A 72,089-nucleotide genomic window follows, 5' to 3' on the forward strand; every position below is an offset into this window, starting at 1 on the left:
AGTGTGCCACTTGCCACTATTTTACCCCTCAAATAACTTCATTATTTATTTTTTTTAAATGTTGTACATATATTTGGAATCGGTTGCTTTTTTTAGTGCTCCGATACACCATCATGACACGTACGAGCGGATAATTTTTTTTTGCGAGAAAGCCAATAACTATACGAAAGAGTTTTAACTAGGTACAATATTTCATAAACCTGAAATCAGCACCAGCACAATCGGCTCCAATCCGGACTTGTCAGCAAAGGAGCGCTGTACCAGACTGATAGAAGCAAGAAATTCACCACTGACTTCAGACATGCAGCAAAAGCTAGATAAGAATAACATAGTGCAAGAAGAGATAATGTGTATTCTGTTCCCTTTTGATTATATTTCGTATAGGAGAAATGTCCAAATATTCAGCTTTGAATGTTTAGGATTCCCAGAGTATTTCATGATGAAGTTTCAGTGAATTCCTTGTAAAAAGAAGCAAATGACCTTGACTGCCTGAATGAGAGAAAACATGTATACTGTATATCCATAATGATACATTGCCATCCTGTCATAATGAAGTTTAAACCTACTGTTTTAGTCAAAAATTAAAGTACTAAACAGAATATGGGAAAAACTGTACTAATTGAGATGTAACAGGATAATTCTAAAATCCAATACTTATTCACTTTTCTAATGGAGTAGAGTAACTCATGTTGTTAATAAGTTACTCCACAGTTTATTTAATCTTGTCACTGTTAATGTGATTTGTTGAGACTGATCAGTAAATTAGCTAATCTACTGTAACTGAGCAATGTTTGACTGTATGTGTGAGTGTAACTAAATGTTAAGACTGGTACAGTGCCTAATACAACTGTCTTTCTAATGTATTTGTGGGTTAAAATCAGTTCATGATACTGTTATATACTGTACAATGCAGTATACTGTTGATGTGACAATATAACATACCGTATCACTGATTGTGTATTTGCATTTTTTAAAGCATTTATTTTATTAACTTACAGTATGTAACCATGTTTGACCTATTGGGCAATTTGGTAGAATAAAGTCCACACTTGTTTAAAAAAAGTCCAGGCTAACATGACAAGCGAGCAGTGCCAACTTTATTCAGCTCAGAACAAGAACACTAACAAGGGGAGGCTGGAGCATGCTACCCTGCAATGCTGTTGAAGCTGATAGCATGGCTATTTCCAAGACAAAACTGGATGATACCTTGGGTCAATTACTGCGCGTCCTAAAAAGCAAACCTCCGGGTTCCCTCCCGCAGTAGAAAGAGATACACGTACTGTAGTTTAATTAGCCACTGGGAAGATTGGGCCTGGTGTGAGTGTGTGTGCTTGTGTCTGTGTCGGTGTGCTCTGAAGTGGACTGGAGTCCCCTCCAATGTGGATCCTGCCTTGTGCCTCAGGCTCTGGCTGTTCCACGACCATGTACTGGACAAAGCGATTAGAAAACGAATGGGTGAATATTCTGAATTGTCTGGTGCTAACTTGAGGTAGATAATTGATTCCAAACCACTCTTAGTAGGGACCAAAAAGAACTAGGTTGTTCCATTTTACCTGGTAACACCTGAGTGAGCATGTCGAAGCTCCTCTTTCTGTCTTTGCATATCAATATCCAGTACTTGGTTCCAACTGTTTCTAGGAATCCTAGATGCAGTTGGAGAGTGTGAAATTGGTATGTTAACATCTCTGAATGTTCATTTTACACTCCATCTCGAAGTGCCATCTTGTTTTAAATATGAACAGAATGTTCAAGTGGCGCTGAGCACATTTTTGAATATTTTGACCATTCGTCTAAAATGACTGGGAGATAAGAACATGCAAATATTTGATTTGTAATCATCTTAATGGTCTCTTGTGTTCCTGTAGAATGAACACCTGCTTAAATGCTCCACTTCTACTATACAAAATATTTTCATCATTCAATTTTAATTTTCGTTCTGAGTGTAAAACTATTTTAATACCTAGGAAAACATGCACAGCAACACTTTTCTTCACAAAGCATTAAAGACCAAGTATTAGAGACCAACTAGTAAACTTTCCTCTGTGTCCCCGAGAATCCTGAAAAAAATTAAGTGCTTTTTGAACGTCTTTTACAAAGTGGCTTTTCTGGTATTACTGCAATATTTTATTTCAAACTACGCTTGGAAATATTCAATATCATCTATGCCTTGTGTCAATATCCTCTTTCCCTAGATTGATGGAATTCCATTAAAATACCTTTCTGAGGTCTACTCGTTACAGTATGAGTACATGAAATGGCAGCCAAAATGAAAACCATTACGTGCTTCCTATTACACCTGTTCTAGCATCATTGTGGATTCTGATTCAAATTTAAAATTCTCTTACTCACATTCAGGGACACTAATAGTTTAGCTCTAGTTTATCTCAGTGACAAGCAATCATTTTATTCTCCTTGCCACAGTGCAACCTCTAGTTTTCTACCATTCCCATTTCAAAATATTGAACTTTTGGTAATCTTGCATTCTGGTGCTATGTACAAGGCTATGGAAAGCACCTATTAGGAACATAAGGGCCTGTGAATTTGTCAGTATTTTTATGTTGTGATGCCACGAATTGATCATAAATCATCTGTTAGACCCTTAAGTTTTCAGCTCTAGTTTCGAAATATCTCTGCTGCAAAGAACACCCACAAAAAATGAACACATTCTGCAGAATTAAAAAAAAAACTGAAAAATATATCACTTAATAAAGCTTTCCTTGGGCTAGCTAATATGAACACCCCTGGTTGTAAAATTAATCAGCCCCCACAATTACTGCAAATTGCTGAAGATTGTGTTGACACATCTTCATCTGCATGTCTCGTCGGAGGTGTCCGTGTCATTTAGCTACAAAGCCCTAGAGGATTTATTCTGCTCACAATTTTATAATGCTTCAATTAAGGGACACCAAGCTGCCAGAGAAACTGCACAGCATTATTTCTTGATGACTCCTTAAGCTGTGCCACAGGCCTATCATTAGTGGAATATTTTTTTCACAGCAGGTTGCTAAGAGTTTCTTACCATTTAATGGAGATGAAAAAAGTTATTTCTGCACAAGACTTCTTTCTTTTTTGTGAGATGCGATTGAAATGAAAGTTTGCAGATCTGTGGACTTCAGAGAAAAAACAAACACAAAGCAAAGCTTTTAATGCAAAATATCTAAATGTGTTTCACAAAATAAATATTGTAATAAATGTGACTTTAATTCCCCCTTTCCTTTGACATTTGTATCTTGGTGGCAATTACTATTATTCATTTTGACATATAAAAAAATAATGGCTTAGGAGTCCTGTTAGATTTAATCCAAAAATCTCAGATCTCACAGCAAGTCACAGCAACAGCAAGTCAGTGTTATTACTGACAATATTTAATGTAGCCTCATCTGTAGTTATTGTATGCACCCGCATTTAAAACAGGGCATTTATTAATGAAACAGTAATTGGAATTTACCAAAGAAAAGTCTAAATAAAATAACAGTTTCAGGTGCTATTCTGTCTTCTACAATTCCGTAGAACTTTAATCTAAATAAGAGAAGATGCCTGTGTTAACACTTAAGTAGTTAAAAGATGCTTGAAGACTGTTGTGATACAGTATAACCAAATGCCATAAACAAACGGCAGAAGTGGGAGTATGGAACAAGCTGCCCAGCCATGCCATCTAAGCCAATAACTCTCTCCCTATCTGTGTGTCTGTGTGTCTCATGGAGAGCAAGCTGGGGTATGCGAAAAGATAATTCCTAATGCAAGAAATTGTAAAGGGTTAATAAAGTGATGTTGTTATTATTATTATTATTATTATTATTATTATTATTATTATTATTATTATGTTCAGAAGATGCCTGGTAGAGGCTCTGTAAAAAGAGCCTGTCATTCAAAGATGTCAGCCAAATGAACTGATGGGCAAGAACTGGTTTTAAGAAGAAGAGTAAAGAGATAATGAAGAGCTGCAAGTTAAGAGCCAAAACATGATTATGTTTTCAAAAAGCAGGATTCATTTTTGATGGGCTTAGTCTTAGTGAAGTATTCCAAAGAGCTGTAAATGGTAATAATTCCTTCAAAACAATGGTAGCAATGTAAAACTACTGTAAATGGCAACTCTGCATGGGAGTGCAGAATAAAAGGAAACACAATGTAAGCATCACATCACACAAACTATAGAAACACTAAGAGCTTTCGGTTTTCAAGAGATACACTGAGCCTTAAATGAGCCATAACATTAAAGGAATTTCTAAAAAACAATGAGATCCTTTGAAACACGAGAAAGAGGTTAGTAAAACTCCCAAATTAAAACCTGGCAAATGGTTTATTTCTGTGAAGGAAAATTCCGCACATGCTCCCATTAGCTATGCTCTTCCGTTTCAATGGATCATGTCAGATGATATTTTTTTTTAAATATAACTGGTCTTTTTAGGGGTCATGATCAGAATGAAAAACAAATGTTACAAGGAGTCAATAAGTGCATTCAATACCCTTAAGGTAATGCAAAGGAATGGGGAATTCATATATTACTTTATGTAACAGGAGAGATTTTTTCATCCCTCCCCAGTTTTTCCCAGTGACAAGAATGTACAACATCCATTTTTACATAAGTCCAAGCCAAGGGGCTCCAACCCTAATCCAGGAGAGCCCCTGTCAAGCAGCTTTTATAGGCAATGATTAAATCTTCAATTTCCTAAGACCTGGAGCAATTTAACAGTGATCACTTCAACAGGTGATTTGTTAAATGAAGTAATTTAAAGATCATTTGAAACAAAAATCAGAATACCCTTCAGCCCTAAGGGACCAGAGCTTTCTTAAATGAACAAATTACTTGCTTAATTGATCAATAACTTGCAAGTGTTGCTAACCTTTAAAGAAACAGCTGATTTAGGGTAACCTATAACATTAACTGGACCGGAGCTTTCCAGGACCACAGCAGACTATTGATCTGAAACATTTTCCCTCTTATTTATTGAATGTTGAACATTATTCACACAGTACCTTCTTGATATCCATTAAGCACATGCAATTTACTACATTATATTAATTGAATTGCCATTCTCCACCACTTTTGATTTTACTTTACAGCCCCAATTATTAATTTAAGTTTATGTTTATTGTTCAAATGGTGCATCTATTTATCTTGTGTTGCAGTGATTGATTCTACAGATGGATATTGGATTCCGTGTGCCGTAAATATTCTCCCATCATCTAATCAATAAGATATTTTTTAGATCCACAGGGACACAGGGATCTGAGTATGCAGCTGCTAAGGTTTCAGTACTGCATTATGTCATTGTCTTCTTCTTCAAACGTATAACGTATTTTGAAAACCCTAACACCATTTTTTAAACAATTTTGTTGATTAATATATGCTCTCATACTGCATCTTAAGCAATATGTGCAGTGTTGATTTTCAGTTTTTCATCCACACTTCTAACATAGCCCTTAATAATTCACAAATATGAGACAGCTTAGGTCTGTTACATACTGTACAAAGTATAACAATTATTAGTGTTCTTACGTGTGAGTGTATATGTATATATGCCCCATATATACTGTATGTATTCTGTATATAATAAATTATTCAGGCTCTTAAGAAATTAGCTATCCATTAGCAGAAGATGAATTAGCAGAAGATGAAGTATTATAGACTACCACCTTCTGCAATGCAATCAAAAAGAATCAATTTCCAAGATCTCAAAGACTCATACATTGCTGTTCCCTCCACACTGTGTCTAAGTAGTAAAAAATAAACACTCACAACCAACATACTGTATATTGCGAATGGCTTTGACAGCCTCATTTACTATTTTCCAATTATGAACAAAAATGTCGATAACAGCATTGCAAACCAAAAAGAAAGATCTATCCCGTGTTTACAGCTCTTCCAATGGCAATTTATGTTAAGTCCTGCCTCTGAATCATTACCTGTCTATTATTATTATCATTTTTATTGGCTGAAGATGGGTTTTTGCTCATTGCAGTTACTGAACTTGGCTTTGACATTTGTCTCTAATGTACTATACTGTACATTAACTCCTCCTCCAATATATGAAATAGATCATTTACTTTCTAAAGTTTCTATTTTTGCTAATGCCATTTTTTAAATGTATTTGCTCTTGTCTTCAGATTAATATGTACCAAATTCACAGTAAAGCCCCCAACACTGCTGGGATAGAAGAATAGTTAATAGTACAAATAGAGATCATATTTTTAAATCGGTTTTGCATCTGTCCTTGCAGCGGCAATGAATTTCTTGACAGTACAATTTTTCACACAGCAATTAGAATCCCGAGGGAAATAAATGACTGTTTTAAATTTTATCAGCTTGTTTCAATGAACTGTTAATATGACCTTAATGTTTAGGGAACGCTTGCATATAATCTAATTCAAGCCTCCGAATGTACTGACACTAATGCTTTCCCCATTAATCACGGTATCTATTCTATTATGCCAGTGCATTTTTAAGTTTGCATGTTCATCAGAGAGGCAAGAATAAAAAAAATGTGTTTAATAAGAATGTTTATTTTATTTCTTATTTTATCATTTCTGTTGTGCTTTTAAATAGATATGTTTACATTCTTAACTAGCACTGATTAAAGAGGAAAATATATAATAAAGTATTGAACTTTCATATTCACACTGTATACTGTATGTATATTACAGCTTCCATATTATTTGGGCCAAAGTGCAAACATTGCTCTGGTTTTGTTTTCCTTCATAACATGTGCTCATGTCATGTCATTTGAGTACTAGTTACTTAGTTGGATTTTAGTTGTACAAACTGCTTAAAATCTGGAACAGCCATTTCATTAGGGATCATTAAAAGAGCCTGGAATGTTTTTAGCTTTTATGAAATTAGATTAAGGAAAATATGTATTTATTGTTATAATGTTGTTTTAGAAGTCATTTTGTCGAAATGTTAATTTACTTTGAAGAGATAAAAACATTTAGGTTGTACAGTATGTAAAATAACCTTCCACATTCATTACATCTAGATACGTACTGTATATAGTAAGATAGTTGAAGATTTATTAGATATTGACTGTTGGGGAATTGCTAGATACCTCTTTTTTCATGTTCTCTGTGAACAATTTACTTCTCATATTTCACTGCTAAGAGGCATAATTTCAAGGGACTACACTAAACAGTGCAGCCTGGACAAATGTCACAGGGAACATGTCCTTACATCAAAAGCTGTGTTAAAGTGTTCAATATCTGTGTCCTCAGTGAGTAAATAATGCATTATATGGGCACATTATAACCAGATTACATCTATTAGTTACTGCTGTGCACCATGTAAATCCAGCAGCCCATGGGAAATGAGAAAATCATTTTAAACTTCAATAAGTTACAATCAGTGGCAAGCAACTCTATAATCCACATGTTGCCCCAGGCAGTAATAAAGCTGGATGCAATTACAGAAACTAAATTCAACACAGTAAACAAAAGAAATGTAAATTATTCCTTATCTTTACAGATGCCCTATCACTTCCCGCTGGGCTGCTGTAGGGTGAAAAAAATGCAGCTCTCCTGCAGCCCTTCAGAAAGCTCTTGTTGCAACTGTGTGTATGTTAATTAGGCGCATTTCCAGCATCTACATTCTGGGATGGTCATATTAGTAGAAGTACTTACCACACTGGCACACTAACAATTTCTATACTTAAGCAGCATACTTTTTTGTTAACAGGAAATAGCGAAGTTCCCAGTGCGCACTGGAATTAAGCTCTGTGGATATCCATTGGTCTTCCCCTGCCATGGAAGTCCAGCCTGCTTAGCTCAGCGCATGAGTGCCAGCCAGTAAGTCAATCTAGAGTGTACATTCTTGTAGGATCACATAAAGCAAAAGAATATGAGTCAGGGAACTCTCCCAGGTCATTGGCAAAATAGCCAGAGTGGACACGGGTCCCCATAATCGATACAGTACATGCCCCTGAGGTGGCACCACAAATTCCTTGCCTGTAGCTTTTATAAAAGAATAGTGAAATGAACCATGACATCACTATCCCTATGTTAGCACCGAAGGCACCAGGGATTGAATTAGAATTATCCAGTCCCAAGAAAGCCAAGCTGTCAACATACAGTACCCAAAAACACAGGGCTCTCTGAACTACAAAGTGAACGCTTTTTTCAATACCCCATGCGACAACTACAGATTAAGAGATACTTTTAAAAAACAGCAGATTAGAATGATAATAGAGTAATATGCTACTTTTGGTGGAGAAATAGCCACAATAGGTATGTGGTGGTTTACCACATTGCCTTTTTTTACACAAAGGACTAGGACCATGATTTCGATGTATATTTTACTGTATATATACTGTATATAATACATATGATTAAAAAAAAACATATTTGGTGTTGTTAACCACATTCAATATCTAAGGATATGAAGACTCGAATATTTGTTGTATCTGAACTGATAATGCCAGTTTTAACACATGCACATTCTTTGAAAATGTATTTTCTGTACAGTATATTACTTATACTTGAGATTAAATACGGTACTGCTTTATCTTTCTTCAAAATTCCAAATCAGTTTTACAAAACCTAACCAAATTTACATTTCTAATGTTTTGTGGACTTTGTTACTTTGGAAGAAGACCCAGGGAAACCTGGTTAATTGTTGTGGTTAGTGTAGCCATAGTTGAATGTACTGTAATCCAGTCCTGTTTTCTTTCCTGTAGCTGAGAAGATGTGAATTCCACACAGTGATCACACAGCCCCCTATCACTAATGAGAATTAAATCAGTGGTTTCCATTCCATTGGCTAGCTGGACTGTCAGTCTTAAGATTTATGTCCGGTTTTGGCCTGTGATGTTTTCAAAGGCCCATTTAATGACAAACACCCTGTACTTTACTGTCACATGGACTGAAGTTATCATTTGAATAGTCTGACAGCACATCCTTCCAATGAGAACAAAAGGAGACATACTGGCTATCAATAATTTCCTTGTCAACTGTAAGAATGAATCATTAAATGCTTAGAACCAAAGAAATGGTGAAAGAGCAGCATTAACAGATTAAATTAGATGGATAGACTGATGATATTTGTGGTGTGGCTGGACCTCCTCTCTGCTAGTTTTTTTGCAATAAGATACCGTTTTTTCCCTGCTGTCCCTGCTATCATTTTCATCTGAAAGCTGAGAAATAACAGCGATAATATAACACTAACCAGTCAGGATTGTGCTGTGTTATTGAGAAATGTGCAGCATGTAAAAAAAAACTTGGTTAAAGTTTTACATCGCAAAAATGTTACATTGCCTTGATTTATATTTTGATAGTTTTCACAATGACATTTAGGGGCGTACTCTGTACTCACATACTGTAAAGTAACTTTACTCATCACAGTATCACAATAGAGAAAAGTGGAGTACTTTAGTGCCACTGGTTAGATAATTTAGAGCTCTACATACAGTATGTCTTGAGATTTTATCCTTTCTCCTCTTTGTTCTCTTCCTAATGTTTCCATGCGTTTCCATGCAGTGTGTATCAATAGTGTTCCCTGGGGTGGTGAAGGTGTCCACACAGGTGTCCAGTGAAAACCTGTCAGAACATAGAGGCAAAACAAAGGGATTGGATTCCTCTATTTATATTTCTGTTTTAGAGGCTTCACACAAGCCCTTAGCAGTTATTACTGTTTGGAGAACATTTTCTGCTACACAGTTTGAGACAATATATAGTAAAACATCCAAAAATCTTTAACATTAAATGTTTCAACTGACTTTTCTTCACAGTCTGCCTGAAGCCTCATAAATGCTGTAAAGTGAAGGCAGTTCCTAGCCACTTGTGTACACTTTATACATTGAGTGTTGTAGTACAGGTACTGTGTGTTCTGAACAAGAATATTCCTTGCTTTGCCTTAGCACTTTCACTACATTTAACTTGGATTTTGGTTTCTGGAGGCAGAAACATAGATGGTTGGATGGACTCACTGCAGCTAAAAAATGCTGGTTCTACATTAGAAACCATTTCTTTCACTGGCATCATGAATCCTCATCACGGTACCATTTATACTGAGCTTTTTAGCTGGTGCCAGGGACCTTGGGGGGGGGGGGGGGGGGGGGATTTTATCCTAAGGGCTGAAGATTTCCAGTGCAGATTGCCTCTATCATAGCTGTCACATGCCAGTGTTTTTTTCAGTGGAGACTTGGGGAATGCCAAAGTTTAAAGAAAACTTGTTTGAATGTCTACAGTAAATTATATAGAGAGACAAACTCAATTGTGGAAAAGGTGGTGCTGAGGATGACCAGGCTAACTGGCAGGTTAGCATGAAGTGTTTATATAGCCAAAACAGATAGAAATATGATTATATATATATACAACAGCAAATACCATGTAAATACTGTATAGCAAACACTCATCAATCATTATTTATTTTAACCAAGAAGAACACAATAAAAGTGCAGAGAAGCTGTTCACTCCTAGAAAGAAATATCCCTGAGATGTGAAACTGTACCTCTACAAATGAAAGCAATAATATTTTGCTGTCAGGTATTGGGGAATAATACATCATAAAAATTCTCAGAAACAGCTTTCCAACTGTGAGATAGGCGAAAACTACAGTAAGCAGAACCCCTGATTTATCCAGTGTGAGTTAGGCAACTGTCTTGTACTGTCTTGAGGTATCTATTTTTCAGGTTATACAGGAAAGAAAGACTTGCATTAACAAAGAGAGATTCTCCATTGTTTAATGGAGAAAAGAGCACCAAAGACCAATAAAAGGCTATCAAACTAAGAGGTGAAAGGTTTTTATCTGTAAAAACAGAAAAATGTTGGGCATACCATTTTTAAAAACCTGGCAAGATACTACAGTCAAAACTGCAAAACAGGCATTTCTTACAGCTGCCCAGATGCCAGGGGGTGTGGTAAAGGTTGAAGTTAGTCAGTAACACATGCAAAGGAAGATCTAGAATTTAAAATATATATTATAATATATTATATATATAGAATATATTCAAAAACTAGAATATGTTGATTAGACACATATTCACTCCTTTTATTATGTCAAATCTAAATAAGTTCAGGTGCACAAAATTACTTTTACAAGTCACACAATTAATTGAAATAATTAATAATTAACATGGCCAATGAAGTCTGCAACAGAGAATGTAAGTCATACTGCAAACATGTGGCAAAAGCTTTTGTGGTCAGAACAGACAGAAATTGTAACATTTTGGTCTCAATGCAAAGTGTTTAAGGAAAGCTCATCAAGATTGAGAAGAAAATGGATTTAGCAAAATACAAGCAAACCTTAGAGGAAAGCCAGCTTCAGTTTGCTAAGGACCTAAAATGATGATAAAAAAGTACTAACGTTCAGCTCCCACGTTTACAAGGTGGAGCCTGTTCTCTAACTGAGAGAGGCCTGCAACCTGTGCACCAGGGAGGCAATAGACCATACAAGACGTCCTGTCACTTCTGCACATATGATGAGTGGACCAACTATTGGCCTATCCCTGCTGGGGTTCAATCCTGGTGGGTTGCCAGCTCTGAGCTTGCACAACGTCACTTCCTAATAACGCCATGCCAGAAGACCAGGTCCTCTTCCACAGCAGATGTTTACGCTGTTTAGATTTCAGAGGGGAGTGACATCATGTCTGATGTCTCTCAGTGCACTGAGTCCTTATACACACAAATTAAACCATCTGTATCTCTAATAGTGGAGTCTCATTCTATCAATACAGTATGTATCATCCTAGATGTCCAGGGGCCCATCAGTCTTCCTATTTTTCTCCAGGCTGTCAATATCCATACCTATCTTCACTGAGGCCCTGGAAGCAGCTGTCAACCATGAAGCTCGGAAGCTCCTGCCAGTATCATTTATGGATAGCTCTATACCTCATGCAATGCAATAAACCCTACAACATCACCAGCATCTGCACCGTAAGCAAATGGAAACCTGGCCCAGAATATTGAACTATTCTAACTACACTTGTCCCTTGCTATCTGAGCCCAGTTGGTTCCAAACATTTTGGTGGTACTCGACACTAAATTCCCATTAAAATAAATTCCTCTGATTCATTCCAAGTGTTCATTATTGTTCATAAACTAGTTGAGTTGAATAGTTTGGCATTATAAACTGCTAAGAATATGCTGCAACAAGTAGAATTTACCAAGTCTACATTTGTTTAAATGTATTAGGAATCAGTTACTGTAGGTGGACAAATTGTTATGATCTCTGTAGTACACATGAACAATAAGTATGACACAGACTAATCAAAATTTCTCACTAAAAAACGTTTATTATGCAAATAAATCTTGTGCAGTCAAAGACATAACAACACCTAGAACTGTAAAAGATACTGAGCATTCATAGTGTGCAAAAGCCAAAATAAAACTAAAGACAAATCATTTAATTGTATAAAACGTAAAAAGTTATTAATCAATATTAATTTGATAAACTATGCATTCAAAATGTTATTTTACATCATAACTAGAATAATACCTTTACAATTTCTATTAAGATGACAACAGCTGACAAGAGTGAAATATAAAAATGGAAGAACAAGCTACACACTTGGAGCTCATATTAGCAGCAGAAGTTCAATCATCTAACAAAAACAGGTACAGTATATTTATGTATCACTCAATTCAGCTCGTGCTCTTAAGTAACATGCTCTTTTAACACGGCATGAGTATACTTAAAATCTGTTGTCAGTAGTTGGTAGCTGGTTTCTGTGGAGTCATTGGAAACATTATCAGCAGCTTTGCCCTGAAGTGTTATTGCCTGTTATCTTGACCAAAATCCTGACTAATGTATTATCCATTGTAGGCCACATCCAGTGGTCTGAAGCAACCATTGAGCCCATACGTTGGAATAGACAGCTCAACAAAAAAAGAAATCAATTATATAAAGACGAGCAAAAGCTTGACAACCTACACAGAGCTGCCCTCACTACACAACACAGTCAAAGAGATAAAGATTTCATCCATATCCGGATTATTCATGAGCAAGTTACAAGAGAATACAGGCAGACCAAGTGACTGCAGAGAGACGGGATCTATCCACTGAATTAAGAGGTACCTCAGTTCTCCATCAAAGTAAAATAATATGCTTGTGATGGACTTCATGAGTTCTACTTAAAAGTTTGACGACAATACTAAATATCAGAAAACAATTATTCTGGTTACACACCCACAACTTTTCCTTATTTTCAGGCTTGTGAGTCACAGAGGGCAGCCAGACCTTGTCAAGCACCATTATCAAAACTTCAGTTGGCCAGCCCAACGGTTAGGATTAGGGTTAGAAAAGCTGCATGCTGTATTCCCACCTTTGTAAAAGAACTCAGAATACCCTGAGATAGAGATCTGCTAGTGGTCTGGGAAAGCAACCAGCTAAGACTTTCCCTGCTTGCTTGGCATTGCCTACGTACTGTATTCACACCCGTTCTGTCCCTGGAAAGAGGATTTTCTCAATCTCTAGTGCTGACACTAGTCTGAGAGAACTAGACTCCTGACAGCTATTTTGGTGTGTTAAGTGTAACAGCTGTTTGGTGCAAAGCTGAAAAGGCATTAGAATGTGCCTTAATGACTTCACCATGTGCATGTTTTTGTTTATTCATCTTGCGCAATCACTGTCCGGGTTCAATAAAAATGCTACAGGATGAATGAATACTGCAGTTTTGTGGTATATTTTACCTGTCTACAGTATATACAGTAAATCTATCTTGCATGCATTACACAGCTCCACCAGAAGTTACATGTCTGCACAAATGATCATACTCATGCACTTGTAAAGTCCTGTTGTACTACCAGTAAAATACTCAAGTGCACTTGCAGAGGATTTAAAGAGACACAATAACACAATTCTGATGCTAATTTTTAATACCGTAGATACTGGCGGTCAAAATATAACATAGTCACCCCCTCCCTTAAAATAAGATGAAAAGGTTTCGCACTATCATTCATACAGTATAAACTGAAAGCACGTATCGTAAACACGTTTTACACTATTAAAAGAAAAAAAAAACTTTCCCCCATGTGCTCATTGAAGCAGGGGGCTTTAGAACGACTGATGACAACCGTTCTGACAAATTCCTAATGCAAGAAATTGTATTGGGTTAATAAAGTGATGTTATTATTATTATTATTATTATTATTATTTATTGTTCGCAATTACGACTTTTCTGCACGTTTCACTGAGGGGATTTTAAATTACTTTAGAAAGGTCAAGAAAAAATCATATAACTGCTCAAAGGCTCAGACTTAGGAATGTACAACTGTACTTTCCACGTCCACACTTCCTGCTAACAAGGTTGGGAGCTGGATGCTAGTGACTGTAGTTTACAGGGCAGGGAGCAAGTGCGCCGATTGGTTGAGCTGAAAAGACACTCCTGCGGGCGATTCAGGAACACAGCTCAACTCAGAACATTCTGGGATATCAAGCAGGTACGGTTGCATTTTCTGAAAATAAGAGCCTTTTACATCAATATATATGAGCCTTTTACATGCTACTGCACATAATGGATTATTTTGCTTCAAAGGCATACATCGTACGCCACTTTCGCTCACGAAACAAAAAAAAAAGGGAGCCGTGCAAAGAAAGAGGAAATTTGTACACAAAACCTTTGCTGGGAAATCCCACTTTTTTTGTGGTGGTGTCTAATTGGGCCATTTTGATCAGAACTCGCATGCCGAGTGGTTCGTTAAGCTGCCTGTCATTTCTATAAGCAGCTGCCAAGTGTTTCAGAAAGATTGGTAGGCAAGCTTGCTTTGTTGTCAGAGGTTGCAGAAACAGTCAACAGTGACGTACAGAGTGGTTGTCAGGAACTTTAAAATTGCACTTTAAAACGTATAATGAAGACTTCATTTACGTACACACATTGTGGATATCTCGACGTATTATTCCCAGCTGCTGAAACGCTTTTTTGTATTAATCTTCATTTGCGTATTCAGTTGACGGTAATCATCTTGATTTGATAATTAGAATATTCAAATATAAGTCCCATCACAATGATTATATGCGATTTCCATTTCTCGTGCTTATTAGGAGGCATTGAAAAATCAAAATTAGGGTGATTCCTGCAAACAGTGCCGCTGTTATTCATTCATGTACTGTAAGCCAAACAAATGCTGGTCCGATAAACATCTTTTAAGGTTCTTTTCTGCATTCTTTCACTTATAATGCTGTTGTTTCCTGTTGATAAAAATGCAGCATTATTTTGTAACCAATCTGAAAAGTGGACAGTTTTCTGAAATTAGAAATACGCTTTATGGCCAATCAAAATATGAACATACTGAGATATACTGTACAGGAAAACGAAACGAAAGATGCAGGACGTGTGATGGAACCTTCTTGATCTGGAAATACCTGTACTGTATAACTCCATGTAGGAAACGAGCTCAGCGATGTCATCAAGTCACTGCTACTCTACAGACAAAAATGTTTGTGTGTGTGTAGCTGCTGGTTGTGACTTGTGCTTCAGAATGTGAACTTTTCTCAGAATAAAAATGTAAGAAAACAACAGGGTAGCCTGACCGGGTGGCACAGTTCAATTCGAGACCTTGGTTGCTATCTGCGTGGAGTTTGTATGTTCGTCTCGGATTCCCGTGGGTTTCCTCCGGGTGCTCCGGTTTCCTCCCACAGTCTGAGGACATGCTGATAGGTCGATTGGCTTCTAGGAAAATTGCCCCTGGTGAGAGTGTGTACGTGTTTGTGTCTGGGACTGGTGTCCCGTCCAGGGTGTACCCTGCCTTGAATCCATTGCTTGCCGGCTCCAACACTAACATTAAGGCTCCGGCTCCTTAATGGGATGAAGCCCTTAGAAAATGTATGGATGGGTTGTTCTTTTCAAATTTTGCCATTGCTGTTCTTGGCAGTGTTTTAGAAATCAGTGTAGTTCTTTTACTGTACAGAACATAGCGGAAGGCACTACTTTAAGTATTATCAGGTTAGAGAGGTTTTGTGGGATGATTAACTCGAAGTTTGTATTTTGGTTATTGGGACTTTATGATTTAGTCATTGGGGAAAAAATAATTCTGTACGGGATGTAGAAGATTGATGACAATGTCAGTTTTTAGCTGTCTGGCATTTTATATCTACTTTAAGTTAAATTCAGCAGGCCTTGTGCTGTAAAGTATTTAATCACATGAATATGCTAAATGGACACATTAACATGCAATCCTTTGATATGGTTCTGAAATAATTTGCAGAAATGTTTCTGATAAATTGAGTTAATTATCACTGGTGTTGGGAAACAGATGTACACATGTCCTTACTATACAAAGGCCAGCTTGTTCATTCAATAAATATAAATAATCTTTGTATTCTGATATGGTTCAGGAAAGGACTATATCAGACTTCCCAGACTGCAGAACTGAAATCTGCTCATGGCACAGCGAAGTACATTTACTGGCTGGAATGGATTCACAGCAGGTTTGTTGGATGCACACCTTGTGATTGGCCAATGGTTTAGTTACAGGTCCCTGTGTGAAATATGATCTGGACCACTGGAGAATTGGTCACAGCTGATGGTCTGTAAAGGAACTAGTCTGCCAGACACAGAATCAAACAGGCACATTTTACACACACAGTCTAATCTCTCACCATGAAGAGCTCATGGTACTGTGATGTGTAAAGTAAACTGATACAAGAAGTATTCCGTTGTTATATTGGCAGTTTTTAGTAAATATTTCCTGTGCCTTACTGCTTCTTAAAACATATGATATATCAGCAGACAAAAACGTTAACATTTTTGTATGTTTACGTGTGTTTCATGCTGATTTTATTTGCTCTTTTCTAGACAAAATGTTTGTTTAAATGTTCCAATATTTTTAAAAATGACTTGATTTTAATCTGTTAATATGTACAGTATGTACTGTATGTGAAAAACAGTTTCAAGCAGCACTCCAATTAATCTGATAAGTATTACAGTATGTGCACTTAAAACGCATAGAAAATTCCCTTGATTGGATATTTTTTTATCTTTTTTGATGTGTGGGAGCATGAGAAAAGATATACTTTTTGCAATCAACTATTTTGTGTGTTCTTTATGGTAAAGATTGATTTTTCTCCCAACTAGGAAACTGGGAATTCTGCCCATATCCCAAACCTGGGAAGACTTTGGGTCCTTATTGATTCTAGTGACATTTAGTTTACACTCAAGTTTGTGTTAAAGGTTGGCCACATCATTTTTAGTGTGCAACAGCAAAGTAGATACTAAGGGAGCTCTTTAGCAGTAATTGACCAGAAGTATGCTTCTGTCAAGCATGTAACCATAATTTAATGTTTTTGTTGTGTCTGACTTAATTTAGATATGCACAGCTGTTAATATCATTGACAAACCTGGACAATCTTGTTGGAATATAATTAAGACTAGATGAATCAGTCTGTACTTTAAGTATTTAAGTATTTGAGAACCTTTACCTATTTTTAGCATTTTAATTTAAAAAATGCACTCCTTTTGTTTGCAATCACAGCTGCATTTACTGTGGAAATTCTGTATAAGTAAGTAGTAAGTACTATAGTATTAAGTAGCATATTGTCACTCTTGTGGCTGGGTCAGATGACTGAAGATACCAGTCATTTTCATTTGTTGCCAGTGTAATTTTCAAACCTCCTTCTTTTTAAGTCATTTACTTTAGTCTGGTTGTGTGTTTAAGGTCATTATCAGTTTAGGAAATAAGCTGTTCAACCAAAAGACAAGTTGATGAATTTTAGAGTTTTGCTGGACTTATTTTGAAACTTTGGAATTAAATTTAATTTGACAATTAATTAAACTGTGTAATTAAAAGGATAGTACTGTAATAAGATTCACATGACATATATGCTGATGCATCTCGTCATCCCGTCAGAGGCTGTGATCTGTTCAGGAGGGACGATTTCAGATTATTGGTAAATCAGGAATTGGAGTGATGGAGTGAGAGCCTAATCGTTTCTTCTTGCAGTAGGTTTGTGAACCATCTGTTGCTTTCAAGAATATGCCTTGTAGTTTGTGTTCAAGAAAATCATGATGTTTAATATAATTAAAGTAAAAAAAAAACTTGTTTATAAATGTTGACTTGTTTCTTTAGCAACAAACACACTTGTTACTTCAAGTGGAAAATACATCGAAATGCATTTAAAACAGGAGGTATTTCTTTACACAAAGGGATGTGGGAGTATGGAACAAGTTGCCAATGAATACTGCAGGAGCCAATGACACTGGCTTTATTCAGTACATTTCTGCATAAGATCCTTGAACCAACTACAGTAATTACTATCAAACTGGGTAGATATGCTTAATTGCCTCCTTTCATCTGTAATCTTATGTTCTTATGTCCTAAAGAGTTTTTAAATTTCTTCATTGATTAATTCCTTCCCTTTTTGCTAAACCATTAAAAAAGATAGGTGACTATAGGAGAAGAATAGCTGGTGTTGTGGCTTGATCATGGTCTTCTTTGGCCCAATTTGCCTCAGAATTATGTCTAAACAAATTATTGGGAATGCCAAAGAGCTCCTTTTCAGCTCTGCACTGTTTCCCTCATTGATTCCTATGATCTCTCTAAAACCTACAAAAAGGCAGAGAGGGTGAGTGCCATTTTAATTTGCTTTTCATATAATAAACCTTCTTTTGAAAAGGATAAAATAGCCGTTAGAATCAAAATACATTAAAAAAAAATCCTTACAAAAGTATAATTAATGTGCCAGTAAACTAAAAAGATGAGAGATTAGAGAAGTTGGAGGAGATTTGGTCACACAAATTATTAGAGCTATTCAGTCAAAATCCGCATGAAGTCTCAGACATTCTTCTGAAAGTGTTGTTTTGTTTGCTAAAATCTGGCAAATAGGCTTTCATTTTATCTTCTGTCACATACTGTGTTATACACATACAGAGACATACAACTTCACATAACATTGTTATTGCCTTTTATTGTCATGGTCCGGATACTTAATAATCATTGTCCATTAGTTGTGTACTATACTAACACTGTCAATGAGAAATCAGTAGAGTACATTGGATTTAAAGAGCTTGGAAGTAATGTCAAGGCCACTGATAAACAATCATTGTGTTCACCAACAAAGCAGTGACAAAATACATGAATACATCTGTAAATGCTTAAATGCTCATTTAATGATAGTTTGCTAAAGTATCTTTGGGAGAAAAAGTATGATTTAGTGACCAGACCTAATTGATTTATATATATTGTATATTGTATATATATGTATATTGGTATATTACTTTTAATATGAAATGACGTGATGAGAACCATGAAGATTAAACATCTTTAAAAAACTCATGCCTTTAATTTGGGCATTGTGTGTTTTGTCAGTAGAGTTCCATATTGAAGTCAAAGTTTAATAGTTTCATCACAAAGAGCTTGTGTTTACACTAGCTCGTCAGTTACATGTTGGTTTAAAACTGTGAGGATCAAGGAAAAGCTGGAGGTGCTAATTTTGAAATCTTGAGTTTTAATCGCTTGCACACAGAAACCTATCTACCATCGTAGGGTTTCTTTTAAGCAACTTTATTCCCAAATCAGGCCTTCAAAGCTATGCCGTACACAGCCCTAGGCTGTTTTGTATCTTCTACCTTTATTTCTAGCAAAACCCCATGATGGTGAATTTTAAGCTTGTAGAATTGGGTTAGGTGTACAGTTTGGATACAATCAACATAATCTAAGTAAATAAAGATTAAGTAGAGAAAAAACATTTTTGGAAGTTTGATTAAACATATTGGATTAACATGATGGAGCTCTAAGGAAGGATTATTGTTTTTTACAAAATTTGTCCAGCAAAAGAATATCTTAACCCAATATTCATGGAACCCAGTGGTATAAAAGCAGTCTTCTCTAAAACAGTTTGATTTGTTCTTTGTCAGGCTGATTAATAACAGTTCTTCACAGTGCCTTCTGTATTGCACAAATGTTTCTTTGCAGAATACCCTCAACTGTGTTTTTTCAAAGTAAATTGTGCTTAATAAGATCTTTAATTCAAATTGCTGGTGTTTCAACATAAATGGACATTTCAAGAGCATTAGGACACCCCTTTGCTTTGGAGTAAACCTAGATTGATTGAAGGCATTTGAATATATTTGTATTTCTGATTATGTTAAAATACGATAATATATGGTACTAAATCCCTCTCGGATTATTCATAGTCATATGAGTGCAACAGAACAGCATCTTCACGTCAGCCTCAAATAGAATGAACAATTAAGGTAAAATGACAAAATCAGCACTACTCTTACCCATGTGCAGTGTGTTGCAAGAATTAGACATGACAAGCAGAACAAGCTCTGTTGCCATTCCGTAATGTGCAGTCCTTTGGATTAACTGCACTTTTATGTGTAATAATTGTACTTTAATATAGTAATAACGGTAATGTTAAAAAAATGTGCTTTTACTGAATAATGTTTTGGACTCAGTATTTACTATAATGATATATCTTGTTTTAATTATTTATAGCGCACTATAGTATGTGCCATACTTTACTTTTGGCACACTTGTGAAACAGCATATTCACCCACCTGTATTGCACATGCTATATACAGTAGTGTACAGAAGTCAGTATTCAACTACAGTCAGATAACTGCATTAGATCCACATCCTCATATTAACACTCAGTATATATAAGATATAAGCAGTAATTCAGGCTAAAACACTGAAGGTCACAGTTTAAAATAATGTAATTATGAGTTAAGGCATACTGTAAGCTACATACCTGTACTGTAGTGATAGATACAGTACAAGCATCTGTATATTTGTGTCTGTTGTATTGTCTGTTCCTAAAAAATTGTTGAAACATTAATGTGGTTTTCAATTTGCTCTTGTGGTTTTGAGAGTTATGTACTTACAGCAAATGAATTTGTTTTGCTCTGAAATAAGCAAAATATTGTCCTTGCAGAGAGGATTTCAAACTGGACAGATATGCCTATCTGTACAGAAACATTCAGGCTTGCTTTACACTGTTGTTTAGTACTGTACTCTATTTGTACAGCATATCCTTTGTATTATTTTCATTTGAAGTACAGCAATTAACAATAAAAATATTGTTTTCATGCATGTATTGGATTATGACCAAATCTGCAGCTTGTTTTCTCAATACTTTATGTTTATTTTGTGTTGGGGGGGCAGGCCTAAATTCTAGGTGCATTCTGTTGTTAATGGTGTATAGCATGTCTCCAGCAGTTTATTTTAAACCACTTCGAAAGGAGGCATTTCTAAAACAGTTTTGTATTTTTCATGTGCATATTGTTTCTGATAATCCCAGTATTGTTTATACAAACACGATTGTTCTTGGAATAGAGTCTCTTTTTGGAATTGTTAAAGGGCTGCTAGTAATGTAAACTGTGCTGTCTTGTAGCATGTGATTCTGCAAGGAAGGATTACCACGTAAATATAGCTGGCACAATGAATTCTCAGAAAAAAACATAGTATAAGCATGCCCCAACAGCAGTGACAAATGCAATGTAATATTTTATTTAAATGGCTTAGAAACTTTGATTTCTGTGAATTTATTCAGATTAAAAGTTGGCGTTTGTCGAAGCTTTTTTTCTTCTATGAAGAGTTTTGTTTAAGGAAGGCAATGAAGTGCGTTCCCTTGGGGTAGGAACTGCTAACACAACCTTTGTTCAAAAGAACATGCTAATATGGATCTGCAATTCCCTGTCCACATCCACCTCAACACATTTTAAATTGTTCCTGCTTTTTTATGCAAATCCGTCTTATTAGACACTGCGGCAGAACGTGCTGATGTCTCCCAGAGATGCCGCAGGTTTATTTTGTTCAGAAATCAAAGCAGTAAGGGGAGAAATTTGGTTTCTAAATTGTTTCAAAGAGACTAGGTCAATTAATTGTTTCATCATCTGAAACTGGGATCTGTCGTTGTGTAATGTGTAGGTTCAGAAGACATTATTTTTATCAAAATCCTTAACAAACAGTGAAACAAGATACAATTAAATACAATTAAAATGCAAGTGCAGAATTCAATTTTTCACAGCACCGCACACTCCTATGAAAGCGGGTTTTGAGATTTTTTAATTAAAAAAACACCTTTCACAGGGCTTTCCAAGTAATTTTTCTTTTCTTTTTTGGAATATAGAGACAGTTTATTTAAAAGATACTCTGAGACAGATATTCATTGATGTTGCCTTTTTATTATTGTTTTTGAGCTTTACTTATGTTGCCTAAATCAGAGTTGCTATGGTAATCAATTTCTGAAATCTCATTGCTGCATGAAAGAGTGGTGTTAAATGAAACTGAACAGGGAATTTGCCAAAACGTGACCTACATGCAGAAGCAAAGTGCTTGCCAGATTAGGAGGCTGGAAAAGTGGCTTAAATATCAATATCAGTCTCAGCGTATGGAGTATTCATAATAAAAAAAAAACCTTGTATATGACATTAAATGTTATTTAAAAAACGTTCAACTACATTAATGAAAATCTTCATCCAATATAAAACTCTGGAGAGCTGAGTGTTTTTCTCAGACATATATTTATTGTGTTAAATTCACATCAATATTATTATTTATTAAATAAGGAAACAGGACAAAAAAGGGTCATGAAACCCCTCAGAACATTTAGTATTAAAATTGAATGTAACAAATGCAATATCCAGTTTTCTTTTCCTACACATGGGTGGACACAGGGTGCAAATAAAAAAAAAATGCCTCTTTAAACTGTGCTTGATGTACGTTGAGTATGTACGGCCAGCAATTTAAATGATATGCCTCATGTGGTTTCTTTCAGGCATCAGAGAAAACAATGGGAAAGAAAGACGCAAGTGGTACAAAGTTGCCCGTTGATCAATACCGTAAGCAAATTGGTAAGCAAAGTTAATATACTTATTTTTTGGAAACCATTTTCTGTTGACTGACTATGAAGAAAGTACAGCTGTGACATAACTCTCAAATAGCGTATAGCAGCATTATCATTAAGAGTAACACTGTATAAAGATCCCTTGTGATTTTCTGGGGGCATCAGATACTATATCCTTAACGTGGGAAGCTTCCAAGAAGAGTTGATGGCAGTGGGCCATCAGAAAGATTATGATGTTTGCTGATAGATGTGTGATCTGTGAGGCTAAACACCTTTGTGTGGGAGCCCCAATAACAGGAATAATTTTTTGTCACTTGTTTTTTGTTTTGAGGCAACATTATCGGGCCTGATCGGCATTTTAGATCTGTGTCTTGTGTTTTTTTTTTGCAGTCACATAGCAACAGAAACAAAAAAAATGAGCACCCCAATTAAACGATTTGTGGCAGTTGAAATACGTCTGCTGGGATAGATGAGAACATGACTGATTGTTTCTGAGAAATATCCAAATACTGTAGTATGATGTGCTAAGTATGTAGTGTGAGGTAGCCAAGACTGAAGCGAGGGCAAATACATAGGAAATCATTCTGAGAAATATCTTTTTTTGTGATTGCAATTCAGTATTTTCAGTATTGCAGCAGGATATTCCACCAATATATAAGACAAAACATTGCAGGCAGTACCTTGGCTATTATTCCATCATTCACATCAGCCCACTTACTGTACAGAGATATTACTGTTTAAAATAGTGATCAGTATAATGATTTACCTAAGTGAGCATTTATAGTTATAGTTAGTTATAGTTATAGTTGCAATTTTTATCTAACATTTGAATTTACTTGAATTGCACATGCTCTGATTTCTTCAAGACTGTCAGAACAACTGCTACAAATAAAATAAAATAAAATAATTAATTTTAAATAAATAAATGGGCATTAATTCATGAACATCCACAAGCCCCCCTTTAAGATGCTTCATTTGTGATGCCAGATATCCATTACAAGTGTCTTTAAATAAAAATAAAATATTTAAAACTGCATCATTAGAAAGGTGAGCACATAAATGGGTAATGTATTCTTTAATTAAAGTAAATTGTGAACAGCATCATGAAAATAAGTATTGTCCCTGGAATAATAAATAGCATCATTGAAAAAGGCTTGACACTTTTAAAGTTTTTTAAAGTACACCATTTGTTATATGCTTAAGCTCCACCATTGGTGAAAACTGACATGCTGTGACAGACTAGCTAAAAATTGCTTTCATATGCCAAGTATTTAGAGATCCTCTTAAACTCCATTCAGTCCTTCTGGTATGAAAGGTAAAATTTCTAGCTTTTCCTTCAAAACCAAAGGCTATATCCCAGGGTATTGCAGACGCTTATGCTTAATAATATTTTGGATTGTGCAGGGTATGGCTCCATACTCCCACAACCATTTGTGTAAAGAAGTGCCTCCTGTTCTTGATATTAATTGCACTTCTACTTGTGTCCTCTGGTTTGAGTTTTAATTACAATTCATGCTCATTCTGTTTTGCACTCCTTTATTACAAAACATTTCTCTCGCAATTTCTCCTCACATGTACCTCTGTCTGTTGAAGGATGATAAGGGGTATGTGATATGTCCTTTCTCTGAACAGTGGCGGACTACTAGCATGTACTCTGTCTCTGCCCTCTTTCAGACTTGTGCATCATTCTGACTAGGAGCGCAGTGTGTAAGGCTGGGATTAGTTTCAAGGAAGAAACTGTGGCAGAGAGCCAGTGAAATAGTATGCCTTGTTATACAGTATTTTTCTTCTATGTACAATAATCTTTTGCATAAGGCAATATTTAAGGTATATGTTTCTCCCTTTATGCGATTTATATATTTATGTATGATTTTCCAGCAGGGCATGCTGCCTACTGATTATATGAGTTTCTCTAATCCATCCTGAGTGTTTAGCAATAATTCAAGGATGTTTTGATCCTTGATTCTCATTTTCTTTTCTACTGTGACCTAATTGCAACAGCCCTCATATGGATACATTTAAATGTGTACCTTTTTTTGAGTGGCACAGGCATAAATAATGCTCAGTGGAATAATTAGGGAAGGCATTCATGGAATTAAAGAGAAGAAGCATTTTTTTCCCCCAATCAAAGGCAATTAAGCTTTTTGCAGACAACCAAACGACAATAAAAGGTGCAGCTAAAAGAGATGTAAGAGAGTCCATTTGCAGGTGAAAAGACACTCCTTTGAAGTGAAACCTGGTGTATTTTCATTGAAAGAACAACAACAAGGAAAGCCTCTCTGCATGCCATCGCTCGATAGCATAATGTTCTTATAAGCTGCTTATTGTGATGGTCAGAAAATAGCCGTGCATTAATTTTTACAGCAAGAAATGTGAATGCTGCTCGTTTGCAGCATGAAGATAAGAATAGATAGCTAAAAGGCAACAGGGATAATAATAATAATAATGGGCCAAAATAAAGCATACTCTTGTCATACACATGTTAAATAATCAATTTGTCCATAAATATCAAGTAAAATAACAGTCAGATACTCTTGTAATGTATCCACATTAAAACCAAAACAGACTGATTGTCTTATTGTACTTTTAATGATTTATTTATTCAAAAGATGCTGAAATATTCATATGTCAACACAGGCTGGTAGAATCATAGTTTATGTATTTACACCTTGTTGAAGAAGTCTCTGTAGGCTGTTAAGATGTACATTTGTGCCAAAACGAAAGCAACCTGTAGCCATGTTTATATTAAATAATCAGTTTGTCCATAAATATCAAAGAAAATAAGGGTCAGATTTTAATGCTTCACGTAAAAACTCTTGTAATGCATCCACCATCAAAATACTTGGCTAAACATCTTATTTTACTTTTAATGATTTATTTATTCAAAAGATGCTAAAATATTAATAAACAGTATAAACAGAGGCTGGTAGAATCATAGTTTATGTATTTACACCTCGGTGAAGAAGTCTCTGTAGGCAGTTAAGATTTACAGTATATGGTTTTAATGAAGTGTCTAGTGTCTAGTACACACTGCATTAAAATAGCACATTACCTTTGTCGTGCTTAAAGCATAAGCTGGCATAATAAACTGTGTTAGAAAAAATAACTCAATAGATCATGTAAAAGTGGAGGAATATTTAAAAGATTGTCATGTGGTCATTGCTTTGATTTTATTGAGTCAGGTGAAAAGCATGTTGTTGATTATTTAAAAAATCTCAGACATAAAGGACATACAGTAGGGTGATGTAAATTGTGTAAATTTAAATAATGACAGTCTAAACACATGTACTATATTTCAAATGTTAAGGTGGATATCTGTTTTTCATCCAATGGTGCTTGGCAAATTTATGTAGATATTCTTCTGCATATTCTTTGATATTGTTGTGAGACGTTATTTTTGTCTTATACTGTATATTCTTACATGTTACATTAGTGTCATATAACTACAGTTTCCCTTTAGATGTTTCAGACTAATACTGACTTTTATTCAGACCTGAAAAAAATATCCTCATATTTTATAATTGCTGTGATTTGAAAATCTGCTTCTTTGAGCTGTGTTGTGTCTGTAAATCATTTGCTCACCAAAATAATTGCATTATTTTTAATGAGAATTGCCATCTGCTCTTATACATCATTCCTTTGTTGCACCAGTATTGTAGTACAACCTTTATAAAATGAAGTGCTCCACCAGAAGCAAGAAGGGTGACAATAGTCAGAGCAAATGCATTTGTTTTTTTTAAATGCTGTCCTCTGATGTACAGTATAGCTGTCGCTGTATACTTGTGTGCTGCCCACTTTCTAACAGCACCCAGGCTTGCTACTGGTGCTGTTGCCCCAGATTTAGTAGCATACTCAATAAGAAACTGTATCTTATTATGTATATTAACATATATTATTATGAATATTTTGAGATACTGTATGTTACCAACCTTAAGTTGGTAATAAAGTGCTTAAATAATAAAGGTATAATAATGTAATAAAATAAACCTTAATCAAAATGGTACAGTTTGAAACAGCTCACATATCGAGATATAGTTTTTCCAGGGGTGTCACTCCTCCTAGACTTCACTGTTTCCTTTTGTTAAATTAGCAGTAACAATCTCAGGAATGTTAGTTTTGTTTCTGATATTTCTGTGGTTCTCGGAATGATATCATTTTTTCTGTAATACAACTAATAATAGAAATATTTTCTGTTTGAGTTATTGTATTTCCTATGGGTTTTTAACATATTCATTTTTGTATTTTGTTCCTAAAGAATATAAATTGTAGAGCACTTAATGTACTCCAGTATTTATTACCTGTTCTGTCCCAATTTGACTTTTGCAAGAACTACTTTTCTATCTGAACAGACATTTAAAAGTTTAAATGGTGTACAATGACTAGTAATTTACACAGACATACATTTGAAAATTGTTATGATAAGGAAGCTGTTGGCAATGCAAAACTGTAGGAATAAACAAATCTTCAAAATGCCCAAATAGTACAGAAACGGCAATGTGATGGTGAAATACAGTTTGCCTCGTCTCTATTCTAAAACAATGCGTACGTAAATGATTTGAGAATCAAACCAAGAAAAGCTTTCCTGAAGCTTTAATAAAAGGAGAAATTAGCTGCATTATCAAAGGTAATTTGAAATCAGAGTGCTTGTTCTAATTGCACAAAGCTATAAAACAGCATGAAACCCACTGCAGTTGAGTTGGTGTTGAGATCTGTTAGCAGTGTTGTGAGACTTGCACTCATTTTTTATTTTTTTTTACTACTGTGGTGATCAATGGTTATTGTATATGGCTTTGTGAAAAAAAAAGTCTCCAAAGAGATATTTGACAGTAGATTTATTTTTATCATCTGCTGTTTTACATCCTCCGACTTTTGTATAAGTGAAATACAAAGCTGTGGACTGTAAAACCATAAGCGATATTAATCCGCCTCACAGGAGCAGCCCTGTGTAGCCCTGTGTTGCACTGTGGATTACTTCATATAATCCTGCCTTCCCTTTTTTATACCCGGAAGAAATATGTTTAGCATATGGAATGCATTATTGGAATCCTTCCTCTAGCCAAAGATATGATTAATAGCCTACCAAGGAAATCTTGGGACTACTGTAGATGTTCTGTGAATGCCAGTGATCATAATGCTGCTTAATACATGATTGATAAGGTCACAGTATTTCAGGCTGTACTGTACGTGATAAAGATAACGGTTTTGGAAAAGATTGCTCATGTAAACCCAAGGATACTTTCTAAACAATCAATATGCTTTGCATATCTGTCCAAAATCTGTGATTGCGCTTTTGATATGATAGCAATCTTTTAGGACATCACATCGTATCTGCATGTTTCTAATGAACCCTATTGCAGCTGATGACAAATTGTAATTGTTTAAGCAGTTACTGGAACTGTTCATTCAGCTTCCGTCAGATTCTTTGTTTGGCCTTCATTGTGTGTCTGCTGACAACTAACAGTGAATATCTTTACTTTCTGCTCTCACAGTGTCCTGTCAGGCAGATTTGTGCTTGCTGTTATAATGGTTTTGAGCCTATCTTTCTGCAATTACAGAGCACATTCAGCCGACTTGAAAAAGAACTTGACAATCTTTTTCAATAGAAGTGCCATTTTATGTCAGAGAATTAAATAAAACTCAAATAAAATGAATTGTCAGAGACTAATAGTTGCTAGCAGATTTTTTTTTATAAATCCATAAATCCATATTAAATACTTCCATGACTATAGATTTCCCTTTTTTGCATGTATAACCACTGAAGGTTTTAGAATAGAAGTCAGTGTACTGTTCTGTAAAGTGTGTCTAATTACATTTTTTTTATGGCTTTGTTACGGCTCTTATTAAATAAACACCCAATTTTTGCTTAATACAAATCAGTAGACCTTCCCTGAACTAGGGCATTTTTCAAATAAATCTTAATAGTGCCAGATTTGCCCTTCAAATTACCCTTTTGTCAGGACACGAGTGTTGGACCTTGACTGTGAACCTAAGGATGTTAATAACACTCAGGACCCCCCTCGACACTATGAGACAGCTCTTAGATGAGCATGTCCTTTTGCCTTTGTTGTTTCTCTTGTTGTTTCCTTCTAATTAGCTCGAGTTTCTCCCACGCTCTGACAGGTGGCCAGTCAGCCCCTGCAGATTCATTCGGTACTTTCTCTCCACTGGGAGCATCACACACGAATGAGTCCTCAGGTGAACTGGAGTTTGTGTTTTTCCATCTGCCGAATGATTTTTTTTCTTTCGCTGCTCAAAGTGCGAATAGATGTGTGTGCATGTGCTTCCTTCGGCTCTACACCTAATTGGGATAGGATGTAAAGAAGCTCTTGAAAAATAGATCAGCAAAATACAACCAAGCAAAGCAAAGTCACAGTATCAGCATTCCAGAGCAGAGCTTGGCAAAAGCTGTGGACTGAATAAATAAGTTCTGCATTTCAATAAATTATCTGTTGTATGAAAAAATAGTTATTTATGAGTGTACCTTGACTTGACATATATTTATGGATTACATATGTTTATTTATGAGTTTTACCTTTCCTTATTACCATACATTAGCATTACTGTATGCTAATGTGTGGTATTTAGTTTTTTATAATATTTAGACTAGTTCTGTTTTATAAAAAAAACAAAAATGTTGTTGCCTAAAAGTGTGCTCAATGTACTGTACAGCACCCTCAGACACATTAGTAGAAAGCAATTTTGAGGGTGTTTTGTGCTTTGACTCTTATTTTATGTTAACTTCAAATTAAATATTTATTTTTAAATTTTAAATCAGGTAATATGTTTTAGTTTACTGTAAACATAAATATAATTCTGGCATGTTCTTTTATTTTCTCAGTGTCCTCATACCAATCTAGCATGTCTTGTTACAATGTACTGTATAGTGTGGAAAATTTTTAAAAAAAACTCCTTGTGGCAGGCATTCATTGGACACACTAAAACTCTTATAGTACAGAATGTTATCTGTATGAGGGAGTAGTACACTGAGGAAAATGAAGAGGTATGAAAAAACAGAAAATCTGATACGTATAATTTCTGTTCATTTACATTAGTCTGGCTACTGTACTTCATTTTTTCAGCTGGGTCAATCAGATGTTTTCTTGCATAATGATGTACTTTTAACATTCAATAAATTACTTTCAACTGTTTTTTTTTTCTCTTGGGGCTCTGCAGTACAGCCTTGTGGCTGTAAATACACCTGAGAGAGAGAGTTATTTTCTAGATGCAGAGCATTTTGATTTTGATGTACACAGTGCAGTGATTGTACCTGTAAAGATAAAAAGAGTCTTAGCAGTTAATTCTTTAACGTAAGTAGCTGGAAGTGTCTCCAAACCCGATTGTTAACAAAATAGATATTAGAATTTGGTTATTTTTAATAACAGTGGTACAATGAAAATAATAATCAATAAGACTAGTCTAGCCTATTCATACAGAATGTGTTCAAAAGTATACATTTGTACAGGACTGTAGTTGTATATGAAGCAAATATTTTTAATTAATGTGTATAGAAATATTTAAAAAATGTTTAACAAAAATGCATTAGGCTAATGGAACATTATGAATAATTAATGAATACAGCTAATTCAGTCTCTATTCAGATGATGCAATTTTCAGGAACCTCTAAGCATCTGTGTGATTTTAAAATATTATTAGACTCATTTGTTGTTTTAAATCAGTGGTGTTTCACACCAAAGATAAAACACACTCAGCATGTTCAAAAATGAATGTAAAGCATTTACATTTGATATTTGCTGTGGGCTTAATTTTTAGGCCTGCAATATTGTTTTAATTAAAGCTCTATTTTTGATCGGGTGAGAAAAAGAAGTGGTAAGAGATTCATTGATGATTGTCTTTCAGGAAAACAAGATTATAAGAAAACCAAATCTGTTTTAAGAGCGACAAGATTGAAAGCTGAAGCTAAAAGAAGTGCTTTGGGAATTCGGGTAAGTTGGGGTTTGATACCCTTCATTAACTTTCCTTGCATTGAACACTTTATCCCAAAAGATAAACTGTGTGAATATGGATTTCACTGAGATATTATTTATCACACTTCAAAACCTGAGTGGAATTGCAGCATCTTAAATATGTATGAAGTGCAGCTTTTAATGTGGAACATGTTGTTAACCCTCTTAGGACCAGAATATCTTCACCAGAGTGTTGTACAGAATGATTAAGTGTATGAAGAAAGAAATCTGAAATGCAATGAAATGCATTATCCCCTTTTATCAGCTCAAGGTCTGATTTTTTTAAAATAAATAATTGATTCTTCATGCATACAGTTCCAGATGGCCCTCTCTAGTATACATTGCATGTGTATTTCTGGTCATATTAAAAATAAGATGTACAGTACTGCATAAATCTTTTTGTTTTAATTTGACAAACCTTTTTAAAATGTGACTCGTATATCTAAGTACCTAAGTGGCTTCTACTGATATTTGATTCATTGTTCTGTGTTGCTTGATGAGCTTCAGATAAATTCACTCTTGTGATTAATATACAGTAAATGCAGCATTCTGGCTCCATTTCTAAAATATACAGATATAAAGTACAAAGAACATTGTAGAGTGTAGCACTATATGAATTCATTATGACACCATTTCAAGCAATCCCTGCCAGAAATAGCTTGGTTAAGGTACTGTATTTGTCTGAACCATTTTTTGGGTGGTGGATGGTGCTACTTCAAAAATTAGAGAAAGAGTTAGCGACTACTTGCAGAGTAAATAATTAACGTAGAACTAAGTGGGGTGAAACATATTAATTAATTAGATAAGATCGCTTTATTGGCCATATACAACTTCTTATAATAGGAATTTGTCTTTTCGTATACCCCAACTTGCTCTCCATGAGACACACAGACAGGGAGAGAAGCTTGGTGTCAGAGCGCAGGGTCAGCCATTTATATGGCACACCTGGAGCAGTTGGGTTAAGGGCCTTGCTCAGGGGCCCAACGGAGTAGGATTCCTCTGCCGGCCATGGGATACAAACCGGCAACCTTCCAGCCACAGGCGCAGTTCCTTAGCCACAGAGCAACCGCACCGCCCCTGTCATAATTATCATAGTATATTAATAGTTAGTTTATCAATGCCGGTGCCCCCACTATCAGGACATTTCACTGAATTTGTTTCTATGGTATAATTTGCTAGTGTGATCCATTCATGCCAGTCCCCCTGATATATTGCATTTGAATTAGTGGTGATTTCAGTTTTCAAAAGCTTACTTTGTTCCAGGCTTAAAGGTGTCCAGCCCTTTTAACATGTCTGTTAAAAGACATAGAGTAAATGAACAATCTAAATGAAATGTCAGTCTTATGAAGACTTTTTTCCAAGTTCCTATCTTTATTTTTTTAAGTTGTGACCAAAACTAAACTATTTTAAATAGAGTTGGACTTTTTTATGCAGTTTACAGTTATACATTTTATATAGTTTACAGTTTTACATTATACAGTTTAACACTACCCATCTTTCTTTTAATGCTGTTTATCAAAACATTTGAACTGGTTTATCAAATTGTATTAATGAGATCATTTCCAGGTCAACCTAAAAACAACAATTTTATTTACTTGGTATCATTTATCATGTGTTAGAAAGAGCAGTGGTCCTAAAACTGATCCCTGTGGTACACCACTAAGTACCTCAACTCATGGTATGATTTGTCCAATTTCAAATACTTTTTTCTTTATATTCTCCATTACAGATGCATACTGTACATTTCACGGTGGTTCTGATTATTTGAGTTGAAGAATAAACATTCCATGTTAATGTTTTCTGTTAGTTGGTTAGGTAGACCATTTCCTTTTTTTTGCTTTTTAAGAAGATGATAGTTGCATAGTTTTTACTATATAAATTCTGCTTCATGGATTGGCAATTTTTTTTTGTGAGTGAATACAATTTCTAACTAATCTGTGACTCTGGTCCCTGTACTAATTGTGATTTACTTATATTGAAATCTGTGCAGATTCAAGTAGACTCTTTGTAAACTAGGCCATTTTGTATTTTTGTTGTCAAAACCTGTAGAAAGTTTTCACCTAGTACATTTGGCATTGTATTGCATCTTTCACACTACATCTTTGTTATTTAAACTTACAGTTCAGTGTCCTGTTTGTTTTCCTGCTATTTGTCAGGTTTGCATATTTGACAGAAAGTCTTAATTGAATACTTTGTTCCCCAAATCTACAGTTGCAACAGTATTTATGAATAAGCTTTACTTGCCTTTTGGGCACTCTTTCGGTACTTAGCATTATGTCTATTGAATACAAAACACCTGTCATCTTATTCACCTTCTGGAATCTGGTCCCAGATCTGTTGATACTTTCCAGCAAAGTTTGATTTTTTAAGTTTGCTTCTTTTCTTTTTAAAATAAATTATGATGATCTTAAATTTGCTTCCCCCAGTTTCTGTTGATTTCATTGTGCTGTTGCCTGAGAAAAGGATGCATAGGAGGATGTCATCTTCAAGGGGGCATGAACAGACTGGGTTAGAAAGCCAGTATTGACCAGTTCCACTGTTTTGATTTCGGCTGAGGGGAATTTAATTAATGCAGATTCAGAGGATAACGGCGCTGAAATTAGGAATGTTCTACTTGCTTATCCATAAAGAATTAACTACTTTAAGAAACGTACAACATGATAGTGGGAGCATTTCCTAGTATTCACTACCAACAAGATCCAACCCCCCCCTCCAGCCCCTACTCCTTTCACATTGCAAATCTGCATTAATGCGCTCATGAATACTGTACTGTAGCTCTTCCAAGGATTCCCGAGAGATCTTCTAGCAGGCTTGCCACAAATCAGATGTGCAGTGCCTTAAAGATATTCTGTCTAATTAAATAACCCCAGAACATACTGTATAGCAACATTATGCTATATAATCACAGAAACCCAGAACATTTTATGCTGTAGAATTAAATAAAACGTAGAACATATCATGCTACAGTATGTTTAATCCTTTCTCTTTAGCACAAACATACACATCGAAATTGTACCACAACTTAGTAACAAAGAGAAATCAATGCATTTTTTTATTAAATTGGCAAGCACAATAAAAATAACGTATCACATCTTGACTATACTGTATATGGTGTTGCTTAGGCTATAATTCAATTTAGAGTTTCACCAGTATTCAGAACTTTAATTATGTGTAATTATAATTATTAATTATATTAATTAATTATTAGTACTTTTTAGTTCAAAGTAAGACTGGAACTTATCTTCTAAATCAAGTTTAATACCCTTATTCTTTCAAGGTCTTGGAATTGTTAATGACCGAGTAGTGGGGCCATGTGTGGTTTTGGATTTGTATCTTATTTGAAGGACAGTTGCTCCTGTAAAACAGTGTCCCTGGTCACAACACACAGGCACTGGATTGGGAATTCTGGTCCAGAGATAAGACCACCTCCTAGTGGTCCATCAAGAGTGGCCATCAAGAGGTCTCCTGTCTCAGTAATAACCAAGTCCATCCTTGCTTGGATCTTTGTCAATAAGATACGGATGACAAAGTAAATCTGTTTATATGTTTCTCTCTATACTCTGTACAAGTTACGTTCTATGAATTTTACTACTGCAACATTCATTATAATATTTGTGTACCTTTCTAATTGTATAATAAAGGTCAAAAAATATTTTTTTACTTATTCTACTAAACACCAGTCACTTATCTTCTCACAATCTCTTAAAGTTACCTGTAACATTTTATTTAGATTGTTAGTTTCTTATCATTTAAATTGGTTCTTTGATACAAAACAGTTTGGTAAAACTATAGTTTTCTGTTTTCCTTCTGCCTCTCATTGTATATTTTTATTTCATAGTGCACAGTTTTGCCTGAGGGAGGCCTGTGGAAATTTGCATATGGAATAATTGCTAACAAGCTAGAAAGAAAACCTTTGCCAGTATCTCTTAACCTTAATCTATAAACTCAGATGATCCTATTGTAGCAGTATAAAGCTTTTGGCAGTAATCTCCTTTTTTTTTCCTATAAAGTTATGACTTATCCGCGTAACTGACAAGAACACTTAACATATAAGCATGGCATGGTTTTGTCTGTCTAGTCATTGTCTAAGACTGTGCTTAAGGTACTGTACGGTATGTGTTGTTGCGTTTGAGTTTTCTCTGCTCTTTGCGGATCATTCCATTTTCACTGTGCTGCTAAATCAGTGCATTATACAGAGATCAGTAGTGCACTGCAAATTGTCTAGTCTTAATTTTTTCTGTAGACATAAATTTTAAAATGTTTGCTCTCAGCATTCGTTGAGCAAATATACTCAGTATTTTATTTCACCAAAGGGTGTGGACGTCTTACAGTATGTCACAAACTGTCTTTGTTGTTGTGTATTAATGGAATCTTCTTGCTGATGATTCATTGTATAATTGTTCACTCATAGTCCTTCTGAGCACAGAACGTCTGTTCTATTTTAATAGCTTTGCAAAAATTAACTTTGGTTGAAGGGAATCACAAATTGTTTTTATTTACCTTTAAACAAAATTTGTCCAGTGGTAGAAAATCCTGAAAAGTGCACCATATCTCTTAATAGAAGTTCAGAGAGTCACTGAAAGGTTATCAATTGTTGGCTTTAGAATTATTTTTTCCTCGACAGGGTCTGTTTAAAAAATGTCAGAGGCATTGAGCCTTTGCTAATCAACTGAAACTGTCTAACTCACTAGGCCTAATTACTGTATGTTTTCTTTTCTTTTCAGGATACAAAGATTTCATTTAATGTTTTCTTTAATCAAAGTTAGATATCTAGATTGCTATTAAATGTTCCCTGAAATATTTATTTAGAGAACGCCTAAATTATTTATAAACACCACATGGAAAAACATCATATCTCAAATATTTTAAACTCACATTAGGGATATAGAGTGCATACACTGCATATTTAAATCTTGACGTGTCATTAAATAGCCTTCTGATCGGTCCTGCTGTGAGATGGTACTGCATTCAAGAGCCCTAACCCTTATCATTCTGGCAGAGATGTCTCGTGGACTAAATTGCAGTATGAAGTGGATGGATAACACAACATAAGATTGTATATTATTATAGTGTATCTCAATTTTATATTCCTTAAGAGAAAATACATTATTAAATATTCCTCATAATTAAAAATAATTGTATATGTGCTTTTGAAGGCCTTTATATAATAATATATAATCTAAACATTGTCCAGTGGAAGACAGTGTTGGACAGGGCATGCATGCCATTCCAGTTGTTTTTGACATCCTGATACTTTAACGTCGTGCATCGTAGGAAAAAAAAAATGCTTTAAAAACAGTACTACTGATTCCTCCCCCTGTCCTTTTTCATATGAGGACCCATCAGCTAAGAATAACTTATATCAGATTGAAGCAGATTCAGTACATCCTTCAGCCTCAAGTGTTTGCTAGACTATCAGACCCAGTCTAATGACGTCTGATTAAGAAAATCCTGTATGGGTAAACACTGCCAGTTTTACCATTGTGGAATTTTAAATGTTGATCATTGAGTATGTGGCATCAGTATGTGAGACATGCCATACTGTACATAGTGAAATCAGACTGTGCTTTCTAAATAAGTGAAATCGACAGCTTTCTTTTTTTTTTAGCTGGTCTCATGGATTACTGCAGAGCCACATCAAATTACCAGAGGGATCCTAAACTCAAGAGCTGCTTTCCTGGCCAGAATCTTTTGTTATTGTTGTTTACGGCTGTGGAGTTGGGGATTCAGACGGGCAGGTTGTCCACAGCCCTGTGTGCCTGATTTTGCATATTGGCTGAGAGCACTGCCGTATTCCAGAGTGACCAGCTGGAAGCTCTGCCATGGTGGGATGTAGAGAAAGTGGGAATTTGGCCACCTGCTGTCGAGTTTAGCCTGTGTCCCTACGCGGATGGCACAGAGAGTGAATCCAAGCTGGCTGATTATTAAACTTCTGCTTTTTGCAGTCTTAAAATTATCTCGAGTATCAAATGATATGTATGATTTTTCACTGCAACAAATTCACAAAGCTATTATCAGTTATAGCGTGTTCTTTTTTTGTAGAAGGTGCACTGACATTTTATTGGACTAACATGACATACAGTAAGTAAATTCATTATGCTGATTAACATTTGGCATCAACAGTGGGGCTGCAATGAATGTCACAGGTTTGTCACATGTCCTCCACTACTGGAAGCAGTGCGAGTTGTATATCTGTGATGAATGCTTTGCATTGGGTTACTCATAGTGTCCCTTTCTTCTCATAGAGCCTAGAACGAAATGTACCTGTTTCCTGGTCTTTGAGCCCTACTATAGATACCATATGTCATCCCAGCCTTTCCCAGCAATGTTCAGTGGAACTGGAGCCTGACAAGTAGAGTGCTCACACAACAACTGCCACATTCATACTCACAGGAAAGCCATTGCTCCACAAACAACATGAGGACACGCGCTGTCCTGCTGGAATGTTGTCACGTCAGGTTGAGCCTGCAGGAGATGCAACGAGTGAGGTCTTAGGACAAGATCAATGCATCACTGTGCAGTCAGTCAGGTTGCTGTCAGTCATTACAAGTGGAGATTTGTAGAGACATAGACAGTCCTGCCCAGACTGTCACACTTGAATGATGGTGCTACTGTGAGATGTAGTGACTTGTGGTCTTCCAGATCATGGCATACTGGACTGTATTTGACTGTAACATCTTGCCAAGTTAGATATTGCTGTCTGTAAACACTTTAGATGTCCAGCGACAGTGTGCTTAGCTTCTAATATGCTGAATATTGCACAAACGCAATATTCTCTTGATAAGAGGGGTATATTGGATCCTCTATGAGTTCTAATTTCTTGATTGTTAGATGTTTGTTAGATTTGTAGACACATAAATCATGTTAAAACACTTCATCACCTGTGCCCAATCAGCTGTCTCAGTAATGAAGTACCTTAGTTTTTTAGAAACAGTCAGAGAGCTTGAGTGTATCAGGATCTGTCATGACCAATCAGTTGTTCCAAATGACGCCATAAACATTTAATCTAAATCCAAAATTCATATACTTAATTTTCCTAAAGTAGTACATATTGATATTGTTTATTTGTTGCTAAATATACCAATGAGATAATTAAAATACTGTACAGTATATAAATGCATTCTTCATTTAATATGCAAATATGATAAAATGGTAAATGCAGGAAAATAAAATGTTCTTTACTTTTCAGGTGATACCTGATTTACAGCAACAGGATTCATAATATTCATGTATGATTTGATTATATGTGGGTGTGTCTGCTATACAACTTGCACTCGAATCCAGGTATGGCACAGAGAAGAAGGGATCTTCTCAATGTCGTATTGTCCTGATTTTCCGATGGGACAAAGCAATGAGATGGGGAAAACCACAGGAAAAGCAATCAAACCCTGGAGAGGGATGATTCAAAGTAATAAACCTTACACTTATATAGCACTACTAATGTAATTTAACCTGCATGTCAGATAGACCATGCAGACTTCACACAGACAGGCAGCCAAACCAGAACTGAACCCATGGCCCTAAAGCACTGAGGCAGCAGTGAAAACTGCCACGGACAACATTAGCACTATGAAAGAAAACACATCCCAAAATTTCAGTAACGTTCTTCACTATTCCCATTTTTTAATAATCAGCTAAAATATGGTAACCAGGGAGTTTGTCAGACTGCTACAAAATCATTTTATCAATAGGAGGGATAGAATTGTTGTGGCACTTTATGCAAATTAGATCTTTGAAAGTTCAAGCTTCATTTGCCTTGATAAAATAACTGAGGTAACTGTTTTTTCCTTCTTATTTATCCAACGGTTTGAAGATTTTTAAGTTTATAATAAAGAGGATTTAGAATATACAGTACATATGACTACAACCTGGAGTAAATCAAGAAACCTTTAGACCAATGAATTCATGGCAATTTAAGAGATTATACAGACCAGTTTTGGTAACATTGTGACCTACAGTTTGCTTTATTGTGTACTGTATGTACCGTATTGATTTTTTAAAATAAAAATATGAAAATATTTTTGCCAAAGCTGTAGACCTTGATTTCCGCTTGTGGCGTGACCAGTGACAAGTGACTTCTCATTTGGGTGTGCAACACCAATTGAAGACCGGTGCTAATTGAAACAATTGAAACCTAAAAGAAAAAAATAGTTTACCTTACTGGAATAAAAAAGACCGGCTGCTAGAGTCTAGTAGAAAAAGGAATCAATTTTTTTCCATGTTAGAGCTGATCGCAAATGGCTAGGTATTGCAGACATACTGTAACAGCTGTTGAATTGCCAGATGATGTATTTGGTTGTCGTCCAGAATTTGCTATTATAATATCGAAAGAGGGTTCTCTTTCTCTTGATCGCTGATCTTGATCAAGCGTTTCCTAGTGATGCAGTATGCTTTCGCAACATAATCTTGATAGTTAGTGTGGTGTGTCAGCTTTTAATGAGGAGAAATAGATTGCTTTTTTCACCACGTGGGAAACTTGGCAAAATTTAACCCCATTGTATCCACAAGTCGAACTTGTTTTTCCCAGGTGTCTTTTCTATATTGTAAAAACTTAGGCATAGACAGCTTTAGAGGGTCCTTCATCCTTACAAAAATAGAAATAAAAGGTAATATAATTTAATTCATGTTTAAGAAATTGACAAAATCATTTTAACCATATTGTTATCACACTTGATAGTAATGGGGGATGGGCTACAGGCACTTACTGTACATGTCAAAAATACGTATTAAATAATAATAGTATGAATTGCAGTGGAACACTGAGTTTTTCATACATACAGAAGTTAACTCTATAGAAAAAATAAATTACTCTTTGGAAACTGATGTATTTTGCAGTATATTGTTATCGGTATCGGTTATACCCATCACAATACTTTAGCTTTGTTTTGGGCATTTTCTGTTTTGCTAATTATGAAACAACTGTAAGTATTCTACTGCTAAAGGGGTAGGTGATAACACAGGACCTCTTTGCTGAGTGTTTTACATAAAGTTTTAGCTTTGCATAGAAGAAAAATTTGAATGCTCCTGTCCTGAGGCTGATAAATGTTAATGTGCTAAGTAGAGCACACCTGCACGATATACTGGGATTATCTGCTGTTCTTCATTAACATAAAAATAAATACAAATCTGTCGTGCACATTTTTATCTTTTAACAGCTTTGAATAAATTAATTTAGGTTACATAAAAGTTCTGTTAATGTTAACCTATCTCCCGAGGAGCCTGTCTGCTTGTCAAGGGCATTCAGGGGTCAAATCTGTTCTTGTGATGTGTCTGTTACAAGGGTAGGACAAGCAGTGATAACCCAGGCATTATATTTCTTGATGCCCTTTTATGTTCATAATCCAGGGCAAGCAAATTTCTGAATTTTAACTATACGGTACATAGCCTGTTTACATGCATTTTGAATAATAGTGCAAAGCCCCTGCTTCTTATTAATTAGAGATCAGAATGATTACATCATGTTTAATTTCACAGTTAAGTAGATTGTGTTTGACTACCTGTGTACTTTAAAATTTTAAACTGGGATATCCAAAACGATTTCCAGTTTTTAAGGTGCTCTTCTTTTCCTTATAAGTTTCTCTTTTGTAATTATTGTTTGATATAAAGGTACAGTAATACACCGTTTTTAATGTGATAATAGGTCTGATTTCAGTGCTATGGGACATATTTATAGTACATTATATTTATATATAATATACATAGATGTATAATAAAGACGTAGTAGTTCAGGTGGGTAGCTGCGTCAGCATGCGTAGGCTGCAAAGGAACAAGTAATAGGTTTATTCCATGCTGAAAAGAGAAGAAAGAAAACACAACGTTTCAGCATGGAATAAACCTATTACTTGTTCCTTTGCAGCCTACGCATGCTGACGCAGCTACCCACCTGAACTGCTACAACCTACACCTGGTGTGACCCACTATGCCTTCCTCCAAATCTTTTTCTAGATCTCTTCGTCATTCATTCTCTTCCTCCCTGAGCCACTTGCCCCCGTCTCTCACTAAACCAGCATTCTGTCTCTTCACAGCTGTCTGTTCCAAGACCAGGCTTTCTATCTACCTTCTATTCCTTTACAGATGTCACCCAGTCTCACACCTGAAGAAGGCTCCACGGCCGAAACGTGTTTCCTTTTCCTCTTTTCAGCATGGAATAAACCTATCACTTGTTCCTGTTTAATAAGGATGCTAACTGACATTTTTTTTTCATTTAAATAGTATTTTATAAATTGGTTTGTAGTACACCTTAAGTCTGAAAACTATGGGTGCTGCCCACATTTTAAAATGGTGGTGGAATTTTCAAGTTTGAATTTGTACTGTGTGCTACCCTGTGACCAAGGTTCATTTTCCTTTTTAAAAACATAATTACATAATTACTTAGTATAAATTATGAGAATTAAATAAGAGAAGTGCAACTGTAAAGTACTGAAAAAATAGTACTGTCAGAAATAAAGGAGCATTGTTGAAATCAATGGCCTTCTTCTAGTTCAGTGGTTCAAAGCCCTGGTCCTGGAGGGGCGTAGTGTCTGCTTTTCATTCCTGCTGGTTTCTAAATCCCCAGTGCTAATTGACGACTTTAATTGATCTGCTTGGTAGTTTAAACTTTCAGTTAACTTGTTTCTCTCAGTCCTAACTTTCAAAAATGCCATGGTACTGGTTCCAGCAACTTCAGAATCCAGATTTTCATTATTTCTGTCTGAATACTTTGCGATGAACAGACAGTAGGAACTCAGACGTTAAGCTTGTTTTCTCTCTGCAGAGATGCAATTGGTTATATTTCGGGTATTACACATTAGTGTAGGCAGTTCTGAAACTCAGAAATCGCTAGGTGTTAATACTTATTGCAGATACTGTACCATCCAACCTTTTACAAGCAAATGCAAATTTAAAAACGTGTCCAGGAGAAAACTGAGATGCATTAACGTGTGCTTCAGACCTCAACTGAAGCTAAAAACAGAAGACAGAGTGGACCTCCATTACCAGAGCTGGAAACCACTCTTCTAGATGAATATAATATAGATGGGTTTTCAGAAGATGCAAAAGAGGGAAAGAAAACAAATTCTAGCTGGCCTTTACCTTTGCCTGAAACATTCAGTTTAGTGTTTGTTCAGGACTTTCTGAGACCTGGGTACAACAGCAAGACAAATTTGAGTAAAGATGAGCAGAAACTTTACTTTTGTCAACTTGTCTGTGTATTTTAATGCTCAATTCAGCTTCATGTCAGAATTAAGAAGCGTAGTGTATGTTTTGCTGAGATGTGGATTGGTTAGCTCTTAAATTTTATATATTAAAAGACATTAATTTTAAGTAAAAATAAGTATTCTACACACATACTGTAACATGGAAAGCACTGAATTGCCAAACCTTTTTGGGGCAGCTGTCAAAAGAACAAAAGATAGTTGTTAATAGTATATTGACTAGGGCTCATACCTGACCTTGACCTTAAAGGCTTACACAGTAGGAAGTAACAGAATACTCTCTGTCACAGAATCTCTGTCTGTCATTTTATAGGCATCGAGACAATACTGTGTCACTTTTCCAGTGTTGCAATTCCTTGTGCAGTAAACTTCGTCTCTGGGATCTTGTCATATCCCACCATTTCAGTTGCACCCAGAGGTGTCAAGTGGGGATTAAATTCAAGACTGACCAGGCTGTGAAATGTTCTCTCTGTTATACTTCTTAAAACCAGACCCTCCAAAATGATGGATGGCCATACATATGATGTGGCAAATAATAACTGTTCTGTGATTGAGTACTGTTGGAGTCTGGCAAGAAACGTCTGTGTTCCACTCTACATACAAGAAAGAAAAAGTCTTTTAAGTTGGTTAGGCAAAATGCAAGATATTGTTATTTTTAAAGTTATGAGCATTAATGTATTACTGCTGCAAAAAAAGTCTAAATTGCATTTAAAATAATTTCTATAAAACAGTAATGCAGCCCAGTTTCAGATACAGTTATAGCTTCATTGCCTTCCATTTGCTCCAGTGCCCTTCAGTCTTTAAGTAAACCATATGTTTTGTCTGCTACATCTAAACAATAGCCTGTTGTTCCAAGAAAGTTAGCATATAATTCTATAAATGTTCGGTATACTGTGGCGAATTAGGATATATTCTCAGCATATTGACTTTATGTCTCTCTAGAAATGGAATGTATTTCCTTCAACTGCTTAGATATTTTATTTTAGGGTTACCAGACCCTAAAACACTCATTGTAAAATATTCAGATACTGTACTCATTGTATGTAATTTTCCTAGAAAATAATGTACCTAATTTGTCTAACTGTTACCCGAGTGTACTAAATACAGACTTCTGTGTTGTTTTTCTTTTGTAGGTCATTTGTGATTTTTTTATCTATTGAAAGGAGAAGTTGTATTGTAGTATTACTGAAAGAGATAAACAAACATACTTGATTTATAACACACAGTAGGTAAGTTATGAGAGTGTGGGGCTGTGTAAAATCTTGCAGTTCTGAGAACTCTGATTTAAATCTGTTTTTTAAAGTTATTTAAAAGCTACAGTAATTGATTGAAACTGCACATAAGCCTTTAAATACATTGAATTGTCTAATAATACACTAAGCTTATTAAAACAATTCACATACTGTACAATGTAATGCACTATATTTACCAGCTTTACTGCCAATAAAATTGATAGTGTATCTAAGAATACAGTACTGTGTGTGTTGAGGTTGTGGGTGGTGAAACAATCATGACTGTGTGCACTGCTCGACTGTTTGCAAGAGTCCTCACAGGATTTGCGGTTCACAGCTTTCCCGGTTTCTAAATGTAAGGTTGTAGTGTTGTAGCCATGAAGAAGGGGCAGGACGTGGCATTCACAGAAAGAGAACACATGGACTGCTGGATGGCTCTGTCCTGCCTGCTGTGCCAAGGAGAGTCGGAGCAGCATTAGTCTTTGCTGTCCATTCTCCTCAGCAGATGGATCCTACAGTTGTGTGCAACTTGCTTATTGCATCCTGTTAAGATTAGTAGCCGCACAGCCAGATGGGCCTTTGAGCACAGCTGTGGATAGAGAAAAATAAATAGGACCTTTTTCTTGCTGCTGTCTGCTCTTAAGATGCTGAAGTGTTATACTCATGACAAGAAATACTGCTGATCTAAAGTCACAGAACCCCTTAATCACAGGTATTTTAAGCAAATGTCCAGCTGCTCCAAGCTGTGGCTCTGGATAGATAAGTTATAGTTAAAAATGCAAATGTGTTACTGCAGTGTATTACTGTTTCTGCTCACTCCTCACCTTTGCTCTGTAAACAGAGGAGCAAATCATCGTTAGTCTCAATTAATACACAAAACTGTAGTGCATGAAATGTGAAGGTTTTCCAATTAATGAGGACTTAAGCTGTTTGCAGCCTGCTCTGAATGAGATAAATTAAATGGACAGTATTTGTTAAGAACGAGGTACAACGTAATGGCTGCTGTTACAGCATGTAGACAGATAGTGATGGCCACTCTGTTGGGTTTTAATAGTCCTTTTCAATTTATCTGTGATTCTATTAGCTCATGATTGTTGTAAATCTCATCTTAATGTATCACTGCACAGGCCTGTATAAGGAGGCACTATATTATGAATGAATGCCTTGATTACAATACCAGGCTGTTTTCTTCACAATCGCTTCCTTGACTGGTGTTGCGTCCCTTTACTACTAATCATAACATTAATCTGTCATTTAAATTTCTGGAACAATGTGATATATAAACATGGAAAGTGTAGTTTCAGATTTTAAGTTTAGCAAAAAAATATTTCAGATATTCATGAGGTGTTAGAGGGAGATCCTTCTATTCAGTCAGACTTTGAGATGATATGTCTGAAATAAAACATTCAGTTTATGGTAAAGATCCAGCATGCACTAACGTTGTTTTTTTAATATGGTAAATGATTTTTAAGTAGGGATGCCGTGTCAGCATGCGTAGGCAGCAAAGGAACAGGTAAAGGTTTATTCCATGCTGAAAAGAAAAGAGACACAATGTTTCGGCTGTGGAGCCTCCAGGTGTCGACATGATTTTTTTATATGAGAGGTGTGAAGGTTTGGTCCAATCTGAAGAAGATCACATGTTGATGCAGATCCTGCTTGTATGCAGATATTGCCAGCAAAGGAATGTACAGTAAAACAAAAGGTGTAAAATGCAGTAAGACAAAACAAAATGGGTCAGTGATTTCTTTAATCTCTTATTGATGCAGTACATTATGGGGAAAATGAGAATGTCAAAGCTATCCAATGGCCAAGCATTGATACCTAAAATGATACATGATTGTGAATTCGGATGATTGAGGAGCATTTACAGCCACTGTACTTCTTGAATATTTTGAGCATTCCCTGGGAATATCATACCCAAAGACGATCCGTTTCCCTTCAGTTAGAAGTCCTTGACAGCAGCTCCTTTAGCGTAAAATGTTACCACAATGCTACATTTCGATGCACTCCCTACCTATAACATAGAGGTCCTCTCGGGGCTTCCGTTTGGCTGGTTTTGTTTAATTATACCGCTAAAATGAGCAGTCGACATGGATAGCAAACACTTAAATATCAGGTTCCTAATATATTTTAATGTTCCTTGTCACTTTGCAATACTTTAGATTCTAAAACTTAATTTGTAATAATTTATCTGTTTGAAAAGTTGTGTGCTGCATTGCACTCGTGCTGTCGTCAACAACTTTGATTTCCAGCACTGATTCACAAGTGATTTTGTATGTGGCTTGTAAATTGTTCAAGTCTGTGCTCTTTTTAGCTTGTTAGGGGATAGAAAGATAAGGCTGAGTCTGACAGGAAGTATACATACTGTAATTATAGATATACAGTATTTTATCATTTGCTTTTAGGTAAATTTAAGTACTGTGCACATATTTTGTTTTAAAAATAATGCATATGTTAGCAACTAAATCCTATTTTTTTGTTTTTTTCTGTTTTTTTTATTTCAGGAAATCATTCTTATCCTTGTGGCTGTGCTGATATTTATGTTTTGTGTATATTGCTTTTTCTACCTGAATTTGACCACGGAAATTGACTTGGACTTAGATGTGGACTAGAAGGCAGCTCCACGTCTTCTCTGTTTCCTGGCCTTGCGAAGATATCATGTGCAGCACGTCGAGACCCCCCGAGGAGAGCACACAAACAGAGGCAGAGGGGATTGGAGCTATCTTCCTCCTCTCTGGCTTCAATCCCATCATGCTTCACTCTCCACTGCGTGTGCACCCTGCCCCCTAGGGTGTGGTCTATCAGACTTCCACTACATAAGGAGAATCTGTTGTATTGCAGGGCTAAACAAAACCTTCGAAGGAAACAAAGAGGAAAGGAAGCATTGCTAGGTTTCTTAAACCTTTGCTCCTGTGAATGGAATACCACTGCATTTTAGAAAAATAAATTGTTAAGGGACGGAAGAAATACATTTTTTTGCTGAAGTTTGAATGAAGTCTTCCTTATGGCTACAATTCCTCCAAGGTCATATTTAGTCAGTTGTGTTTAGAACTTAATTGGTTGACCGTTTCATCTTGGGGGCTCACCGTAGGCTTAGGAATTGTTCAACATTTGTGCCTGCTGGGTTCAGGAACAGTTGGGGCGAGCGTGAGTCGGGGTTGTTTTGTGACAAAATAAGATCAGTCAATCAGTAGAAACAGCAGTAGAATATTACAGTAGAATTAAAAACTTTTCTACATGTAGAAAAATATGCAAATCTGTTACAGCAATGCAATATCTCTTTCATGCATTCCAATGCACAAGCCTCTGCTTACAGTTTCAGGGATCATAATGGCAAAGATTAAACATCTAATCCTGGGCTGATTAAGAATGTGCCCAGAATACCAAACAAGAATTTTAATCCATTTGGGGGATGATCTGCAGATGATGCTATAAACAACATGCGTTATTGCAAAGGGGAAACAGTGCTTTTATGAAAATAAATAAATGCATTGCACAGATTTTTTTGCACAATGTAATCCAACCATGAAGGGTTTTCTTTGCCTTTAATATAGAATTTGATTCCTATTTCTTTCAGGTTTGTCATATTTATTGTTGCATAATGAAGTTGATTCATTTCTGTATTAATTTTGCACCATTGTCCTATACATCCTGTATTCATAACAATAAAATATGTTTGGAAAAACAGTGTTTAAGTCCTTGTGAAAAAGCTTAATAAGGTTTTTCTGCTCTAGTATAAACAGTAACATTTACTGTCTCCTGTGTATAGTCCTTTCTTAACCATATGCAAACATAATTGCTTATTCCTTGGAATTCTGCATGGTGTGTACAAATTCTGTCTACACATGCAAGGTGTGTGTGGCCCTGTATGCATATTATTACACAGCAGTGCTTTGTTTGGACTAACTGAATTATTTATGTTCTGTGTAACATTTTTTAAGACATTATGACTCACATACAGAACAACACAATCGAGTAAATGCAAGAACTAAAAATCAATAGACGATTCAGACCCATTTCTACAAAATGCAGAATTGTCTTGTCCAGATTTTTTTTTAAAGAAATGGTGAAGTACATTATTGAGTAGTTTTGTGTACGCAGAAAGAAAGTGTGCATCTTGACTATGGAAAACAAGTTCATAAAAGGTATTAAGATATTACTCTATTAATGATGTTACCCCAGTTTTTATGTTTGGACTGAAAGGCCGATACAAATACAAGTTAGCTGTGAAATTACTTATAGCATACTTAATTCTAGCATATTTTACTAGAGAAATCTAAGATGCATTTTAAAGATCAGAATTTCTTCTTGTTGAACAGTTAACATGTCAGGGCCCCAAATCTTCATGGTCATTTCGGAGAATATAACCTAATATATATTTTCCATTTTTAATGTAGTCTCTGGTAGTTCATTGTTAATTACAGAGTTTTGGAAAGCAGTTGAATTTCCACAGTGGCATAAACAACTATAGTTACCCAGTGGTCTTTCATTACAGCTTAATTGCTGTATAAAGGAGAATATTGTACTGTAAGCCCAACATTTTCATCAGAAGAATGAATTTTGACTTATCTAATGATCTCTCATGGTGGTCCAGAACATAGTGGGCTTTAAACGTCTGGTTTCTGGGTTTCATTCAAAACTGGTGCACCTTCTGTATCAAGATTGCACATTTTCATTGTGTTCGTTGGAGGTATTCTCCAGGTGCTTTAGTTTCCCCCCATCTCTTAAAGGTGTCTTTAAATTGTCCATGTGTGTGCACACAAGCCTTATGATAAATAGGAGTCATGTACAGGGTGTAGTCCTGCCCTGTTCCCTGTGTCTGCTGGGTAAGGCTCTGACTTTCTATGACCCTCTTTAGTATGAAGTGGTTAATGAATGTACAGTTACTGTATCTCCTTGTCAAATCTTGAGTTTTGCTTTTCTAATTTGTCATATGATAAAGGATCTGGTCTGAAGTCACTCCAGGTGTAGCACACCTGTTATCCATTAAGCCTAGTAAATACAAATAGCTAGGGACCAGTCAGGCCAAATCATTAAGATTAAACTGCAAGAGCTGCTGTAAACTGCAAGAGCTGAACCTTACGCCCAGTAGCATAAGTGTAAATTGCACAGAAGTTCTTCTGCAGCTTGTAAACTCCACATCACAGCTCAGAAATATTCACACTTTATTCTTGGCAAGAGGTGACCAACAGCATGAAAATATAGCTAATTGATCCTTGCAAGTAAAGGCTGTCCATTAAAACAAAGCCAAAAATTGTCCACAGCACCTTTATATTTAATTACAGGGAATGTAACCCTCAAAAATACAGAATAAGCACAAGTACACACAAAATATTAAAACTTCAGAGAGATGTCAGAGATACAGTAAGCTGTATAACTTGTGGTTCTTTGAAAATGTTAAGTTAGACCCACAGGGGTCTGTGGTGTATAAGGAGCTAAAATGGACCAATGGATACATTCACTAGTCTGACGACCTGGGAGCCTGACTTTTTCTATCAAAAGGCTGAGGTAAAAAAAAAAATCGAATTCTTAAGGGTTTTGTGACCTTGTAAAACCTTTAAATTACAAAAGGTTATTAAAATGTATGTATCTGAATATGCTTACCCCATCTTTTCTGCTCATCGTGATAGTTTATTGTTTTTGGAGAAAAAGGGCCATCTTAATTTTCGATAATTGTCCATAAAAAATAGTTTTGCCAAAAAACTCATATTGCCTCTCTTAATTGTATTTTTAGATGCTGTTAAGTTGTACAGTACCTTAACCTGTATTAACCTGAAATTCTAAAGGCAGAAGCAGTGTTACTTGTCCATGAAATAAAACATTTTTAAAAAGAGAAATATAAAAGAATATGAAAGAGAACCTCAACCACAAACGTATTAAAAAAGTCATTAATATTTTACCCTTCCCACGCATTAACCTTTGTGAATAATGAAGGCAAAATTTGAATTTTTCTCACTACAATTGCTAACTTGCTGGTGTTAAAATGAAGGCATACTAATGTGTGACCATATGGTTATACTAGGTTAAAATAGGTTAAGACCTGCAAACTCTTTCAAGGCAAGAAAAAAACACACTGTACTGTATGTCTGTACGAAGACAGAATCATTGGCTGGGCCACGCGGCTGAAGACGTTTGTCTTGTATGCCCCAAGGTGTCAGAGAGCGCGTTAGGAGCACCAGGTTGGACCCTATGCAGCTCTCAGACTGAAGGTGATTGCAACCGATTGGCCTCCAAATCCCAAAGGCAAAAGGCAAAAGTTGTAGTCGAAACAAAAGAACTAGGTCGGGTAGCCAAAAGAGTAAGGTCGAGCGTATCCAAATCTGAAACGAGAAGCGAGGCAAACTCGAAGCTGGAGGAAACAGGGTCGGGTGGCCAAAAGTCAGGTCGAGAGTAGAAGTGCGTCCAGTCAGGAGTGATGAGGTGATTATATGTGCTATTTTCGTACACAATTATAGTAACGACGTTAAAAGCATTTTGTTTTATTAAACAAGAAAATAAATGAAAATATCTCTTTATAAAATCATTTCTACACAGGGAAAGGAAATAAATGTAACACATTGCTTAAATGTAGCCAGTGCAGAACTGCAACGCATTTAGTATTATCAGTTTGCTAATTTTAGCAGACAGAAGGTATTTGATTTCATATATCAGTCTTTGTTTGTTAGTAGCATTGTGGTCTATGAATTTGTTTGCAACTTATTTTATCTAAACAAGTATAATGTTTTTTTACCTTTTTACCTTCAAACTCAATTAACTGTTCCTTTTATTTGATTTTATATTTTATTGTATTTTAGTGCAGTCATCGTTCTAAAAGAATAATATTCAAAGGAAATAAAATTCAACTACAGAAATTATAATAGCAATAAAATAAAGCTACAATTATATATGTATTATACATTATAAATGTATAGTTATTAAGTCTGTAGTCACTTCTTGTGTTTTACAATATAGTGTAATGTGGACTACATTGAACTACTAAATTCCATTGTTAAGTACTGAATTCACCATGAGGAATTTTAATAAACTAAAGTGAATTATTTCACAGCTGAACCAGTTCTGTAAGGAAGATTGGGCCAGAATTTCTCTCACGTGTAATGAGAGATTGTTCAACTCGTTCAGGAAATAATTAAAGTTATTGCTGCTGAAGAGGGTGCCACAGGTCACTGAATCACAAACTTATTCACACAAAGATATTGAAGGCTTGCTGATTTAAAAAAAAAATTATAACAAAGTATAACTTTTGTTTGAAATTTGTCTAATGAGGTTTGTTTTATATACACTTAGGACTTGGTGAGGACTAGATGAATGTCAAATATGAATGAATAAGTTAAACTATGAAATTTTAAGGGGATGCACTTACTTTTTCACCACAATGTGTCACCAGGAATTCTAAACCACAATGTCCTGACTGTTGTCCTTCAACTGTAACTGCAACCGCATTCTGTTTAACTGATTCTCAGAGCAACATAAACCATCTTTTATTTTGAGAGTATTAACTGCCAAAAAACTGGTTATAACCTGATGTTCATAGTACTGCTCATAGCACATTAGTTTCTCACTTGAAAAACAACAAACTTGGTGATCTTTGTGGTCCACTTCGGGTTGACATTTTCTAAGGTTTATTTTCCACAGTGCCGTACTAATTAAACCTTCGCCAAACCAAAGTAAACTCACAATTTAATTAACATTATTTTTTTTCTTAGTATTTGTGGCCACAATACGCTTACACCTTGAGGAACTTGCTTTATGCTGGGTTAATGCTGTTTTATTCGATATTCCACACAAACCTTGTTTTTAAGCAGATAAGTAAACCGAAAACAGATTTATATTTACAAGTTACTCCAAATGTCGTAAATAGATAAACCAAATAATTGTTGCCATCGTGAGTTATGTGTTTAAAAAATACAGGGTTATGTGCAATTTAGGAAGCCTAGCTGCATATAAGTATTTATTTTATTTTTCCTGGCTACAGTATATCATTGATTATATAAGTTCTACACCTACTGTAAGCTCCAGGCACAGTTTACTGTAAACACAATGAAATTATTTTAATACATACATTTCCAATAGTATATATCAATCAGAAGATTTTGTTTATTTTATTAAGGCACTGTCCCAAGAGCCTGGCTAAGCTTGGCTATTTCCTTCTAGACTCAGGGACTGTTAGGAATAGAGGACATAAGGGGTAGTTTAACTGTGATACTCTGTACTTGATGGTTGATGTTTTTCTATTGTTCTCTTTAATGTGTCTAAAATATTACAAAGGATTCAAAGAACATTTTAATTTCATATCATACACTTCTGCGCCAATGGGATAGTCTGCTTTTGGTAATTCTGCAAAACATTGTTGAAAAGAATGTGTTCTTTTACATTTTGAATTGTGTAATCCAATAAATTCATCCATCCATTCCCTAACCTCTTTATCCAATACAGGGTAGCAGGGGACCCAGAGCCAATCCTGGCAAGGCAGGATACACACTGTACGGCACACTGGTGAATCACAGAAAAAGGTCCATATAAAATTTTCTGTAAATACAGTACATTGAACTATTGAAAAAATATAAAACATGCTGTGGTTTTAAGGTCTGAACTAAGAATAAAGTTCATCATAACTGTTTTAATTTTAAAGTTAAAAGTTCATTAACTAAAACCTTTGTGTGAAAATATATAGGAGTATAGGTGGGACATACTGTATACTCATGTATACTGCATTAACTGTACCTTGTAAAAGTATGCAGGCCCTTGGACAGTTTTCACTTTTTGATGCGTTAAAGCAGTTGCCAAGAGAGTGTGTTCAGTTTATATTCCCACTGGTTGCCATGGTGAGAGGAGATAGGTAATAAAAGAGTCTGTATAACATGCTTGCAGTGACACAGCATTCCCTTGTTTAATAAATTCTCTTGTTTAATAGTTATTTTTAGACGCCACCCATCCTTTTCTGTATACAACAGTTCTCAAGAATTCAGAATGAAAGTAGGTATCTCTATAAGATCTCTATTATCTCAGGTCAGTTAGTGAATTTCGAGCAATGATTCAACCATGAAGACCTAGGAGATTTCCAAAACACAAAGTTAAAATTATAGAAAAGCACAAATTAAGAGAATTGAGAAGTGGACGGTGTATCCGACAGCCAGGCACTGCCGACTGTACATCTGGTTGTCTCTCCTAACTTAGTAGTTAGGCAAGAGTTAGGGAGGCCATCAGTGACTCTAAAAGAGCTGCGGTTCTGAGAGAGTGGTTGAGAGACAATGTGCACGAGTCAAGAACAGTCCTGTCATTCTAAAGCTCTTGAAATTCTGCAAGGAATTTGCAACAAAACATTTATGTGATACTGCAAACACGGGGCAAAGGATTTTATGGTCAGACGGCAAAATTTGAAGCGTTTCATCTGACACAAACCCAAACATACTGTAGTATAGCACTCATACAAAAGTTTGTAATTTGTAATTTGGAAACTGTCAGTCAGCACCATCACTACTATCAGACATGGTGGTAGTAGCATTATGTTATACAGTACTTCTGCTTGTCATCAGCAGGGACTGGGAGGCTTATCAAACTGAAGAGCCAAAGAAGCAAAGTACTGGCAAACCTAAGCGGGACACCTGTTACGAGCCTAAAATAGTGACATAAATTCATTATTCAGCAGGACAACGGTCCAAAGCACAAGACCAGAGTTACACTGGAGTGCCCAAAGAATAAGAAACTGAATGTACTGTACTTGTTTGCCCCAGAGTCCAGACTTGAATCTGTGAAATAATGAAACAGCGGTCGGTTATCAATCTCTTGCAACTTGAGAGAGCTTCAGCAAATCTGCCAAGAGCGATGGACAAAAATTGTACGTAGCCAGAGTGCGAAGTCAGTAGAGATTTACTCAAGAAGACTTACAGCATGGCTATACAGTAAATGCTGCCAAAGGTGCTTTTACTGAAGTGCATGGGTTTGAATACTTACGCAATCAATATACTATATTTCAGACGTTCCAGTATGTAGCTGCGTCAGCATGTGTACAGTAGGCTGCAAAGGAACAGGTAAAGGTTCATTCCTTGCTGAAAGCTAAAGAAAAGTAACACAATGTATTGTATCAGCTGTGGAGCCTTCCTCAGGTGTGTGAACTGTATTTCAGTTTTTCTCTTTAATTTTTGTTGACATTTACGGTGACTTATTTTACCCTTAGAAGTTAGCAGTTTCATCAGCATTCAGATTTTGAATTTAATACGCTATTCGGTTTTCAAAATGTGTATGCATCATTTTATAATTTGAAAAAAATGGGAGACCGTAGGAAGCATCTGAATACTTTTGTATGGATGCTGTAAGAAAGGTGCATAGTCCACAAAGTGTGGGGGTAAGTGCGAAGTAAAGAGGGATTTCCTTTTATTTGTACTGTATCTTTCCAAGATCAGTAGTAACTACAAATACAAATAGTATGCCATTACAATTTTATGTCTTTGATTATTCGATGTCAATCCCATAAAGGTTTATTCCACGCTGAAAAGAGAAGAAAAGAAACACAACATTTTGGCTGTGGAGCCTTCTTCGGGTATGTGTCAGGTGAATAAAACAAATAACACAATAAACCCACAAATCTAGTTCTAGTACATTAAGGTTTCTTTAGTCTTCCAAAAATTCTCAATACATTTGTAAATAACAAAGCCTATCATAGTTACTTTTTTATCAACAAATCTGTTGCTCTGCAATCTGTCATTTAAAGATCTATTTATAATTTAATGAGAGTGGTTATGATACAGTGATCTTTAGTATGAAACAAACCAGTCTCTTCCAAAATAAGGTGAGTGACCATATGCACAATTGTGGATTAGCTGCTGAGGACCATACGAGGTACTTTATGTTAACTTATTTTGATAGACATGTATTAAACATATCTATTCATGAAATGTTTTTGTTGTTTCCACATTTACTGTGAGAATGTGTCCATTACTGTGAGACTCTGGTAACTTGTCCATATAGAGTTAAGGCTGTTCGGTTTAGTTTTTTTTAAATTTGTATTATTAGAATGAAGTACTTCACTGGGTTTGATTCAACATCTGGTTTTCATTTACACTAATTATATCATTTTTGTTTTTGAAATGTGTCAGTTATCAGCTGTGATTCTTGAAAAATAAGCAGACATTTAAAACTGTTTGTTTAAATGTTTGTTTTGGCGTCAGGGGCTGTTGGATGCAGCCTGAAGGTAATTGCTGGGTTGATCAGTGGTTAGAACAGTGGACTCTGGCCTGGAAGGTCATGGGTTCAGTTCCCTCGTAGGATGCTACAGAAGTACCCTTGAGCAAGGCATGAGTGGTTCTCTGGGTTATACAGTAATTATGAGTCATTATTGATTTGCCTGGTAAAATAAATGAATGATCATATTGCAAACTGTAAGGGACATGAGCCTTCCTTTTGGGTAAATGCTGTTGGCAGGTGGGTGGAAACATTGATTAATTTGGGCCTTTTGCATTATGGATGTGGTTTTATATCAAACTTGGCCGACTTTTGTAAAGGTGAATTGTTGGGCAGCATACAAATTATAAACCATTTTTGCCAAATACTTTTTTCTATTTTGTAAGATTCCCTGTGGAAAGCTTTCCCAAGCATCTGAATGGTTCATTTATTTTTATATAAGATGTGAAAAAAAATCTCTCCTTAAAGCTTGTGATAGATTCCAAGGCTTCATATTACTGTGGTCTCACTGGAATTAGACTAAGTGTACAACAATTATGTCCCAAATTCAAATTCTACATTAGCTGTAGTGTGTTATTAGGCATTCGTTATTGTGAATGAACATTTTCAAAGAAAAATGTTTAAAAACTGTTGTGAAGGGATATTGTCCAACTACAAATTAAAATAGTTAATCTAACATGTGGCCAATTGACCTTTACAGTTTTACAGTACATGAATGTTGGGTTACACACATGCTTCTGTTAGTCACATGTTTGAGCTTCAAAAGGCATAGTGATAGGAGTATGCAACAATCACGTCCAGATATTCTATATACTGCAAGATTATATAATGAAATTAGGAACATCAGTCTAATGGAAGAAGTGGCTATAGTGGAACATTTGAATTTTCCTCACATAGATTGGGAAAAAATAATAAGTAGCAGCTGAAAATTAAAATGGTAGACATGGCTAGTGACCACATTGTTCCTCACACTACTAGAGCACCTGCTAGTGGAAGTAATTTAAGTATTTAAAAATTCAAGGAACAAACAGTAAAGAAAACATAGGTTATAAAACTATGAACATAACATACAGTAGTATGCTTTGAAGTATATTTAGGAATTGAGCAGGTAGAGTCCACAAAAAGGTTGATTTTTTCAGAAAAGCAGACTAAAAAGGAATGGGAATTGAAAAGCGTAGGAAAGAGAGAAATATATTGCATATACTGCAAGGGAAGTAAGATAAATGATAAAAAGTCATTTTTAAGCATTATAGCAGAAAAAGATCAGGTAAGTAAAGTAGAAGTTTTTCATGGACAAGAGTATGAGATATTTAGACAATGAATGGCAAATGACACGTGTATTAAATCAAATATTTTGCTAAGTTCCTTATCAGGGAAGAAACAGTCATCATGCTGTCATGTCAAGAACAGCCTCAGACTGAGGAAAGGCGATGTTTTATATTTATACTATCATAGGATGGTCAGAAGTGTTATAGGTATTAAAGAAAAAGTACTTTTACAAGCATCTAAGCTAAACAGATCTACAGGGCTTTATGGTACTCTTCTAATTGTACTTAAGGAAATGAGACGTATGCTATTAACAAAACGTCTTCTTGTAGTCAGTTAAGCCAAAGGTAAAACCCATTAACTGCTAAATTGCTCATGTAGTCCCATCCAATAAAAGGGTCAAAAGGGTGTATGGTAATGCCTTATCTGCCTTGTTGGAATGTATGCAGTCGGGATATGAGAATTCATGCTTCCATAGAAGATGCCCTTCTCCCAGTTTAGTCAAAGCAATTGCAACAGAGGTGGACAGACGATGGATTTCAAAGCTACAGTATGAGAAAAGCAAACATATGGAAATGCAAATTTGGTTTTGACATCAGATCCCAGGGGATTTTAGGGCTTGACCTAACCAAAATGGAACAACAATATCTACATATTCACATACTGTTCAAATAGTGAACATCATAACTCTGTCCATGTGAATATACTGAAGAGTTTGTTTTGGAAAAACATCACTTACGGTGTACAGTGGTTCTAACCTGCAGATTACAGGGGATCTATGGAGGTTCTACTTTAGAAACAATAAACACACACATATGCATATCATAATACTCGTTTACGTGTTGTATGGCTATGATGGTGAGATTATTACTTTGAGGTTGCTGCCTGCTAGAAGCCTGTGTTAACTGCAGCTGATAGAAAGGAGTGTGTTGCTACTTTGCCAGGTGCTGTGCAGTATGTGTTTTTGGGATGAGGTAACTCATTTGACTTTCGACTGGGTAACTGGGAATCTATTCCCTGGTTTGGACTACTGTACCTACTCCTCCAGCATTATATTCCTGTGAAAAGTACTGTAGATATACTGTACTGCTTACAGTATATACAGTATACACAGACACTTATTGTAGTGTATGTGTATAAGGTTGTTTTCTACATCTTTTGACCACCATATAGAAACAGATTACCAGAGATTTTTTGTAAAGTGAATTTTATCTTTATCGTTTACATTTGACTTTGCTTCACTGGCTGTTGTAGCAGTATAAGGTAGCAGTACAGCGCCAAGTAAAAATGACAAAAGTGTGCATTATGTTTTTCCATGAATGGCTTACACTATCCATCCTGGAATAAAGTTCATTGTGTTCTAACTTCATCACCTCCCCCCACTGATCAAAGAAAAATAGAAAGTAAGCTCCTGCTGAGCTGATCTGGGGTGTGTGGAAGAGAGAGACAGCTGGAGTGTCCCGTATTAGTGCTGTGTGGACTCCAGTGATGCTGCTGCTCCGCCCGCAGTCCTGAGAGACAGGGAAGCTCTGCAGGGAGGTCAGTCCCCAGAGGCGCTCACACAGTTGCTATCTCTCCTTCCCTGTAACATGCTGACAGGTAAGCCCTGACAGATGCCATCAATCAACCCCTGTTCACACCTTCCTAACAATACTGTTCGACCATTAGCAGCAGAGCAGAGAGGCAGTGAGATGATGTGTGCCACACACCGCAGTTAATCCTCCGGGCTGCATGTATTTTTGATTTGTTTGGGGGGATTCTGTCTTTTTATCCTGCATCTTTGTCAGATATGCACTGCTGCTGCCTGCAGATCATTCGCATTTCAAAGAAAAAATACAGTACCATATAATTTATCAGTAATAGGATATTTAAAAAAAACATTTCTAATTAATAGCTTTCACTTCATCAGATCCATATTTCCTACTTTGTTACAACAATTACTCTTTCGTGAGAGAAGGTGGTGGTGTGCATTTACAGTATTTTGACCCAATTGCTTTGACCTATTTCACAACTGAGTAAAATGTGCAAAACTCCCAACACAAAACCTAAAATACTCAAGAATCCATTCATGTCTTGAATACTTTCAGCATGCAAAAGCAAATAATCGTACCAAACCTTCAAATAGCTTAGATTTTGTCCTTTTAATCATTGATGACAGATTCATTAAATTCTTAATACTCATTCTGAACACAAAATATGGGTGATCCCTGTTGTACGTCTCCCCACTATACAGTCCCCTGTTTCACACAAGGATTATTCCGGAAATGAAAAGGCAAAAATCAAACATAAAAAATTCTTCCTGGACACCATGCATTTTCACGAATTATGATTTTGAATCATTATGCCCCATCATTTAAGTCGAGTCCTTATCAGCACACAGCTTGTCACTGATAAAACCCTGAAAAACTACCCTGAAGCAGTGAATGACCACAATTTGAAGGGAGTTGGTGGCACTGTTTATCCATTTTGCCATTTTTATGGGTTACAGGTAGAGTACTGTAAATGTATACACTAATTTCTGAACTGTATGTTGGGGGCATATCTCAAGATAATAACTTACATTATTACTTATTGATATTAATTCCCCCTTTTAAGTCATTTTGCTTTAAGTTGCATTATTTAAGAACATAAAAGTAACCTGGACTTACAAAGAAGCCCTCTGTACTGTATTTGGTTATCAGTCTAACTTAATGTCCCTTAATCTCACTCTGTTCCCTTCATTCTTATGAGAAAAGCATCTCCCTTTAAATCTCATGGACGAAGTTTACTCTTCTTATGGTCATGAAACCTCCATATTTACATTGTTCTTAAAGAGGACAAATTTCCCTTTACACATCATTTTACTACACTGCATGACTCCCTGGATGAAGAAGAGCTTGTTTATATGGGCAGCAGTCCAATGTCCCTACATTGAGGCCAAAACGAAAATCCTTCACAGGGCTGGGACATCATGATGAGCTCTCGTAGCAGAGTGATGGAAGTCTACACTACTTCACACAGAAGATTAATTCATGAGTTCTGGGGTTTCATCCATCCATCCATCTTCTACAACTGCTTCTTCCAATTCGGGGTTGGTTCAGGTCCAATACAGGCAGGTAAGTAACGGGCACAAGACAGGATACACCGAGGACAGGACGGCAATGTTTTGCAGGCCACATAGACAAGAAAACCCCTCAGGCACACACATATTCATACCAGGGCCTATATTCCCGATTAACCTACCACGATTCTTCTGGACTGTAGAAGGAAACCAGAGCACCCGGAGGACACCCAAGGGAGCACAGGGTGAAGTCCATACGCATAGTGCCCCAGCCTCAGAACTGAACCCAGGACCCCAGCTCAGCAAGGCAGCAATGAAATATTTCATATTTCACACAGCATTTATGACCCTTCTAATGAAGGTTTACATCCATCAGTCATTGACATACAGACAAATACACGCTTCTATTGTGCAAAGTATTTGAGTGGTCATACCAGTACATGTAAAACTTACGCATTCATTCACATCACAGTGCCTTCACGTTTTCCTCATTTCTTTGAAAGCAGATCAAATATAGTTTCTTCGTAGTTACCTGGTGCCGTTTTAAAAAGCATCCCTTTATGGTGGTGTCGATGGTGCCTTTAGGCGAATGTTTTTCTAGGCCAGTACTACAGTATATTCACTTAGCCCACCTTCTGCTGTGCAGTGAGAATACTGTCAACACCCTCCACTGACTTCTCTCCTTTCAGTTCTAGAAAAGAGAAGAGCAGCTACCGTAATGTGAACATGCTTTCAATGACTGCAGGAGTAATGCCTGCGTAATTGCAATATTGCATGTGTCTGGGTAAAGGAGGCTGCAGTTCAGCTCTCCAGATCTGGCTGAATAACACATGCTCACATGTGGTCACTCACTGTTCTTGTTTGCATTTTCAGTCCACTCTTTCTGGCGTGGTTGTTTACTGCTGCTGTAATTTCATTTGTGATAATGGCATGTATTTGTTGCTGACCTTGACCACTTCTATATCCTGTAAGTTTGTCTGGCTGCTCTTTGTTGCCACAGACTGTTACAGTTTCCTCACATACTGTTGTGCAGTGATGTAGTGATCTTTTCCCTTGCATTCCCGCATGGACAAGGCCAATTGCTATAATGAACCCTAATTGTTACCAAATGACAAAATAATTGAGTGTTTTTCATGAACAGCAATTAGCAGTTAAAAAAGGTCATTGTGTGAGCCAATAGTATTTAAAGAATTGAGTAGGTGATTTAGAGTTTAGCATTATGTACAGTATGTAAGCATGATAAACTACAGTATGTCTTGTGGTAAGAATTTTACATCTCAATTTGGGTTTTTTGGTTGAGAACTTTGTACTTTGGCAAAGTTTTTTAAAAATGTGTTAAACCATTGTAAAAAAAAATAAAATGAGATAATACGAATGTAGAAACGTTAATGTATTACGTTGTAAAAACTGGGTCTTTGATTTGAAAAAGAATCATTAGACTTTGAAACTAGTTTTTGTTAACAAAAGGGGCTAAGGAGCTAAATACTGTACCATTCTTCCTAATCATCTTCATATGTTGTGTTGTTTTATCAAAAGTCCCATTCTTTGCTTCTGACGTTTTCAATCGGTTAAATATTAGAGGTCCCTGCAAACTCTCAATCTACGGATAACAGAGAATGGAATAATACAAAAATGTGGAGATACATATCTGGTGAAGAGCAATAATGGTAAACATTGAAAATAATGTGCAAGGCTTTTCAGCCTTTTGTCTGGGTTAAATAATTACTGTTGAATTTAGAAACAAATATGCAATGTTTAGGTGTGATAGATAGGAGACATTTATGTACAGTATATTTTTGGTTCTATATGATATTTTGTGTCATACTGTATAATGGCATGTTCTTTCATTCTTTCTTTTGTTTCAATTGATTATCTCCGGTACTTGTTTGCAACATCAAGGTCAAATCTGAAATTGTTAAAATTGTGTGTAAAAGAAAGATTTTCTTAATCCTTTCTAATCTTTATTAATGTACCTTAAGTTTATTTGTTTTGTGTTTCAACTAAAAATGAACTAAAACAAAACCAGGCTACAGCTCTGTTTTCTTTTTACTTTTTCTTAACCCGTACATTTGTATGTTTTGAAATGATCATTTAGAAATTTGATCCATTTGTCTAACTAGGTCTATTCCATTGAGTTACATCTTTTCCATCCCAATAGAGCACCGCTACTGGAAATATACATGGCTTTTCAAACAAACTTGGTATGAAGAAAATATGAGTAACATTCAAAAAGGCTTAAAAAGAAGAAACAGAAGAGAACAAAGGAACCTTAGACATCATCATAGCCAAGCAAGAACATCAAGGGAATATACTGTACAGTAGGTGTATTTTTAGGAAAGAAAAATCATTAAACCAACAACAACGAAACTATAACTAAATGACTAGACAGTAACTAAATCAGCAGCACGTTTTTTTTTTCATTCATGTAAAGCTGTATAGAATTAAATATTAAATTATGTTTATTATGTATATAATTAAATACATATTAGTTTACATGTACAAATTGATTAATATCAGATTTTATATTTTGCATTGAAGCAGGAAAATTACAGAGGCAACATACAGTATATCTTAAAAACATTTCACAAAGCGTCAGCTCAAGGAAAAATCCTTTTCAAAATCCTTTTGTATGTAAAAAATACACCTCTAAGAAAAAGCACCATCCAGTATTTATCAAAATGATAAATTATATACCTGATTCGATTGCTGAGAGCAGATTTTTCAATATTATTTGGATTATCAAGATTCACGGCACTGTGGCTTAGAGTACCTTAATGTTCTGACTGGCATATGGTAATCCACAAATTATTTGATTCCTCCTTGAATCTAATTTTATGATTATCCAGATAATCCTAATATCTGACAGTCTGTAAAATTAACAAGTGAGAGCAAACAGAATATTAAAAGAGAAAACAAAATAAAAAAACGCAACAGTGCCTATCTCACTGTTATTATTCTTTGGCTGTAAAAGTGATTTTTATTTGTCCGTGAAGTGTGTATTTTCTGCTGTGATCTATAAGTGTTTGAGGGGAAGTTGGCCAGCTTGCTTGTGTGACAGGCTTGGCAGCGCTCTGTTTATTGATGGTAGCTGATGAACACCGTGGCTAAGAGAATGAGTTATTTGTGAGCGTATGTCGAGCGCAGCTCTGGGAAAAGGGGAGGGGGCTGGGAGTTGCAGGTGTTCAACAGGTGCGTCCTAACATGAATCCTCTTGATTTGCCTCAAGCTCTTTTTCTGTTTGTACTTTCTCATTGTGTTATTCATAAGCACTCAGGCATCGCACACCTGGGCTGTGTGCTTGCTCTCAGAAAACCCCCTCAAAATGGAATTGTGCCAGCGCTTTCGTGTGATGGGGACTTCTTGCAAAAAAGCATTTGCGTATTAATACAGGAGTAATCGGCTTTAAAGCCAAAATGGAGCGAAAGCTTCTTATTCTAATCTTGAATCAAAGGGAGAAATCAGAGAAAAAGTTATTTTGAATCAAAGAGAGAAAAATGGGAAATCAGAAAAAAAAGTTATTTTTCACATGCAATATTCTATACTATTATATTATATAGGGTTAACACCTTTGAAAAAATGTATAAATTGTGGTTTTTAGAACAGCTTTGTTACTCTCTTTACCTTAACCAGGCCTATGAGGCTAACAAAGGAAGATACTGTAGGCAATTTGTTTTCCCTCGGGCAAAAAGAAAGAGAATATTGCATTTATAAGATCTGCTAATTACTAAGAATGTAATTAATGGGACTAAATATATTAAGTCTTTTGGTCTGAGTTGATTTGGTCATGTTGATCACTTGGAGAATAGCCTAATGGACAAAAGAAACTTCAGTTTGGAGCTCCTTATTTTCAGGGTGTTTCACTCCCTTTCTCACCTGTGGTGTTCTGATTGTCATTGGGTCTTCAAAGTTCAGAGCAGCTCATACAAATTCAGAAGGATAGGGGACATGCTGTAGAAAACTCTTCATTCTCTATAGAATGTCCGTCAATGAATTGACATGAACACAAAAGAATTTACAATCGAAGCAAAATCAAAACTTAACTTTGAAAACATTCATTGGCTTTGTACATAATGCAACTGATGAAACTAAAAGTGATGACCATTCTAGTATGGTAAGTTAGTAATAGTATTTATAATCTTCTTTGGCACAATGACACAATAGAACTTTCAACCTTTAATGTAGAAAATGTAACTGCAAATTAAAGTGATATTAGACAGTGTAGAATGAAAAACACCTCTTTGAAAAGGGAAAAAAATCGCAAAGACAATTAACTTACAGAAATGTTGATCCAGACACCCAAAAGGGTGACTAATGTTCCTTGTGACATTTAAACAAAATTTCCATTTCTAGTAGTTAAATACAGAAAAATGCTATGTAGATTTATTTTGAGAACAATAAATGTTTAACAACTGGACATGTATATTAATTTTTAAAAAGTGTATAAGTATTAAAGCCAGTTTTTTAAACCATCTATCAAAACATGTGCATATCCCCTTTATTTATTTCCAGTGTTTCTTTATATAAGCACAGAGATAATCCCAGCTGTGGAAACCATAAAAATGACCTTCATGCAGCTAAAAAGCTATTAGTAGGGTAGTTTATCTTAAATAAGAGGTCATTAAACTCCTGTGTATTCAAATAAGACTCACCTTTGTTTCATGGGAATACAGATTACTCTCAAACAATCAATATCATCTGAGGGTTTCTAGTCTGTTGTCTGGCCCGGGTACCAAAGTAAATATCACAGTGATGTTCAACAAGGCAGTTTACACAGGTGTCTGTTTCCTTTATGAAAGCTGCCCAGATTATTTGCATTTTAACTTCTAAACACCCACTTTCAAAGCAGACATTTAAGTATTCCTGATACAGTGCATTAAATTGGTATGCACAATTGAACACTTGAAGGGGGAGGTGATGTGCATTGTGTATTTTGGTAAAGCTGCAAAGCTTGTGTTATTTTATTACTAATGCCCTACATTCTGTAATAGCAAGCCTCTTTTAATGACACTGACACAGAGCCTGAGAAACTATCCAAATGTTCATAGCTGTGAGACAGAACCTTTCGTTCCCAGTCTCCCACTTAACCATGTGACATTTTCTCCATGTCCTTCTGACCAGAGTGCTTATCTGTCTCATTTAAAGACACCACTGATGTAGTCACCCTATGTACATTTCCATAATTACTTCTTTGATTCACAAAAGAGGGGAAGGCTGGCAATTATGTCTTAAAGTGACATTTGTTTTCACAGCTGTGAAACAGTATCAGTTGTTTTAGCTCATAGGAATAGAAAACTCAATATTAATGTCCTAAAGGGGAGCAATTCTGCCTATGGGCCACTATTATAAGAGTCATGCAATGTAATGGACTTGAAGCACTACAAACCGAAGAGTGTTTCAGGATAACTGGTTAGGTATTATTAATTATTATTGATTCTATCTGAACAAAGCATGGAAACTCGCAATCTCGTTCAGTCTGAATGGCTTATACAGTATACAGTATGTATACATTGCAAGACTTCAAGAGGGTTACATTGCCTGTTGAGGTTTTCCATAGAAATGTGAACAGTTTATTTTAATTATAATAAAGATAATTGAAATAATCTAAATGTGATAATTTCAGATGTTGACATGTTACCCCTGCATCAAGACAGGAATTTCAGCATTTTTTTTCTAAGAACAAAGACAAAAAATATTTTTTATTACTATCCTCAAAATTCAACTCTCAAAATGACTCAAATTGTGTGCTCCTTATTTATTTATTTATTGGGGAATGCCATATCGATACTAAATAAATAAAAATTCCTACCCATGTTATTTAATAAACAAAGTACATACGCAAGCCTAGACGTGGATTAGGATGGAGAATAACCCGGTTTAAGTGTTAAGATGGACAGACAATAAGTATCTCCCCTAAATAAGTTTCTAGATCCAGCAATGCTGGTACTCTACTCATTGGGTGGAGTGGTGGCTCTGTGGCTAGAAGATTGCTGGTTCAAATCCCACTGCTGGCAGAGGAGAGCAAGCTGGGTATGTGAAAAGATGAATTCCTAATGCAAGGAATTGCATATGGCTAATAAAGTGATCTTATCTCTACCCAATAATACGACTGGGTGGACTGGAGTGAAGGGGTAATTTAATTTGCTCAAGGATATTTATCTAACCATAACCCTAGCTCTAACCCTTGTATTTTCACCTCAGAAAATTGAGGACAGAAAGCCAAAGTCCTAAAGTCACAGCTCTAAGCATGCCATCTCATTATTTCAACTATCACGCTATTACAATTTGACTGAACAACTGAAATTGACTAATATTAACCTGATGTGTCTATTTACAGTGACATAGCTTTAACAGCCTGTAGTGTCAGGTTTTCCACAATATCAGTCTTTCCTGACTTGGCCTATCCCAATATATCTTGTACCAAAGCACAGAATTACTGTATAAGCAATACACAAACTGAATATAAGTAAATCAAAGAGTTGAATTCTAATGTTTTTGGCTGTGTGTCAGATTTAACCAAACTGGGAAAATCAAGTCCAGAAAACCTCAGCTTGTTTTACAAGTTCCTTTCCACTAACCAGTACCAGAGAGTGCAAAATAGATCTTTGGTTATTTGACCATTGGCAGACAAATCAAATAAAGTCTCAATAAATAGTCAAGTAACTAATGGTGTTATTTAATAGAAATTTGAGAGGAGGTCAATATCTAATATTGCACTTCTGCTCTCCTATGTATGAATTCTCCTTGGCTGCACACCTACCTGCTCACGTTTTATTTAGCACTTAGCATTTTGGTGTTGTCTGAGGTAGATATATTTCACGTTTGGTGTTCATGGAAGACATTATCTTTATTATATTTGCCTCCTGCAGGACAGGACAGAGTTTATTTTTTGGCCTTTTCTCAAACTCAAGTTCTTCACAGAAAACAACCAGCTCTGCTCCTCCCATGCTGTTTGCTTTTTTCAGTTCTCCTGAAGTCAGCAGCTCTCCCTGTAATTCTAAACAACTGTGGCTGCTTCACCTTTTTTTTCTGTTTGAGGTTGAGAGTCCAACCCACTACACCTTCGGCCCCTGCCTATATTAATTGTTTCTTTTCTCCCCTTTACCCAATTCTCCTTTTCACCGTCTCTATAGGACCCAGCCCCCCTCCCCCATTAGCTGACTCTCACACCGCCTTGAAAATGCAAGCGCTTGGCATCTGTCTGCAATGGGCCTCCTTGTTGCAGTTGACTCCATTCTTGGTGTCTAAGCCTGGGTGTGATCTTGACTGATATGGTGATGGATCCCCCTCAATCCAATCCCTTTTCGTATGTGTCCAACTGGTACAGTGAGGGCCCTCATTTTTTCTCTCTCAAAGTTTCTACCGATAAGCATGGGTGAGGTGGGGATCCACTTAGAATACAGCCTTATCTATTCAGTTCTATCAAACTTCATCAACAGTACATTTCTACCTGTTCCTTTCTAATTTGTACAAGCTACTATGCTTCTGGGTCACTGCTGCATCTTCTGTGGCCTACAAAAGAGCTCCAGTGCTAGCTCTTCCACTTGTTCTCTGACTTGTGTTTCAGCATCTGAATTATATTATCATTAGCTTTATTCTCCATCAGCATTCCTCTGTAACATTAAAACCCCAAATCTACTAGATCAAACAAGTTCAAGTCTGTATCATATGCACTACTCATTTATTCCCCACTACAGTACATGCACATTCTCTTCAGTTCCTGTGAAATTTTGCACCTGAACTGACTTGTTCTTAGCTCCATGTTTGAAATCTGCATCAGTGTTTTTAGGGATTTTTCTGGAGGGTTTTGACCCTGGAGGCTGATTTTTGGCCTGATGCTGTCATTTTCTCTGCCAGGTAAATAACACCAAAATATTAAGTACTCTATATAATTTGTCTCATTTCATCATTGTTTGAATTTAATCAAACTACAGAATATTTGATATTGATCATTGGATTTTAGAAGATGAACTTCCATTATGCATGGTTTTAAATTAATGCATGAGCATACATAGATGGATACTTTATTGGTTCCAAGAGGGAAATTGCAGAAATTGCATGTGTTTCTTAGCAAAATTTATATATGTACACTCTATACTGTATTAGACAATATCCTGTGGAACAGAAGGTGCTTCTTTCAAAATCTGAATCTGTCAATTTAAAGCTGTGCCTTCAAAAATAATAAAATAGGAAACCGTAGATCATTCTCACGATGAAGGTCAATACTCAAAGCTTCTGTATAATGCATAACTAGTAAAATTGCAGTTTCGGTGATATCCTTCATCATTTGATCAGATTGTGCTTATTTTTCAGTGTCTAAAGATCTGAAAAAAAAAACAATGCAGCCTTATAATCACCTGGTTTACATACATATTTATCACATGTTCAGTTTTCTCATTACTCAATGCTTCTAATGCTATCCTGGGAATTTTCAGCCACACCAGAGGTCATACTTGCTTGCCTTATGGGGGAGAAAAGAAGTGCTTTAAATAATTTATGCCTTTTAAAGTGTTTGTACTATCCACTGCAGCTGCTGGAACATAACGCTTTTATTAGGTATCACATCTGTGATACATTAAAACAGAAGCCTCTTTTTCTAGCTTTCAGAGTGAGCATTAGGTTAAGCCTTTCAGTTTCTTGGTTTTCTGTGCTGTTTTCTGAGACGACAGTGCTGAGAGAAAGAGCAGACCTTGTCACAAGCTGGTACCAAGCTTCAGCAACATTCCTCCTCTGTGATTCAATGTCTGGCAGCCAGCTGAAGGCCCATCTCTCCCCTGCTGTTTATTAACTTAGTATGTCTGTGGTGACTTGGCAGAGACTTGGAGTCTTATTCTTTTCTTACAACCTACATCCTTATGAGTCCTTTATGTAAAATTAAGACACAACCTTTCCCCTCCCCTCACCTGTGTCATCTGGGTAGGTTTTCGGTTATTAGTAGTAGTGTCTTAGTAGTGTTCTAAAACCAAATGTACCCACATCACATTTAAAATATTAAAACCTAAATTTAATCTTTGTTATATTCACGTTCTCACTTATTATTTATAACACATGTGAGATAACTGTGATGTGAACAATTAGAAATATGTATTTATTCTTATTCAAAGTGGTATTATAGTGATGTACTGATCACATTTTAAAAATAATGCTAAAAGTACTTGCTACTTATAGTGTACAGATAAGGAGGGACTTTGTCTAATTTCTTGTAATTGATTAAAATTGAATACAGATTCAATTTATGGTGAAATATACTAATTAGTAATTATTATAGTCCACTAAAGTAGCAGCACCTGTACAACACAAAAATGTAACAAATGCTTCTTTTTATAACAATAAAATATACTCTTTGTTGTTTTAGTGCTTACAGACTGTTTCACAACGGTGTCACATGAGGTAGGGCCAGTTGGTCCATATAAACCATTAAAGCAAGATATTTATTTTGATGTAGATTATAAATGTGTAATTAGCTTTGCATAAAGAAATGTATTATTTCCAATGCTACCTCTTGTACTTCTAATGATAGTAGTAATTGATAACAAATAATAATCACTATCGTCCTAGTGTAAAGCTTTTCAAGCAATTACAGCACACATTTGACTGGAAGATGCATGGCATTTCTGCCATTAAACAACTCAAAAAATAATTGATTGCATTAAGTAAAAAAATCTGGATTTAGGGATGCAGTACTTGTTATTTGTACTGTCAGTGAAAAAAGCCCAAAGCAATTCTTATTATCTGAAAAAATGAATTATTGGAATGTAATTGCTTTCTGTTGTTAAAGAATACAAAGGTATACAGTAACTAATAGCTTTATTTCTAATACCATACTTTTTTTCTTATAGCAACAAAGATTAAAGTGTGGCTTTAAGCTTTGAAAAGAAATTTTGCTCATGCCTGTTGATCTTCTATCTTTAGCCTGAAGTCCTGTTTTTTCTTACATGCTCTCCACGAGCCTTTGATATGATAAAGAAAAATGAAATTTATGTGGTTTACAAAGCCTCACTCACTGTGCTCTTAATCCACATTAACTTACATTTACCTCCCTTTGAAAGGTATCTGAAGGTAGTGGAATCACACATCTCAGGCTGCAGGAAATAAATGAGCAATCCAGAGACCTGAAACATTCTTGCACTGAGGTCAAGTTCACAACAAAATAAATAAATTAAAATCCAGGAATGCAAGAGTATTTATTTCTTGTATGAATTAGTGATTTTATCTGTTACCTCCTGCACAGATTTCTCCAAATTTAACCCTGGGTGGGGAGTACATATTTTTTATCTTTCCCCAAAAGCACATTTTTTATGAGACAGCTAAGTGAAATTCCTCCTTTTTCTCCTTGTTTTTGAATTTCTGCCCACACATGAAATCTGCCTGCATTGTACGAGTTCTCCTTTTTTCTCACATTTAAATATCCCACATGAACATTAATGTAGTATCACGTAATCACTGATATTTCTTTGTGGATTGTATTTTACCATACTTGCCTAAAAACAGACTTACAAAACAGACTTGAGACTCACCTCACTCACAGGTAGCAAATAGAACACTAACCTTATTATTTCCATATGGAAAATACTGTACACATGACTAGTGTCAGTTTCCAAAATCTACATTCTGTTTCAGGTTCAGAAAGGGTGCTTGCCTTTGTTGTCATGGTCCTTGCTTCTAGTTGTACCCCTGTATGGATTTCCAAAGCCCAGTCTTTGTATACTGTATATAAAAGCAATATTTGGTGTAATAGAAAGATTTTCCACAGGCCCGATCTCTATGGTTACTAAGGCTTCCAGCTGTTTTCCCACTGGTGTCCTGGATATGGAATTCTCTGATCAGAATACCTCAGGCACAATAAAAGCCAAGGCCATGGTAGTTATATGGAGCTAAACTGGGATTTTTTAAAACTCTTATTAAAAATCCTTTAGATTTTTATGAATCATTTTTTTTAGTTATAATGCCTCCCAAAATGCACATTGCAGTGCTTAAGTTATAAAAATGCTAACAATGAAGTATAAATTTGCAATCTGCCATGTTAACATAATGTATTTTTCTTTTACACTAAAATTCTACTGCAAACAGTTGAACTGTAAATCTAAATGTGTATAGACCCTTTAGTCAGTGGTGTAAAACTTCGAAATTAACCAGTAATCAGTCATTTCAGTGTGAAACAGGAACTGCAGTACTAATTGGAATTATATATTTAGGGAAATTCTGTAATATGTTCTGTTCCTGTAAAATGCCTGGGCACCCAACAAAAATGTAACAGTTTAGATTGACACATGACATTTTCTGCTATATAATTTGATAAATATTCAACGTGATAATTATATTCATACTCAACCTGGCCCCAAATTATTTGTTCCACTTCTTACTTAAGCTGTTGTGGATGCCAAGCAATATTCCTAATATTCTGGCTATATTCTTCCAGAAATACTGTGTCTAGTTCCAGGACATTGTTGAATAATAAACACAGAAGACAAAGAAACATGATAGATACTACTATGATAGATACTACTACTATCTATCATGATAGATAGATACTATGAACCTTTCAGTTATGCTCTCAGGAACTTTATCTGTTTTGCTCTGAGTGCATGGCTTCAGATATTCTGTTTTTTCAGCAAAACTATATTTATTACTGCTTAATGTTAATAGAATAGTTTCCTTGGCTTTTGTAAAAATCCATGTTTACCCAATTGTAACCACAAAGCAATTTCGATTGAGCATGTGCCACAAATTGCCACTCTGAAATGGATGGCCTATTCGTCTCTGTTAATATTGTTACACTGAAAGCTAGAATTGCATCTATCAGTGAAACTAAATTACCCAGGGTTCACACAAGACATACACACATAGTAAGGTACTTAAGAAACAGATACATCCCTCAATGGGAAAATGACAGCAATTCTACAAAAGTGCTTTCATTAAATTTTACTTTTAACAAGTATCTGCTGCTCTTGCTCAAATTTTGACAAATCAGTTTAATCTCACTATACAAAGAGATCACAACAAAAAGGAATAGTATTCTAAAGTGAAAAGACATTTCTGAAATTCAATACAGCACACTGGTGCTTCAGTTTCTTGTGCTATTCAAATCAAGCCTTTCTCTGCTGAAAATCCTCATTTATTCTTCTCTGCCCATGGGGTTTCAGATATCTGAGACATTTAGACCATGAAATGGTTTAACATTCTAATGATTTTAACAGTACTAGCCTGATGGAGAGTTGAAAACAAGTGAAGATACTGTACAATTTTTAAACATTAGCTGCTGCCAATTTTAAGTCTCAAGTGCATGTGGAAAAAAATATATATGCACATCTGGATTCTGTAACTATTAGTATTAGGAATATAGATTTTCTTCCCATTCACATATTTTCATTGTTACTGTTTTAATTTTAAAGCTTCATATAAAAACAACAGATATCATTATAAGTATACACAATTAATCTGTAGCAGAAACATTTGGAATGAATGCAATAAAATAAACATTACAATTACAGAAAATAATTGGCTACAATTATTAAATTATATTATTGTAATTTCACTCCTTATATGTCATGAAGTAGAAATAGTGCATGTCTATTTTATTATCTCATTTTTTATAGCAATCCTTGATTCTATCTACAGTATAAGTTCTTACAGTACATGTTCAATTGTGTCATTCGTGCCAATAGGGTTACAGAGCATTGAAATGAGTGTTAGATAACTGTGTGACTCTTTATAGAGAAGGATTAGATGACTAGTTGGCTGAAGAAAGAGATTGACAAAGAAGCTCTAATGATTCTGCAAAGAATGTGATGACATCAACCGTTTGCAGACTTCATACAGTTATTGCCTCAAAGGAATGTGCAACAAAATACTAACTTTCACACACAAAATGTACTTTAAGTCACAACACCTAATAGTAACTTTAGCGTTAGGCCAAAATGTCTTCATCAAATACAGCACTTAACCAAAAATAAAACTTACACGGTATTGTTCTTGCGATTCATATCAAGCTCATAATCACAAATATAATTTACTTGACTGTAAAGCAAAAACAAACACAAACATCTTGCTGTCCCAGTACCTTTGGGGAAACAATATTTGGATTCCATATGCTTTATACTGTACCATGCTAATTATACCGTATTTTATTTAAAAAAAAACTAAATTCACATGAATTTAATACAGTGCTTAATACTGTATATACTGTAATACTGAATATATTAACCTGCATAAGACATAAGTCTGCAAAGACAGACCCAATGCTTTTATAACATTCTAAAAAAAATCTTTGGACTAAAATAGTCCAATTGTTTGGACACGGACTGCTATGCAGCTGTGGTACTGAGGTCTACATCCGAGCCAAACTGAGATCTAGCCAATCAAGACTTCTTCCCTTTAAAACTAATAATGCAAGACAAATGATCGTTGGAGGATCTTGCAAGTAAATTGCTCATTGGAAAGGGACATTTTCAAATCCACAGTGCTTGAGTTATAAAGTGATAAAGGAAATAAAATGACAAGGAG

General features: G+C 35.7%; 1 protein-coding gene across 1 annotated transcript; it reads left to right on the top strand.

The window, feature by feature from the left end:
- Window positions 1–14,307: 14,307 nt before the first annotated feature.
- On the top strand, window positions 14,308–46,790 carry triqk (triple QxxK/R motif containing). Its single transcript, XM_088929138.1, has 4 exons — window positions 14,308–14,367; window positions 22,649–22,724; window positions 30,575–30,660; window positions 45,610–46,790. Exons 2-4 carry the CDS (start codon window positions 22,664–22,666, stop codon window positions 45,715–45,717), a joined length of 255 nt encoding a protein of 84 aa, XP_088785264.1. The 5' UTR covers window positions 14,308–14,367; window positions 22,649–22,663; the 3' UTR covers window positions 45,718–46,790.
- Window positions 46,791–72,089: the final 25,299 nt, after the last annotated feature.

Source organism: Atractosteus spatula, chromosome 12 (genome assembly GCF_055471065.1).
Source record: "Atractosteus spatula isolate fAtrSpa1 chromosome 12, fAtrSpa1.hap1, whole genome shotgun sequence".
Classification (NCBI taxonomy): domain Eukaryota; kingdom Metazoa; phylum Chordata; class Actinopteri; order Semionotiformes; family Lepisosteidae; genus Atractosteus; species Atractosteus spatula.

Excerpts from the sequence above, each read along its gene's own strand:
- triqk (XM_088929138.1), top strand. The coding sequence starts at position 22,664 with ATGGGAAAGAAAGACGCAAGTGGTACAAAGTTGCCCGTTGATCAATAC. Across the intron at positions 22,725-30,574 it reads TCAATACCGTAAGCAAATTG|GAAAACAAGATTATAAGAAA; the intron begins GTAAGCAAAGTT and ends ATTGTCTTTCAG. Across the intron at positions 30,661-45,609 it reads GAAGTGCTTTGGGAATTCGG|GAAATCATTCTTATCCTTGT; the intron begins GTAAGTTGGGGT and ends TTTTTATTTCAG.